Below are 51,939 nucleotides of genomic sequence, written 5' to 3'. Positions count from 1 at the left end.
CTGTATTTATGTAGACTTTAAAATGATATTTTCTCCCGAGATGTCAGTGACAGTCTGTACAAATACTCCTGTATGAAAAGCCAGTAAAGCTCAGTTAGCTATTTAGCATTTACAGCATAAATACCACTACCCACCTATTCCTGTAAATATGTTATTTAAGTTGCTGGAATGTAAAATAAAACTCATTGTGTTATATGGAGCAGAGGTGTGGTGCTTCCAAGAAAGAGCTGTTATTGGTCGATTGCATAATATTTTTTGGTATCGAGTTGTCCATCTTTAACTGACTGTTGTAGGTATGACATTTATATATCAAGGGTAAAGTATTTATTAAAATTGTTAATAATGTCTCATGATCGCTTTCTTTGTTTGTGTGTTTGTTTGTTTGGTTATTGTTTAACGCAATATTCCAACCATATGACGGTGGTCTATACATAATCAGGTCAGGACCAGTCATCATGAGCATCGATCTACGCAACTGGGATACGATGACATTCATCAACCTAGTCAGCGAGCCTGATCACCCGATCCCTTTAGTCGCCTCCTACGGCAATCATAGGTTGCTGATCCATGAAGACCTATTCTCTATGCTTGGGTTAGTCAAAATATTGGAGATAATTCATATATTCTATAAGTGTTCAAGCACAGGTTAGAAGAAATATTTTGAGTGATATGAATGGTTCAACACGACTTCCACATTATTGGAATATTGAGTCATTGCAGATTGTTGAAGTTTATGTGAACTGGGATATTAAGAACTTATATTTGTTATACTTATATTTGCGATACATATGCATCGTTGAGAAATAAGATGAGAATAAACGAATTGGGATTTTCATATTAAATATAATAAATATACAGGTAGATGTGTGTATGTGTGTGTGTGTGTGTGTGAGTGTGTGTGTGTGTGTGTGTGTGTGTGTGTGTGTGTGTGTGTGTGTGTGTGTGTGTGTGTGTGTGTGTGTGTGTGTGTGTGTGTGTGTGTGTGTGTTAAATCAGCAAATGCACCGACATTTTTAAAGTATAAATCCTCATAAATCCACAACATGGTTTCAAGTGTTGTGATTCTGAATCGTGAGGTTTTTGTCATCACGTTTGCACTCAACTATAAAGTCAATAAATGCTGTATTTACAACCTCGCACACTTGACCTCGTGTAGCTATGCTGTCATGAATGTCTCTGCATTTTGTTTGTGTAATCCATATAAATATAAGGGGAGAACGGATGAAGGGGCTGACTAGGTAACTCATGTAAGGCGCCGCTATTCGCGGTGCAGAGTTGCGTCCCCTTAACGTGCCAGAAACCTATTATCGTGGTTTTGAATTCTAGATTCGATTTGGATACACTTCTAGGTCGTCATCACCCCAATCATGGTCGTGGTCTAAGACACGTATCACATCAGGCATTCCTCTCACTATGATTTGATAACAGAAATCACTCACTAATCAGACCAGTACAAGGGGCGGTCGGGTAGCCCAGTGGTTAAAGCGTTCGCTCGTCACGCCGAAGACGCGGGTTCGATTCCCGACATGGGTACAATGTGTGAAGCCCATTTCTGGTGTCCCCCGCCGTGATATTGCTGGAATATTGCTAAAAGCGGCGTAAAACCATACTCACTCACTCAGACCAGTACAATAATCACCATCTTTGGATTGGGCGACGAGTAAGCAAACTAGCCTCTCCAGAGACAGAGGATTGATTACGCATCTGGCTGCTACACTGCCTGCTGCCCATTTTTGGTATCCCCGCCGCGGCATGTCTTCAGTGTTGATGATAACCGTGAACAACCATAATCACGCCTTTAAGCCCGCCTGATTAATAAAAAAGTACCTCCTATTTGCTCTGAACGTTTGCATAAGGCCCGAATATGACCGTTGGTTCGCCATAATCGGTAAGCACCATACCGGCGCTTGTAGTTGTCAGTGTGACCCGTGAAGATCCGGGTTATAATTGTCTTCAGCCACCCATGCTTGTCGTAAGATACGAGAAACGGTATCGGGTGGTCAGGCTCGCTGACTTGGTTGATGCATGTCATCGTATCTCCGTTGTGTAGATCGATGTTCATGGTGTCAATCACTGGATTGTTCAGTCCAGATTCGATTATTTGAAGATAGCTGATATATTGCTAAGTGCGACGTTAAACAACAAACAAACGAAAAAAAGTTGGCAAGGTAAGATTCTGGGTTAGAATTGACCCCCAAGCAACCTATGCCAATCGTAAGAGGCTTCATGGTTAGGGCTGTCAGGCTTGGTGACGTGGTTGATTGCGGGTCATAGTACCCTGGCTGCGTGGATCATTGTTCATAACATGACACACTGGACTGTCTGGTCCAGACTTGCCTTAAGAGACGACTATGCTTGCCGTAAGAGGCGACTAACGGGTTAGGGTGGTCAGGCTCGCTGACTTGGTTAAGGCATGTCATCGATCCCAATTGCGTGAATCGATGCTCATGATATCAATCACTGGATTGTCTTGTCCAGACTCGATTATTTACAGGCCGCCGTCATATAGCTGGAATATTGCCGAGTGCGGTTTTAAAAAGGTGTCATGATATGCTCAACATGGTTTAGACGAAGGCCTGAAATACTGCCAATATGACCTTACATTTGAAATCACTCACTCACTTAATCGTGCCTTTGTTTAAAGCAGTGTTAAACGACATTCGCTCATGACACTAATATTTTATACGGCACACATGTGATGAAACAGTACTTAGTCTGAGTGTCTTCCCGTCAACAAGGAAACAAGTTCCTGTTCGTCATTGCTAATCATACAAGTGATAGCGAAACTGATAAGTAACTGATGAAGCCGAATCTGATTGTTCATTGAGGTCAAATGATACAAGCAAACATGGTTTCCTTATTTCGAGGATGTTGAAGAAATTAACGTCTTCAGTTTTGAAGTCTTTTTTATTTTTATTTACTTCAGGAAACATTAAAATACTGAAACATTAAAACATGAAATATTTCCGCAAGAATATTCATACTTCAAAAACGATACATCGACCTTGTGTGAAATAAAAGCGACAAAACCCTTTTAATAGCCACAAGAAATATCTGCTGAAAGCAGAGTCGATTGTACGATTCGACCATATCATGAGCACGTGTGTATGAATCACTATCAAATAGTGATGATACCAGGTGTTCGCGAGAAGGTGAGCGCATCCTGCCCCACCGGTGGCACGCGTCACATGCAAAGGCAAACAAGTGTCAACCCGAACAAACATGGAAAGACACGACACAAGAGGGAACACCATCGAACACCATTTAGTCACTGATGCGTTAAATTTGAAACAAAATCTCTTCCATGTGGAATATAGCTCGAAGGTTACTAGGTGCGGTTTTAAAGGGGTGTTTACGCATGCGTCACTTTTGGTGCTGCTCTCACATGGTTGAGATGCCTGAGCTGTGCTCGTCAAGTGAACATACCGAAAGACTGCCGATGTGACTTTACATTTTAACTATCTTACTCACTCAGGTGTGCCTTTGTTTACTCATAACAGCATCATGTTTTTTTTAACATCACACATGTGATGAAACAGTACAAAGTCTGAATCTCTTCCTGTAAACAAGGAAAGGCCACGTTCCTGTACCCCATTGCTAATTGAATCCGACTGCATCAAGAGCTCGTGTTTATACGTCATTATCAAATAGTGACGAAACCAGATGTTCGCGAAAAGGTTATCGCATCCTGCCCCACCGGTGGCACCCATCACAAACACATGCAAGGGCAATTCAATTATTCACCTAAAAAACGGGAACATGTTGTACAAGTCAAACTAGGGAATTGCATGGGACATCATTTTTGTGACTGATGCATCAAACTGGAAACTGTACTCGACATGCCGACCATAAAACTGAAAGCACTACTGGGGTCTTGAATGTTGCAACCTTGACGCTCTTTGAAATCTTTGTAGGAAGCGCATGCTCTCTTGTACAGAAAACGTTGCGGAATGCAGACACCTAAGGCTGGAGCTGCATATATTGGTATATGTATGTACTTCATAATGCGCATCGAGTTATATTGGCAAATTAATGGCATTGTTATGTCATTTCCCCATATATATATATATATATATATATATATATATATATATATATATATATATATATATATATATATATATATATATATATATCTTACTAGTCACGTTACTGTCACAGAGGTTTAAGAGGTTTTGCATGATAATATTTGTATAACATGTCATATCATCCTCCATAAATGCAGTATACGTTTTAACATGTGAAATGTGACATGTCATTCCATGTGATACAATGGACACGGTCTGTTTATTTCAAATTCAGCTTTGCACAGCGTACATTCAAAGCCTGACTCTATTATCTGTCTATCTAAGCACTCATTTTGTTCTCAACCTGTCAAGAATTGGGGACATATTTGACAACGCTAGTCAAGATTAGCATAATCATATATTTTAGAACACAAATACAATTACCAGTTAAATAATCTGAATACATGTATAAGACCACCGGTATGTTTATTCCTTATGATTATTTGTTACAACCGCAGACCTTAAAAATATGATCATTTCACATTTGAGCTGTCTGTTCAATGATAGAATGATCTTAAATTACGAAGGAAGATGCAAATGCGATAGGACATTTGATATCGTCTTTGTTACTCAAAACAAAACATGTCAAATGTAGGTCTTGACGTCGGACATTGTGATGCTCCGCGTAGAATCCATATTGAACACATTCATCAAGAAAATGATGTAAACGAAGCTTCTTGGGTAATTTGAACACGACGACGTCTACAGCATAGAACAGTATTAAAAAGCCACACACATTCTTCCCTGAACTTGTAGTTGAGGACACCGTATATAATTGGATTAGCCACAGAGTTGACAAAATAGGAACGGATGAATATATTGAATGCAACAAGGGAAGATCCCCTTAAGTCATGGTCGAAGTCTTTTATGATGGCTCTGGTGCACATGAGAGCAAGATGAGGAAGGAAGCTTAACACAAATACAACCGTCACCAGGAATGCAATCACAGTGGTTTTATTCCGTCGCTCGCTCTTCTTGAAACTGCTCATATTGGCAGTTTTATATTGTGGTTCGGAAATATTTTTGTTTGACATTTCTATTGTTGAAACAACCGTATCTGATGCAAAAGAAGCCCGTGCTTTCATATGGATTCTGTGAATCCTTATTGCCTTTAAGATGAACACATATAACACCAAGAGCACAGTCGTTGTGACCAGGAGACCAGCCACCAACACAATGTTATAGATTAGAGGGTACTTTGTACCAATCATTTGATCTGCTGTTGAACAGTCCTTGCCGGTAATGTTTTTAACATCTGTATCCGCAGATCGTATCCCATAGATGAGCAGGGAGGGCCATGAAAATCCAAGTGCAACGAACACAACAACAACAATCCAGATCTTTACATGCTTCACCTTCACCTGGTTAGTTAAAGGGCGGCATACTTTGATGTATCGGTCAATTGCGATACCAAGTAATGTAAATACTGAACACATCGCACAGAAGGTCGTCACAAAGGTTAATAATTTACAAGCAAATACTGAATTAAACATATAGAAGTAACGGACGTCCACAATCTCCGTGGGCATTGCAATCATGCAGCTGATCAGATCAAATATGGCCAGACATGTTATGAGGAAGTTCTGCGTTCCTCGTCTGAATTTGAAGATGAAGACGTAGACAACCATGGCGTTGCCGATGAAACCAACGATCATCAACACTCCTATGTACAGCATGACTGGAAGCAGGGTTATGGCCATAGCGTCATTGACGTCCTCTAGGGTTCTGGTCACATTCAAAGGAGGATCAGTGACGTTCGAGGAAGACGTTGTCTGGTCCATCGTGATAATCATTCCTGTTTAGGCCTTTGGTTGTTCTGAGCGTAGTTTCAGGCAATATTCCAACTATATCACTATTTGGGACACCAGAAATGGGCTTCAAACATTTGATGTAAGAGTTAAAGGTTGGCAGATGAGGAATATTTGAAATATTGCTATGATTCGTAACTAGAACCGTTGTTCAGCAGCATCAGAACCGGATCATCCATTTTCATATCCGTTGTCCATGGAAAGCAGCCAGTGTTTTCACGGCAGGTGGGTATATGACACGATATACGTCCGAACTGACCTGGAAAACATAATGTAACATTAGTTAAACATGCCACGAACAAAACGTTAATCGTTTTTGATTATTTAGAAGGGCTAAACTCTATGGTACGATACTTATCTTCAGGCAAGGTGAAGGGGTGGAGAGGTAGCCTAGTGGTTAAAGCGTTCGCTCATCACGCAAAATGCCCGGGTTCGGTTACCCACATGGATACAATGTTTGAACCCAATTGCTGGTGCTCCCCACCATGATATTGCTGGAATATTGATAAAAGAGGAAAAAAGTTATACCCTCTCACCCGCATCAGTCTAGCTTTCGTTTTCCTAATTGCCCTGCTTCTTTCATAAAAGGGGCACGGGTGGCCCAGTCGTCTAAGGCGTCGCGATTCGCTGTGCAGAGTTGCGTCCTTTGGGCACGCTAGAAACCTATGATTGTGGGTTCGAATCCCTGTTCGCCCCGATTATGTTTCTAGGTTTGTCAGCACCATACCCGTGCTCGTGGGTTTCGCCGAAGTAGTAAACGTCTGAGACCTGTATCACTTCGGGCTCTACTCCCATATTAAGCTGACACGCCGCGATATAACTTGAATACTGTTAAAATCGGCGTAATAACCCAAATCACTCACTCACTCACTCACTCACTCACTCACTCTTGCATAAAAAGACGGGGTTGGGGTTGGGGGTTGTGATCGTAATTATCGACACAACTTTTTTTGAAGCACATCCAGCATGACGTATTTGTAAAAAGATTACCAATATTATACACCACCGCCACCCCTACCAATACCCACCCCACAGCAACCCTCCACTCCGTCAAACAGCCTATCAGGTGATTGGTCCCTAACTCGCTAGAATGACATTGACAGTAAAACATACAGTTATGTCGAGTAGGGATTTTCCGCTACACCTGTAGTACATTGAAACAAGGTTAAAACGAAAACACCACTCAACAAACATTGCGATCATAAATTACATTCACCTTACGTGAGGACGCGACACGAGTGTCGGTGATTCGAATGGGTAACTAGTATATACAAGGCCGTAGTTAACTTTGTTTTGACAGGGGGGGTCATATATTTGTACAACTGTTTTCTATATAAAAAAAATCCAAATAAGGCATATATGCGAAACGATCACATTTTAATAGCTACCAGTCTGAGGTCCTGGTTGACCCAAGCCTTGGGACATCAAATTGGTCGCTGATGCGTCAAATTATGAATGTCCTCTACATGTCTACCATAACCTTTTTGAAAGATTTACTGAGGCCTTGACTGAGCAAAGAGTCGTAAGACACTTTTTACAATGTGTGGCCTGATGATCGAGCCCCGTCGGATTTTGTTCATGGTGTCAGCCACCGGTACGCCTGTCCAGACTGGTGATATAACACGTATATGTATCCGGCTTAAAACAACATTCACTCACTGACTTAGATACAAGACTTTCACCTAAAATGTCTCTTATATATGACAGAAACCAGTTAATGACCATATACTTGCCTTTGACGCCTCCATTAGACGGATACAGCTAACCGCAGAATGAGTGTTGTCATGATTGATTGGGCGTCCACACCCTGCTGTGGTGTGAGCGTCCAGTTTGGAGGCAAATAAGCATTATCATTAATTCAGAGACATGGCGAATCACAGTCATGAGTTTTTCACTGCGCACAAGGAAGTTCTGCATTGTACCTATGCGTCACCAAGTGCATGTTTGTTCACTCACGCGGAGATTTTGTTGTATATGATTATGGAATCGTTTGATGAGGAAAATGTTAATGCATTCCCTCATATTTATCAGTATAATTCCCAAAGTGCTGACGTATATTCTGCTCTAGTTCCTGGTAAATATGAATTTTAATATGAAAGCTGAATATGACGTTCAGGTTCAAATATAACATCCGTTTTCCTTCTGTAATGCTTAACAGTATATGTCCTACCACTGATAATTATACACTCAAATAGTGAGTGAGTTGGATTTAACGCCGCTTTTAACAGTATTCCAGTTATATCACGACGTGTCAGCTTAATGTGGGAGGAAAGCCCGAAATGATGCAGGTCACAGACGTTTACCACTTCGGTGAAACCCACGAGCACGAGTATGGTGCAGACAAATCTAGAAACATAATCGGGGCGAACAGGGATTCGAACCCACAATCATAGGTTTCTGGCGTGCCCAAGGGACGCAACTCTGCACAGCGAATCGCGGCGACTTAAACGACTTGGCCACCCGTGCCCCCTACACTCAAAGAAAAAAGTTACTATGATTATTTACTTTTTATCATGTTTTTAGATGCACATAAATCAAACTCTTCTCTTTTTGTTCAGCATAAATAAATGTTATTCCCATGAAACGGATTTGCTCTCTCCTGGCAAAATGCACTCATACATGTGCGCACCTGTCTCAACAAAATGAAAGCGAAATATTCGAAATAGACCACTGATTAAACTTCACGTGTGTTAGGTGCTTATGAAGCAAACAATAAATCTGCATCCTTCTATATCCCTACACACTTCGCTAAGCAGTTATATACACAACGCAACAGCGTATCGGTTTCGCAAACAGGACTTAGCCTCCCACAGTCAAAGGGTACAGTGAAAGGGGTACCCGTACTTGTCCTCTAAAGCAAAGAGGACACGCTGACTCATGCCACGGTATTCTTTACCACGTGTTCTTATTACCAGCATTAACGTGTTTACCAAGCACGAGATTCACAAAACAGGAAAACAAACGTGACAATGTTGACATTCAACAAGATCATACTTCATATCATAGATCACCAAAACAAACTATATAATCTGTTCCTGGTGTATATTTAGTCTCTGTGTATATTTATATAAACTGCCTGGTAAAAGGATATATACACTTGAAAAATGGATTTGAACAAAACATTACAAACGTTATCAAAACGTTACTGGTTTGATAAAAATCGCCGAAACAGTACACACGTATGGTCCAAAACACTACTATGAAACCTGTATCAAATACATCACCATCGAATAACCATTTCTTGTTTGTTTTATTTTAGCCACCATCAAACATGGGTGTGTATGTTTTAGGGCGGCAATGTATTTCTCCGTACTAGACAATAATCGAATGTACAGTGTGATCATGAAAAAAATTAAGCAATCCCATGGTTCACACTGTTATAAGTTAATTAACTGTTGAGTTTAGTATTAGGTATCATTCCAACCAGATAGATATATGTATTTTACACGCTTCCTTTCAAATGGACACAAACCAAATCCATGAAGCATTTCTTTATTTAACACAAAACCCATATCAATGAATAATGAGAATGTGGATGTAGAAATGGATTTTGTATCGTAGTTAATGTAGAAAATAAGCGTTAAGACTTCTTGTACACCTTGATACTTCAATTATACATCTAAATTAAAAACGTTTTCATAAAGAAAATTAAATAATTCTAAACTTTTAATGACAATGACAATGACAAATTGTTTATTTTTGTCTCATCGGAGATACAGGTTATAGGCATATACATTATTATAAAAGTACACTATAAAGTATCTCTGCCACCCATGATGTTGGTTATAAGAGACCATACATAATACATAGTAAAACAAATTGAGTTAAAACATAAAAAGCAATATAAATATATATGGTGTTATCGGTAGTGAGGTTTTCTTCGGACAGCCATTTTGTAGCACATACTACCTAGTGTTGAAATAATATTATAATCATTTAAAATATATACAAGCTCAATATTATTATTCAAGTGCCATTTGTGGGGTTAAATACTTGTGGAAGGTGGGTAACACGGATATTATCATAAAGTGAGCAGTGGAGGAGAAAGTGAGTTTCATCTTCTACACATCCAGGGCAATATTTACAAAAACGTTGGTTAACTGGCACAGGAGGATAAGAATAATTTAATTCTCTCATGTTATACCCTCTCCTCCCACTAACCCCCTTCCGTGATCAGAGACGTTAATGTCCTTGTCATCAATTGCCGTGTACCATGGCACCCACAATAGAGGACACTTCTGGCCGTCATGCGTTGCTTTGTTTGTCAGTGTACAATGGAGATTGAGTGATCTGCACTCAAGCTTGTGTGAAATCCAAGGGTAGGTATGCTGATATCATCAGGAAACGTCACAACAGTTAATGTGTAGGGTCACGGGCTGCGGGGCTATGGTATTTATATCGGTTTTATTGACGGGCGTAGCATGATGTTACATTTTAGTGACACACACAAACACACACACAGACACACAGACACACACACGCACGCACGCATGCACGAACTCACAGACACACATTTGATGAAATCCTAGAATCAATGCAACGCTATTTTGTCTTTTACACTGAGCGGAGAGATAGATAGATAGGCAGACAGATAGACAGATAGATAGACAGATAGGCAGACGGACGGACAGGCAGACAGACAGACAGACAGACAGACAGACAGACATACTGACAGACAGACACACAGACAGACAGGCAGACACACACACACACAGACAGACAGGCAGGCAGGCAGGCAGACAGACAGACAGACAGACAGACTCACAGACAGACACACAGACAGACAGGCAGACAGACAGACAGACATACTGACAGACAGACAGACAGGCAGGCAGGCAGGCAGACAGACATACTGACAGACAGACAGGCAGGCAGGCAGGCAGGCAGACATGCAGACAGTAGACAGGCAGACAGACAGGCAGACGGACGTACAGACAGACAGACAGGCAGGCAGGCAGGCAGGCAGGCAGGCAGATAAACGCTGACATGTCTGCACAGACGAGTTATCCCAAACACGTATGATTGATCGCAGTGACGCACACTGTAAACGGACAGGAATGTGTCGTGGATATATTTGTTGTGTTCATGACATCGCCATCAAATATGATTGAAATGGAAATAGAGTTATTACATTTATGGCTGAGCTAGCTGTCGATAACGACACTTATTGCGCGAGAGTCACTATTCTACAGCACGATAACAATGAATGCGAAATTGCATTTCTGTTGCTGTTGTTCACAATAGAGTGAATGACCTGCCCTCATACAGCGTTCAGACATTTCGTACATTCTTTGAGTGATTAACGTTCATGTGAGCAATATAGTGGCTCAGTATGTCCATCACAGTGCTATGGTCATAACTAAATACATACATGGTCTATATGATTCACAGGGACAAATACATGATGTATTTTAATCAAACATTGAAATGAGTCCGTATGTGCATGCATGTGTTATGGTGGTTATAAAAAATACACATGTTTAAAGGATTCATCGGGACAAATATTTCAATCAAGCGTTATAATTTTAGATGAATGGAGTCTTCGCGTGTATGAAAATGTTATGTTTGTTCTTAACACCAGCTACATATATATTTATTGTTTTCAAGCAATTTGTCCTTAAGAGGCGAATGGATCGGGTGGTCAGGTTCGGAGATTTCCTTCGTAACAGCAACCATTGTTTTATATGGTTACCCAATGTACGTTGGATATTGATGGACACAGTAGCTTCCCATTATACATGATTTTCTTGGTGAACAGTTTAATGCGTGACCTGCTAACTGTGTGTCATAATATCTGACGGTGTGGTTCGATGCTCATCCTGTCAACCATTGGTTTGTCTGACTCATGCCCAATTGTACAGACCCCTATGATATAGCTGGAATGTGGCTGGCAAAGGTTAGCATTCACTGTTTCTCTTGTACCATTCTACATAATGTACAGTACATAAACATATATATAATAAACAGCCACCATAACTGTATTTCCATATTCATTTTTCAGCATGACGCTATCACATGACTACATTTGTTTTTAACGACAGTTGCATACATATCTTTTTTTTATCTTGACCTTCAAATTAAAGACATTAAAACATGTTAATAATATATACAAAAGCAAAATAAGACTTCTTTGTCATATAAATACGCTCCCAACATAACTTCCTTCCATCTTATGTAGACATTAAGCGAATTGGTGTTCAGTTGGGTTAAAGAACTTTCTGGACTTGCTAAGATTGTTATGATTGAGTAATAATTTCAAGAAACATTTTTTGAGATATATATGGATTATATACCTTGAAAGGGAAAGATATTTTTTGTGACTCTATTTTACCCAAATACACATTTACGGCACAAAACTACATTGGTCTATCTTCACAGGTGATTTATTGTGTACACAGAATCAGATCTTTAAGATCATCATAATTATTATTATATTTCAATGATCGATACATTTATTGATAATTGTGTATGCGTGTACAGATTAATTTATTGTATTTTTATATAAACTATGCATCTTCTAACGTTTTATATGATTGTATTTAGTTATTGGTATAAATATGAGAAAATATAAACGCATACTCTATTCTGTGATTAGGATGCTGATGTGTCACAATGTAGACGTTTATCCTGCATGTTATGTAAAACACTAATTGTTATCTCATGTGTGGTTGTGTGTTATTCACTTGGTTGTCCTTCACAGGTAGAACTAGACACGGTGTTGCTATGCAGGTGGCGTCATTGTTATGGTAATAGTTTGCATTTGAGATACATAACATACCCTGTGCGTTGTCAGGAAGCGGGACAAAAAGATATGTTCACGGGTTCATAATATTGTAAGACCCTGATTAAATGCTCCGTCGAGTTAACCACTCGGGACGTTCGACATTGCGGGTGGAATTTCAGATATGCCTGCCTACAATTGTGTTATTGTGCCACAATGATGGACAAAATAATCTAAGGAATGACTTGCTAAATTATATTGTGTTTTACCATAAATCCCCGAGGCGTGATAGATGAGTTATGAAAGAGCACATGACATAAAATGTGACATTGTTGAAGAATGTCACCTGTTAAAATATACTGCCAGGCAAAAGAAAGTATACACTTGATAAAAAAATTACAAACGTTATCAAAACGTCACTAAGCTAAACTGTGATAAACTCATTGATATCATGCATGTAATATCGCCTGTGATACCCGTATCAAAAACATCACCATTGAATAACCATATCTTGGATTTCATTAATACACCCAATCAAACATGGGTGTCTACTTTTCTCTCCCAGGTTTAGTTTGGCAATGTAATATTAAACAATCCATACCTTAACATCGCTACACGACAAAAATCCAGACACTGAAAAATGTAATTTATGGATACATGAGGTTTCATTTTATTATCTTAACAATAGAACTGCCGCCCCATCAAACCTTAACCTGGGCGTGATGGAGTGTATTAATGTATTTCGTAACCTCTAAAACTAAATAGCATGAAATGCTAAATAAGCTTGATGTAGTCATATCCCCAGGAAACAAGGTTCACCATCATTAAACTCAACAGCATCAATACATGATGGCAGTTGTGATCACTGAAGTGAACGCTGAATCCCACGGTTTGGGATTTGTCTTGCTATCCATGTCACACAGAACATCTATCGTGTGAACCGCAATTTATAATATGTTACGACCTTTCAAATAATGTTAAAATAAAGAAGACGTATTATCGTTGAGTATTTGAGTGAGTATGGTTTTACGCCGCGTTAACAATACCCCAGCAGTATCTCGACGGGACATACCAGAAGTGGCTTCACATTGTACCCATAATCGTCTTATTCAAGTGTGATAGTATTACTTTCGGTACACTCACCCCCACTCCACACCCCACACCCCACACCCCACACCGCACTCCCCACTCCCCACACCAACTACCCCACTACCCCCCTTCCCCACACCCACTACCCCACTACCCCACTACCCCACACCCCACACCCCACACCCCACACCCACTACCCCACACCCCACAACCCACAACCCACACTTCATCCCAACCCACACCACCCCACAAACAAAACAGTATCTGAGGCATATCAGAGTAATTATCGGTAATATATAAATTTTCAGCATTTCAACTAAAATCATTACTCTGATGTTCTTCATCCATATATGAGACTGAACAAGCCATCGACAATGGTATTATATTCAATACAAATTACCACAACAATGAGTTTTAAAAAACTTAAGGTAAGTGAATCTTTATATTGTAACATCATAAATTAAAAGTCGGGTTAACTTCAGTTTGAAGTGTAAGTGGAGGTATAGAGGTAAATTCAGCCCTCTTTATATTCATAGTATGACCTCGTATCCTAAACGATCATTATCAACATTGACACAATAGGTCCAGCTTTGTATCCGGCATGCTAAATGTGACAACTATTTCATTTACCTGTATAGGCTTGGTCTTTGAGCCATCGGTGATGAGGAAATCTATAGTGGTAAACCCGTCCAGTGCGATGCAGACATTAGGGTGTCAGTGTATGTTTAAACTCACAAGAATCGTGACACCTGTACAACATACGTACATTCAGGTAATATGTCATTAGCCCACGTAAAACCCTCCTGTCTGTTTCGTCTCCTCTCAGCCCAACAGCATGAAGTATGACCGGTGTAAATCATACTTGTTACTCTACCGGATCTAATATTCTAACCCCCTTTTCCTGGTAAGGATCTCTATTCATTCTCTATGAATGTAGTCCCAGTTGGACTTTGCTGTGCATTTCTAGCGACCAGTGGAGCTTGACACGTATGACCTGAAATTAGAGCTGTCGTATATTAAGACCAATAATGCGTTATCCGTGAGAGGGGCGAGGCTGCATTTAACTACAACCCAGATCATGGATAATGGGTTAACTATTGTTGTGTTTTCTTCATTCTGACGACTGAGGGTCACTGCTGTAGGCATAACATTTTTAACGATTTGAAGTAACAATGATTTATATTTGTGTCAAGATGAGACCTTCGGGTGATCAGATATACGTATGCAATAAACGACGTAGGTGAGTATCAATGTCTGCAACCAACGTTCTAGTCTGTAAAAAGACATCGTATTTAGTAATCGATACACTAGGGTTTTAAGACGGATGTTGGTTAAGTGCGAGCGGTTTGCCCTTCCCTATCAATACAACAACCGCTTATCCACACTGCACCTTGACTCAGTCCCTCCTCTGTATCGCCTTACATTCAATATATAATTTGAATCGAATAATGGATGTGCCTTTGGAATGTGTGTTCCCTAATTATATGGAAATGTCCGGGTTCTATTCCCATACGTGTGTACGATCAGTGAGGACAAAGACGACTTGTTTTCCTGAGAGGAGGATGTTTACGTGAACACGGGCGTTCTCAATACAACGTTATGATTATTCAGAGGCATGTCTTATTGTTAGGGTTTTCTAGTTTTCAAGTTGTAGGTCACGAACAGCTGCGTACTAAACATCTACATTGTGAAAGAGATAAATACATCCGGGCATGTATAGGACGCGGAGTAAACAATATAGAGTGAAAGTGAGTTTTTAATACCGTGTTTAGCAGTATTTATTTATTAAATAAGGGGCGCATAACAAGGAAGTTTAAGGCTCTGGTGAAACTGATAGCATGTAGGTTGGTGTTGACGTACTCAAATCTATAATCATGAAGCCGGAATATGGCCCAAAACGCGAGATCCGTCCAACTATAGGTCACAACACGGCGCACAGCGGTGTACATTCGGAAGCTGTCACCTAAAGTTCGATGCATATGACAATGTCGCACGTTCTACTACAATGTGGGGCACGAGTGGCCTAGTCGTCTAAAGCGCCGCAATTCGCCGTGAAGAGTTGCGTCCCTTGGGCACGCCAGAAACCTATGATCAGGGGTTTAATTCCCGGTCCCCCACGATTATGTTTTTAGATTTTCAGCGCCATGACCGTGCTCATGGCAAGGCCGTAGTTAACCATTTTGACAGGCGGGGGAGCAAATATCACTTGTCCCCAACTCAAATACTATTTTCTATAAAACAATCCGGAGTGTTTGTGTGTGTGTGTGTGTTTGAGGGGGGGGGGGGGGGGGGGGGGTATTCACAAAAGTGATAAACGTCTGCATCACTTCGGCCTTTCCTTCCACATTAATTTAACACGCCGTGATATAACTGGAATACTATTCAAAGCGGCGTTATACCCAAATCACTCACTCACTCTAATACAATGTACAAGACGGGGAGGTTGGCCTTGGGTAGCCTAGTGGTTGAAGCGATCACTTGTTACGTCGAAGACCCGGGTTCGATTCCCCCCAATACGATGTGTGATGCACATGCTGGTGTCTCCGTCTTGATATTGTTTGAATATTGCTAAATGTAGCTTAAAACCCAACTCCCTCAATCACTCACTCAATACAAGACTATGATGTAGAGTTGGTAAGTGAGTTCTACAGTGTTTTATCCGACCACATAACACCGCTGACACCGCGAATAGATCCTTACAAACTGTGCATGATATTGTCGTTTTTTTCTACCTGGGATCTCAGCGATCAGAACAGGCCCGCAATACGCCGTGCTAGACAACGTTATACGTTGGGGTCGGGTGATTATATTGTGCGAGCTGGCTATGGCGTGTCAATGTAACCGGCGACATGGATCTTGTTCACATGTTTGATCAAGTTTCGATACCTTGGTAGCTTTAATAGTTCTGACTGCGATGTAAAACAACATTCACTCACTCAGACTCTCACTCCACCAGCAATGACATTCAGCAACAGGCGATGTGGTATAATGATCCTGTATATACATGGTGGAGAATATAAAACTAACTGCGAATACTTCAGCCGCATGTATTTGGTGTATTGGTGTATTGGTCCAAAGGGCAGAAATCGTTGAACAGAAGCCTCAGCCTTGTTGCTGGTTCCGCTTTGGTATGTGCACATATTGTGAGCTGCTGGAGACTAGACAATTGTTTAGCTACATCCGCAAAAGGAGAAAATTGTCATCACGACTAGGAGCCTAAAAACAGCGAGAAGCACAATTATTTTGTTGAAGCATTATCTGGAACAATTTATTGTTTTCGATAAAACCCAAGCCCCCACGTGTTTAACATCAACGCTGTCAACGTTGTCATCTACAAATAACTTCAGAATACAAAACCCTGACTAATGGCTGACGTCGTATTGTAAACATTGCATATCTACATCCTTCACGCCCACGTCTTGAATAAAAGCGACAAAACCCTTTCCATATTCATACTATTAGGAAAGTATAGTACAGTAAACTACGGTTATAACGAACACGCTAATAACGAACTGGCGGATATAACGAACTGGTTTTTAGGTCCCTGCCATTTGCTGTATATATGCTTATAACGAATTACGGTTATAACGAACTAGAATTTGTGGTCCCTTTGAGTTCGCTATAACCGTAGTCTACTGTAATTGACAGACACGGGTGCAGTAATCTGTGTCTAAAACACTCTCAATTCGCGTCGAATGCATGGTATTACTTTTGTCTATTCTCATGAGCAGTAGCGCATTAACACATAAAACTAAGGTCATATGTGGCGTCATCCGGCTTACTGCTTACTACTCATACCTAGTGTCACCGTCAGGGGCGGTCGGGTAGCCTAGTGGTTAAAGCGTTCGCTCGTCACGCCGAAGACCCGGGTTCGATTCCCGACATGGGTACAATGTGTGAAGCCCATTTCTGGTGTCCCCCGCCGTGATATTGCTGGAATATTGCTAAAAGCGGCGTAAAACCATATTCACTCACTCACTAGTGTCACCGTCCACACAAAAATATTTCAGAAATCTGTGGAATATCAAGGCGATGATGATGCAAACGAGATCATATCAAAGAACATTTAGAAAACACTCTAAAACCATAGCGTTTCCCCCACAGACGTAAACTTATCAATCAGGAAAATAGTCCGTCACAATCTGACCTTGGTTCATCACTATGGAGTAGCCAATCACGGACCTGGAATTCGATCTCACACACATGTTTAACACTGATCATCTCAAATGAGTGTCTCACTCACAGGTGTGTTAGAAAAAACTTGGATCTTCTGTGTGAAAAGAATTCATCCTTTTCATGTTCGATATGATTATATACGGTGATGCAGGCTTTCTCCTGACACACTGACGTTATGCCGACACGCCCTGATATTACTGTCAGAGAGTTCAAAACAGCGTTACCAACTCAATCACGTTTACCTTTGATGACATATGTTCGCGTGAAACGCTTTGTTCTTCATGTAATTGAACATATATTAAACTCAATCGTTTCGTGACATGCATACATAAAAATACGTGATTCTCACCGGCATCCTTTAAACTTTAATCAGATATCCTTTAAGTATTCTTCCACTGCGGGGACATCAAGAATAGGTTTCTCTCATTGTACCATTGGGAGCCCAACCCGGATCAAAGGTGTGACGAGACTACACTCTAAGGACCAGTCTACCTCACTGCCCCCAATGAACTAAAGACAACTAGTGATTTCGGTATATAGAGAGGTATATATTTAATCGGTACACTAGGCAGATTTTCGTCTTCCTTTACATCAACTTGAACATGATGACAGATGCAATTCAAACAACAAACCTTCACCGGACATGTATTAAACCAAACATAAGTCATCTTAAATCGGTCGTGGAGTTTATTCCGTGGTACAAAAGCTGTAAAATCTTAGGCGTAAAATCATAAATGCTGCATTTTGTCTAAAGAATTTTCAAAACTATGACACTAATAAGTATACAGTATACGCTAAAGAAATGGATTGTCATTCACAAGCAGTTTCAGTATTAACATTACAACTTCATGGCAGTTTGCGTGTTACATACAGTAACTATAATCATCAATAGGTTTATACAGCGAAACTCCCTTGTTCCAAATGGTACTAATCCAAACAAAATTATCCGGTTTACGAAATTTCCGGATTTACCAATTTCCTTTTAAATATATATTTAGCGTATGCTTCAAACACTGTATATTCACAGAGACACCTGGTTACTTCGGAAACCCCGCTTTGTGGCGAATCGCCACAAAGCGGGGTTTCCGGAGTAACCGGGTGTCTCTGTTGTCCGCCACAAAGCGGGGTTTCCGGAGTAACCAGGTGTCCCTGTAGCCCGCCACAAAGCGGGGTTTCCGGAGTAACCAGGTGTCTCTGAGGCCCGCCACAAAGCGGGGTTTCCGGAGTAACCAGGTGTCTCTGAGGCCCGCCACAAAGCGGGGTTTCTGGAGTAACCGGGTGTCTCTGTGGCCCGCCACAAAGCGGGGTTTCCGTAGTAACCGGGTGTCTGTGGGAGGCGAATCGCCACAAAGCGGGGTTTCCGGAGTAACCGGGTGTCTCTGTTGTCCGCCACAAAGCGGGGTTTCCGGACTAACCAGGTGTCTCTGAGGCCCGCCACAAAGCGGGGTTTCCGGACTAACCAGGTGTCTCTGAGGCCCGCCACAAAGCGGGGTTTCTGGAGTAACCGGGTGTCTCTTTGGCCCGCCACAAAGCGGGGTATCCGGAGTATTCGGGTGTCTCTGAGGCCCGCCACAAAGCGGGATTTCCGGAGTAACCAGTTGTCCCCGTTTGCCCGCCACAAAGCGGGGTTTCCGGACTAACCAGCGGGGTTTCTGGAGTAACTGGGTGTCTCTGTGGCCCGCCACAAAGCGGGGTTTCCGGAGTAACCGGGTGTCCCTGTTGCCCGCCACAAAGCAGGGTTTCCGGACTAACCAGCGGGGTTTCTGGAGTAACCGGGTGTCTCTGAGGCCCACCACAAAGCGGGGTTTCCGGAATAACCGGGTGTCCCTGTTGCCCGCCACAAAGCGGGGTTTCCGGACTAACCAGCGGGGTTTCTGGAGTAACCGGGTGTCTCTGAGGCCCACCACAAAGCGGGGTTTCCGGAGTAACCGGGTGTCTCTGAGGCCCGCCACAAAGCGGGCTTTCTGGAGTAACTGGGTGTCTCTGTGGCCCGCCACAAAGCTGGGTTTTCGGAGTAACCGGGTGTCCCTGTTGCCCGCCACAAAGCAGGGTTTCCGGACTAACCAGCGGGGTTTCTGGAGTAACCGGGTGTCTCTGAGGCCCACCACAAAGCGGGGTTTCCGGAGTAACCAGTTGTCCCTGTTGCCCGCCCCAAAGCGGGGTTTCCGGACTTACCAGCGAGGTTTCTGGAGTAACCGGATGTCTCTTTGGCCCGCCACAAAGCGGGGTTTCCGGAGTAACCGGGTGTCCCCGTTGCCCGCCACAAAGCGGGGTTTCCGGACTAACCAGCGGGGTTTCTGGAGTAACCGGGTGTCTCTGAGGCCCACCACAAAGCGGGGTTTCCGGAGTAACCGGGTGTCCCTGTTGCCCGCCACAAAGCGGGGTTTCCGGACTAACCAGCGGGGTTTCTGGAGTAACCGGGTGTCTCTGAGGCCCACCACAAAGCGGGGTTTCCGGAGTAACCGGGTGTCTCTGAGGCCCGCCACAAAGCGGGCTTTCTGGAGTAACTGGGTGTCTCTGTGGCCCGCCACAAAGCTGGGTTTCCGGAGTAACCGGGTGTCCCTGTTGCCCGCCACAAAGCGGGGTTTCCGGAGTAACCAGTTGTCCCTGTTGCCCGCCCCAAAGCGGGGTTTCCGGACTAACCAGCGAGGTTTCTGGAGTAACCGGATGTCTCTTTGGCCCGCCACAAAGCGGGGTTTCCGGACTAACCGGGTGTCCCCGTTGCCCGCCACAAAGCGGGGTTTCCGGACTAACCAGTGGGGTTTCTGGAGTAACTGGGTGTCTCTGTTGCCCACCACAATGCGGGGTTTCCGGAGTAACCGGGTGTCTCTGAGGCCCGCCACAAAGCGGGCTTTCTGGAGTAACTGGGTGTCTCTGTGGCCCGCCACAAAGCTGGGTTTTCGGAGTAACCGGGTGTCCCTGTTGCCCGCCACAAAGCAGGGTTTCCGGACTAACCAGCGGGGTTTCTGGAGTAACCGGGTGTCTCTGAGGCCCACCACAAAGCGGGGTTTCCGGAGTAACCAGTTGTCCCTGTTGCCCGCCCCAAAGCGGGGTTTCCGGACTTACCAGCGAGGTTTCTGGAGTAACCGGATGTCTCTTTGGCCCGCCACAAAGCGGGGTTTCCGGAGTAACCGGGTGTCCCCGTTGCCCGCCACAAAGCGGGGTTTCCGGACTAACCAGCGGGGTTTCTGGAGTAACCGGGTGTCTCTGAGGCCCACCACAAAGCGGGGTTTCCGGAGTAACCGGGTGTCCCTGTTGCCCGCCACAAAGCGGGGTTTCCGGACTAACCAGCGGGGTTTCTGGAGTAACCGGGTGTCTCTGAGGCCCACCACAAAGCGGGGTTTCCGGAGTAACCGGGTGTCTCTGAGGCCCGCCACAAAGCGGGCTTTCTGGAGTAACTGGGTGTCTCTGTGGCCCGCCACAAAGCTGGGTTTCCGGAGTAACCGGGTGTCCCTGTTGCCCGCCACAAAGCGGGGTTTCCGGAGTAACCAGTTGTCCCTGTTGCCCGCCCCAAAGCGGGGTTTCCGGACTAACCAGCGAGGTTTCTGGAGTAACCGGATGTCTCTTTGGCCCGCCACAAAGCGGGGTTTCCGGACTAACCGGGTGTCCCCGTTGCCCGCCACAAAGCGGGGTTTCCGGACTAACCAGTGGGGTTTCTGGAGTAACTGGGTGTCTCTGTTGCCCGCCACAAAGCGGGGTTTCTGGAGTAACTGGGTGTCTCTGTTGCCCGCCACAAAGCGGGGTTTCCGGAGTAACCGGGTGTCTCTGTTGCCCGCCACAAAGCGGGGTTTCCGGACTAACCAGCGAGGTTTCTGGAGTAACCAGTTGTCCCTTTTGCCCGCCACAAAGCGGGGTTTCCGGACTAACCAGTGGGGTTTCTGGAGTAACTGGGTGTCTCTGTTGCCCGCCACAAAGCGGGGTTTCCGGAGTAACCGGGTGTCCCCGTTGCCCGCCACAAAGCGGGGTTTCCGGACTAACCAGTGGGGTTTCTGGAGTAACCGGGTGTCTCTGTTGCCCGCCACAAAGCGGGGTTTCCGGAATAACCGGGTGTCCCTGTTGCCCGCCACAAAGCGGGGTTTCCGGACTAACCAGCGGGGTTTCTGGAGTAACCGGATGTCTCTTTGGCCCGCCACAAAGCGGGGTTTCTGGAGTAACCGGGTGTCTCTGTTGCCCACCACAAAGCGGGATTTCCGGAGTAACCGGTTGTCCCTGTGGCCCGCCACAAAGCGGGGTTTTCGGAGTAACCGGGTGTCCCTGTTGCCCGCCACAAAGCAGGGTTTCCGGACTAACCAGCGGGGTTTCTGGAGTAACCGGGTGTCTCTGAGGCCCACCACAAAGCGGGGTTTCCGGAGTAACCAGTTGTCCCTGTTGCCCGCCCCAAAGCGGGGTTTCCGGACTTACCAGCGAGGTTTCTGGAGTAACCGGATGTCTCTTTGGCCCGCCACAAAGCGGGGTTTCCGGAGTAACCGGGTGTCCCTGTTGCCCGCCACAAAGCGGGGTTTCCGGACTAACCAGCGGGGTTTCTGGAGTAACCGGGTGTCTCTGAGGCCCACCACAAAGCGGGGTTTCCGGAGTAACCGGGTGTCCCTGTTGCCCGCCACAAAGCGGGGTTTCCGGACTAACCAGCGGGGTTTCTGGAGTAACCGGGTGTCTCTGAGGCCCACCACAAAGCGGGGTTTCCGGAGTAACCGGGTGTCTCTGAGGCCCGCCACAAAGCGGGCTTTCTGGAGTAACTGGGTGTCTCTGTGGCCCGCCACAAAGCTGGGTTTCCGGAGTAACCGGGTGTCCCTGTTGCCCGCCACAAAGCGGGGTTTCCGGAGTAACCAGTTGTCCCTGTTGCCCGCCCCAAAGCGGGGTTTCCGGACTAACCAGCGAGGTTTCTGGAGTAACCGGATGTCTCTTTGGCCCGCCACAAAGCGGGGTTTCCGGACTAACCGGGTGTCCCCGTTGCCCGCCACAAAGCGGGGTTTCCGGACTAACCAGTGGGGTTTCTGGAGTAACTGGGTGTCTCTGTTGCCCGCCACAAAGCGGGGTTTCCGGAGTAACCGGGTGTCTCTGTTGCCCGCCACAAAGCGGGGTTTCCGGACTAACCAGCGAGGTTTCTGGAGTAACCAGTTGTCCCTTTTGCCCGCCACAAAGCGGGGTTTCCGGACTAACCAGTGGGGTTTCTGGAGTAACTGGGTGTCTCTGTTGCCCGCCACAAAGCGGGGTTTCCGGAGTAACCGGGTGTCCCCGTTGCCCGCCACAAAGCGGGGTTTCCGGACTAACCAGTGGGGTTTCTGGAGTAACTGGGTGTCTCTGTTGCCCGCCACAAAGCGGGGTTTCCGGAGTAACCGGGTGTCTCTGTTGCCCGCCACAAAGCGGGGTTTCCGGACTAACCAGCGAGGTTTCTGGGGTAACCGGATGTCTCTTTGGCCCGCCACAAAGCGGGGTTTCTGGAGTAACCGGGTGTCTCTGTTGCCCACCACAAAGCGGGATTTCCGGAGTAACCGGTTGTCCCTGTTGCCCGCCACAAAGCGGGGTTTCCGGACTAACCAGCGGGGTTTCTGGAGTAACCGGGTGTCTCTGTTGCCCGCCACAAAGCGGGGTTTCCGAAGTAACCGGGTGTCCCTGTTGCCCGCCACAAAGCGGGGTTTCCGGACTAACCAGCGGGGTTTCTGGAGTAACCGGGTGTCTCTGTTGCCCGCCACAAAGCGGGGTTTCCGGAGTAACCAGGTGTCCCTGTTGCCCGCCACAAAGCGGGGTTTCCGGAGTAACCAGGTGTCTCTGTGGATATACAGTGTTTGCAGCACACGCTGAAATATATCATTCTAAAACGTAATGCACGAAAAATACACGTAAATGGTCACATTATGTTATAAATATGTGGTAAATACTTTGAATATGTACATGCTGTACAATATATGAACAGGTAAAGATTGGGTAGTGGCTTTCTTAAATCAAATTCACATATATTAACAATATAACGATTAACAAAATTAATACTTCCGATCCACTTTCGAATGTAAATATCATACACGCATGAGTATCCAAAATGGAAGTGAAAATCTAATATTTGAAATGGGTATGTACATGTACAACACTAAGTGAGACAGGATTTGTGATTCATAAACACATCATTTGTATTTGTACAAGGAAGCAGTATACGGCTATAACAGAGGTGTATGTTCGTACGAGACTTGGGGCGGTCGGGTAGCCTAGTGGTTAAAGCGTTTGCTCGTCACGCCGAGGACCCGGGTTCGATTCCCGACATGGGTACAATGTGTGAAGCTCATTTCTGGTGTCCCCCGCCGTGATATTACTGGAATATTGCTAAAAGCGGCGTAAAACCATACTCACTCACTCGTACGACACCTGTTGACACTGATACCTCGGCAATCCCGACTTGTTGTTCGCTCACAAAGGGCGAGGTAGGCCCATTGGCAATATCATTGTTTAATTTATAGAAAATCATCAGACATGTTCAAAATACCAGGGTTTTTTTCTTTCTTAGACTTTCTTTACACGTTCGTTTCTACATTCAAGTTCACAAGAATGGGTGCATTGATGGAAAAATCTGACTATGAACAAGTCCGTGACATCTCAAGTAAGTCGGTTAGGTCAAAGACTTGCGTACATGTGCGTTCAAATAAATATAGAAATCCCGAAGGCCTCTCAAATCATTATTTCGACACATTTGAGCCTGAAGTATACATTAAGTGTTGTTATAAGTATAAAACAAGCATTTGTTGAAATGAACACAATCTAGCTGCCATTCTTTTGAACATATCTGCTGACATTTATAAGACTTTTTAAAAGTTTTTCGAATTTCTTAAATAATGTAGATCCTGTGTTCAAAGAGGGCCCTTATCGTACCTTGTCCTTTCGCTCAACCAGTCACTGGTATGCAGGATGTTCCTGTTTATACATGCATATGTTCAAAACAATTATCCGGAATGCGGGGTTTCCGAGCTAACGAGATTTCACTGTTTCACTGATGGGATTCGGCTGTTTCACTAATGGGATTTCACTGTACCTGCTTCATATAACTCACCCTTTTTCAAATGCATACGTTTCGTATCTGAATATTCGACACATCAGTACATATATTTCCGTTTTCACTACCAAAAATACTCATTCTGATAAATCCGGGCGGTAGGGTCCCTAGGGATATTTATTCTCCAGGTTAAAAAAAGCTCCGGATTATCAATCCAAGGAAACGCAGTTGTGTTCCTTTAATTGTATACGGACGTTCACAACTTTGATACTCCAGAAGTGACGTTATCGGGGTTGTGTTGTACGTGTTCAAATGGAATTGGTAAAAAATGGTTTCGATTTGTACAGACGTGTATAACGTGTGCGGGGAATTTAGTTCAGTGCTAATCCAATGAACCTAACATTGAACCTGGTCCACCACTTTCATGTCACAGCAGTTCCATTGTTGCCCTTTCATCCAGGGCCCTGTTCCACAAAGTGATCTTAGTGCTACGGTGATCGTAACCCTATGATAAAGTATGGGAGTTACGACCAATTTAGCACTGACATCGCTTTGTGGAACAAGTCCCGGTATGCTTGTCGTAAAAGGCGACTAACGGGATCGGGTGGTCAGGCTCGCTGACGTGGTTGATGCACGTCATCGATCCCAATAGCGTGGATCGATGCTCATGATATTAATCACTGGATTGTCTGGTCCAGACTCGATTATTTACAGACCGCCGTCATATAGCTGGAATATTGCTGAGTGCGGCGTTAAACAACAAACCAACCAACCAACCAACAAGTCCCGGGACAGTAACTGTTAAAGAAGAAATCCTTTTGTTGTACACTGTATATCACACCCGCCCACAACAAAACACATTCTTCAGTACTTTGCAACACTCACGACGAAATCTGACGTTCATGACGCCGTAGATGACGGGGTTCGCTGCTGAGTTAACGAAATAAGAGCGTAGGAATATATTGAAGAAAATAGTGCTCACATCATCCAGTTTGTAGTCAAAGTCTTTAACGGTTGACATCGCAATAACTAGGGATAAGAAAGGCACAAAACTAAGTATGAATACAATTGTCACCATGAAGGCTATAGTGGTAGTCTTGTTGGTCCTTCTCCGTGACGTCATGCTTCGGCTGGGACTCCGTCCTGTTTTGTTGGGTACACTTCCCTCGCTATCAGCTGACGACAATTCTATAGAGGTACCAGTGGATGGTGTGTTTTGACCAACTGACACTGAGCGTGTGGTTTCTGTATGTTTCTTAGCTGTCCGCCATACTAAGAAATACAAGATGCACAACAAGACAGCAATAATAATGAATAACAGAGCCAGGACGCCATTGTAGATCAGAGGATAGAGTGTGTGTTTGACGGCATCACTTGTTGAACAGTCCTGACCAATCAAATGCTCGACACCTGTGTCTGCTGATCGAATTCCGTATAAGACAATAGCTGGCCACGAAAATGCAGCGGATAAGAGGATTGAAAAGCTGATCACAAACTTCATCTGTTTAATGCCAAGTTGTTTCTTGTGAGGACAGCACACCTTCCGGTAGCGATCAACAGCTATTCCGAGGAGAGTGAGGATTGAACACATTGCGCAGAAGGTGTTCACACATCTCAACATTTTGCAGGCAAACACGGACTCGAACATGAAAAAGAATCTCATGTCCGCTATCTCTGTGGGCATGGAGATGATGCAACTGAGAAGGTCAAAGACTGCAAGACTTGTGATGAGGACACTCTGGGTACTGATGGTCAGTTTCATGGGGAAGACGTACACGACGAGAACGTTGCCAACAAACCCCACTATCATCATGACACCTACGTACACCATGGCCGGAAGGAGCAGCATTGCCATGGCATCGTTCACTTCCTGTAACGTCACGTTGCTGTGCGACATGTTCGCCATTTTGTTTCTTTGAGGTGTAGACTATAACTGATGTGTGCGGTTGCTGGAAATGTCGCCAAGTTTTTGGATTTCAACACAAGAGTTTGAATTAATCATTTTGAAAAAGAAGCGTTATTTGTTTTCTAATTGACATCATGGCATGGTTGATGGCATTATAATTATGTCCGATGTGGCGGCACATCTTCTGCAGTGGCATGACCTTTTGCGGTGGAAAACAAATGCAGCATGTTCCATGGATTTCAGTTTGTATCACTGTGAATGTCAAGACGGCCTGTAGTCCTGGTTGAGTTGTTCCCCTTTGTGTGCTTTCTCGTCACCTGAAACCAGGAACGCACATGTGAAAAACGATAAGTTTGTGTAACATAACTATAGATGATTCTAGAGTCCATCCATATGTAGGTAACTATTTACTGGTTGCACACACTCTCTATATTATATAGCTAATACTTAGAAAGGATGTAAATATCGAGAAATCTACATATTCGCTGACGTGCATATCACTAGTCCTCTCGAACCGCAGGTAAAATGCCTGGAATAGCGTTGGTATGACACACGTTATACAGTACTCAGAAACAGTTAACAGAAACAGCTATGTGTATACATATTTATAACATTAATTAAACTTATGTTCATATCGTGGGTATTATAGGCTCATTTATAGAGTTGAAATGATATGTATGATTGAAATATATTACGTTATTTCATCATTCGCATTGGATATTTCAGGTGGACACCGTGCTTGAATCGACATCATTGCAATTCCATATTGGATTTGCCCCGGAAGATTTACGGATTACTGGAGTGAGTGAGTGAGTGAGTGAATGAGTGAGTGAGTGAGTGAGTGAGTGAGTGAGTGAGTGAGTGAGTGAGTGGAGCGAGCGGGCGGGCGGGCGGGCGAGCGAGCTTACGCCTGTTGCTGTGTCAGTGAGTATTATCATCATGAAAATCCAACAACGTCTATGTTTACCTAGTCAGTGTGTATAGAAGAACAATAGGCTTACTGATATGTAAACTTTATCTTCACTGATTACCTGGTCGCTTTATGTAGTGAGTGCACTAAGGTGTCTCATCACCTGTATGTTATCTGATATGCCTCTGTAGTCATGCAATAATGCAATACAAACAACTGTCCCCAAAGAGTCAGTTGTGTAGCTTCCTACATGCGTGTGTAGTTCATGTTTTTTAAGTAAGAGACGTTTTATTTGAGGTACTCACGCCTCCATTGAGCTAATTTAAGTCATGCATGAATACTGCAAAATTACCTAGTAAACTTAAATTTGAAAGCCATAAAGCCCTATTTTTATCAATACAATATCTTGAGACCACTCCCAGTTCTCACGTTTGTTGACAATTCGAAGTTTAATTACTCATCTCTTTGTACCGTTTTGACAGTGGGTATAATTTAGTGCCTACTCCAGCTGTGAACCATGTAACCTACAATCATATCCTTCTGTCAAGCTGCAATGCGTGTTCATCATTGAATACCGACGTTGGTGCTTCTTTCAGCGTATTTCAACGACACCTGGTAGTGTGTAATATATGCAGTAAACAGATACTTGTGTTATTCATGTACGTCTCCGTACATTGTGCGAAGACGACTCATATGTCATGGCAGTGTCATGAAGGTGTCATGAAGGTGTCATGAGATCAATACATGTGCTTTTGTTGTACAATGCATATATTATTGTCGTGCCTCTGCATTGTTTATGATATATTTTGTAATATATTTATCATAAATTAAAGTACACATGCCCACATAATTCATTCCATAGATATACAGAATCAAGAATATGATATGCGTGTATATAAAATGAAACGCGAACGCATAAACCCTTTCCATAATCATAAGAGGTACATTGTACGATTCCCCCTACAGTCGAACCCTGTTGTCTCAAACCCAGGGGACCACAATAAATAGTTCCGACTGATCTGGGTTTCATAAGCATTAGGTAAGCGTGTCCTTCCCACCGGCGGCACCCATCAAAAACACATGCAAAGGCAAAGCAAGTGCTTACAATACATTATTATCGATTATTTACAGGCCGCCGTCGTGTAGCTGGAACATTGCTGAGTGCGGTTTCAAAAAGGTGTTTACAACGTTATGGTATGCGTCACTTTTGGCGCTTCCCCCACATAGTTAAGACTCCTTTACTGTAGGCGTAGGCCTGATATACTGCCCATGTGAATTTAAATTTTAACTCACTTACTCACTTAGCTGTACCTTTGCTTACTCATAATAGTGTAATATGATAGTAGGGCACACATGTAATGAAACAGGCCAACGTCTGAATCTCTTCCTGTAAGCAAGGAAAGGTCATGTTCCTGTACTACATTGCTTATTAATTCCGACTGCATCATGAGAACGTGTTTATGAGTCAGTCATTACAAAAAGTAATGATACCGGGTGTTCGCGAAAAGGTGAGCGTATCCTGCCCCATCGGTGGCACCCGTTACAAACACATGCAAAGACAAGTCAACTGTTCACCTAAAAAACAGGAGAACATATGGTACAAGTCAAAACAGAGAATCGGATCGGACATCGTTCTCTTTTTTGTCACTGATGCGTCAAATTTTGCAGTCTCGACGTGTCTACCATAAAGCTTTTGAAAGCTTAACTGAGGCCTTGATGGTTGTAACTATGATCAACCAACTGTTGAGCAAATCGTTTAACGCTCTCAATCGTGGTAGATAAGGCATGGTCGTTTTGTTCCCAAAATGTTGTGAAATGTAGACACTGAAAGCTGGAGCTGCTGGCATTTATTGCCCGACATCGGTGGAAAGATGACTATTGAAAATACAGTAAACTACGGTTATAACGAACTCATAGGGACTACTAATTTTAGTTCGTTATAACCGTAGTTCGTTATAAGCATATATAAAGCATAACTACAGCAAATAGTCGGGACTAAAAAGCAAGTTCGTTATATCCGTCAGTTCGTTATAAGCGTGTTCGTAATAACCGTAGTTTACTTTACAATATTGTGGAAAGAATGTTGTCATTCTGGATCCTTATGCAGAGTTCTAAATACGAAAACAGGTGGCACGGTTTCAGTGGAAGGAAATTGAAATTATTGAACGATATATCCTGAACAAATACGGGAACATATGTGGTGGGAGATGAGGTGGCATGCGGTTTAACGTCCTATTCACGAGTATTGTTTATAGGGACGTGCATGCCCGTGTATGAGTGCGTGCGCGCCTGCGTGTGTGGCTGTTGTGCGAGTTCGAACTAATTAATACCGGTTTAGTAATGCTACTCCACTGAGATACCATGCCGCACTTTAACAATGTCAGGGGTACCACATTCAGACACAGTATACTGACTTTGAGTCGACCAATGCCCTTTTCATCCCCTTAATGGCAAGCGCCAGGCAGGGTAACAAGTACGATCAAGTACGATCTTTTGGTACATGTATGACACGGACCTTCCGCTCTCAGTGCAGACACACTATCCACTGGACCACGGAACATATATCACAATCCAAAATGTATTTAAATGTGTCATCCAGACGTCTACTGTCAAATCTCTCAAAGGTTCCCTAAGGCCTTGAATGACGTAATTCTGGTCAAACAACTTTAGAGCAAGAGTCGGCTAACGCTCTTTGATTTCTTCGCAGAAAAAGCATGATCAGCAGTTCCTCAAATATGTTTGTTTGTTTTGTGAGCACTATTTTCTTCAATATATTCCTACGCTCTTATTTCGTGAACTCAGCAGCGAATCCCGTCATCTACGGCGTCATGAACGTCAGATTTCGTCGTGAGTGTTGCAAAGTACTGAAGAGTGTGTTTTGTTGTGGGCGGGTGTGATATACAGTGTACAACAAAAGGATTTCTTCTTTAACAGTTACTGTCCCGGGACTTGTTGGTTGGTTGGTTGGTTTGTTGTTTAACGCCGCACTCAGCAATATTCCAGTTGTATGACGGCCGTCTGTAAATAATCGAGTCGGGACAAGACAATCCAGTGATTGATATCATGAGCATCGATTCACGCAATTGGGATCGATGACATGCATCAACCACGTCAGCGACTCTGACCACGCGATCCCGTTAGTCGCCTCTTACGGCAAGCATAGTCGTCTCTTACGGCAAGCATGGGTTGCTGAAGACCTGTTCTACACCCGGATCTTCACGGGTCCCCTCAAATATTTGAAACGTAGACACCAAACATAACACGAACATGAGTCACAGGTAAGTAATCACTCATTGTCTTCAAAGGTTGAACATGTGCAGGTGGGAATAGTTAAATATATAGCCGTCCTCAGGAAACAACAAGAAAACAACAAGGTCTTTGTCAGGCAATATACAAAGTTTGCATACACCACATGAACCTTTAATAGCAGAACGCATTTCCGTCATACTTTTGTAATCAGTTTATATTAGTCTAAATGCTTATGACTATAAACATTTGGATGATCCTGTGAGGCTCATATTCTGAATAGCCCACATGGTGAATTCAGTTATGACAGTATCCAATGCATCAAGCCAGAAGTATTAATTATAATTTATTGTTTATGCCATACGAAGATTAATGTGTCAATGGAATAATAAAATATATGTATACGTGTATCAATGTGTGTATATACTAGTATGCAATCTTCCACTAGCCTATTTATCCAACTTGAGTTTCCAAAACCAGGCTTTGATATAGGCTAGTGGACACGCTTGTCTCGGGAAGATGATCTATGCACATTTAATATTAAGTTATGATATGTAACAGATGTGTGATGAAAGGTGACATTGAACATTTTCTGGAATTCATAAATGACTCTGTAGGGAGGGACGAACGCGTCATTAGAACCGATAACTGGTAACTGAGTGGGGTACGCATTCTAAATATTTGGACAGCTATTACGCCACTTGATGTTCATACAACATTTCCGCGAACATTAGTGTCCTGGCGGCACATTAGTGTCATGTATCTATTAGGGTATAACGCCCGAGGACAACCATTAAGCACATGTTCACACCCTTAACAGATCACACATTCCATAATACATATCTACACTGCAAGGTACATCCATACTGTGAACGTAACTGAAATATACAAAGTCACGCGTACGGAACATTGCAGCATATCTATCAGATGAAAGAACACCAGAACCAATATAGAACTTTTCAAAGATCACAGTAAACCAAAGCGTTTTAACAGTAGCAATACAGTGCTGTGGGGCAGACCATTTGATTTTTTGATTTTATTTTTGATTTTGATTTATTTATTTTATCGAAAAATATATATTGATGTATAAATTAATTTGTTGAAAAATAATGAAATTACCTGCCACAAAAATGTCATTTTTGCAAGGTGTTCTTCTTAAAAATAAGCCTGGATCATGGTTTTAAATTGTTTTAAATATCTGGTTTTGTAGCTGAAGAGGAAAAATATCTATCCGACTATCTTATGTATGTTCGGTCCCTTCAAAGGACGAATGACAGATAGATATGAGTATTACATAATTACATACGTGGGGTTATAATTACTTGTGAACTACGATTGTTAAATGCATTATCTAGTCGCATCACTGGAGCGTGCTTGTCTGAGACTGATGCAAGATGCAAATATAACATAGCAATGGGATTACGTCATGTTGAGACGTTGACACACCGTGTATGCATCCAGGTTGTATTAAGGAAACTATATAAGCTTAGTATCAAGAACGTGACATATAATGTGTAATGTTCTGATGTTGCGGAATCAATTGAGGTTTAAGTAAACTAAATAAGAAGCATTTTTTGTCTGTATGTGGCACTGCCGCCATTTGTTTTCATCATTAGTTCAATGTATGAATGCAGCTGTCGGCCCTATCAAAGGAACCACTTCATGGATGATTTGTACAGCTAAGAAATATTTGTAGATTATTTATTTATGTAGATTAAGTAGTAGAGACTAACATTGCAACATAAATGTCTGTCCAGTATTCATGAAACAGCATTCCTTCTTAAAGCAAAGCAAATCATATCATGAATAATAGTTAAAAACTATGTGAACCAAACCTCCGACATCCTAACAACTTAACATACTGTTCACATCGTGAAAATGACGACTTACCTTCGTACAACGACCACATACCTCCGAGCACCTGCTTTGTATCCTCGCACATGAAAGGCCGGCATGAACGACTATGTGCATGTATTTCATGTTTTAACCACAACACAACAGACTGTTGACAGTGTGACCAGAGTGCAACGGTACATAATCTCTATCAGGGCCATGATGTCCGACCTTTGCGCCCTGAGCGAGGAAGATCACATTGATAACCTCGTCAAGCTGTGGATTCATTAAGCTGTCAGGCAGTGTCAAGTAGACTGATGGGTATTTACCGCTCCCTCCAGGACGGCCTGACTCTGCATAGAACGGAGGTAACTTTATATCGCCTTGGTCAAACGTGGATTAGATTGGTATAGCAGATAGGGGTATGTACATATGCTGTTTATTACCTTAGTTGTATATTGTGTGTATATTGGGCATTTTTATGTCTCTGAAGTCAACAATGCACAGAAGTAAACGAAGATATGGGTTGGTTTTAACATAATTATCAATAATATTAATCTTGGGAATTTGGCATTATGATCAATATCTTTTACTGTTTATTTCTATTAGAAGAAAACAATAAAATGAAATTATTGATTATTTTTTTATAGTTGTATGTCCTTTATGAGTGAGTATGATTTTACGCCGCTATTAGCAATATTCCAACAGGGGATACCAGTTATAGGCTTCACACATTGTACACATTTTGGGACTCGAACCCGGGCCTTCGGTGTGCGGAGCGAACGCTTTAACCACTTGGCTACCCCAACGCCGCCCCTCCCCCATGTCCTTTAGAGAATTCATGTGTGTGTGTGTGTGTGTGTGTGTGTGTGTGTGTGTGTGTGTGTGTGTGTGTGTGTGTGTGTGTGTGTGTGTGTGTGTGTGTGTGTGTGTGTGTGTGTGTGTGTGTGTGTTACACTCAATATGTGCAACTGCCCATTGCGTGCATGCGACGGACAGTGACTTGTATGAGTTTTAAAATATTATTCACAGAATTCAAAAGTTATTTTATAATGATCTATTCACCGAGTTATTTTACAAGGATCTTTTCACTGAATTGTTAAATTAACATTAAATCATAAATAACTATTTATGTGGTTTCTCAACTGCTGTAAAAGACAAATAAAATAGGCTCGAAAATGATACGTCGGACCAAATGTAGACTTTAATGTGCGCCAAATAAAAGCGATCAACCATTATTTTATTATTTTTTTAATTACTAAACGATGATCTTCGCTGAACTATATTGACTCAGAAAATTGTACTTCCTGCTCACAAGCACGGGTTGGGTTATGTATAATTGACATACAGTATATTGTTTTGATATCAATTTACCTGGATGAATGGAACAAGTTATCCTTTTGAAAGGTGTTCATTGTATTACACTTAGTTACAATTAGTTTCTCTATCTTTGATAGTTTTTTTGATAACGTAAACAAGTTCACCTTTCATCTAAATGCACTGTTTCCCTTTGATCATTCCCGAAGCATCAGTAAAGGTTTTGTGACAACTAGTTATGTTTTCTCTTATTTTTACAAACATTCTGATGGTATATTATTTTCAAAAGGTTAAACTAATGCAATTACGGCACAAATAGTTTTATCTTTGATATGAAAACATATTACGTTGATTATATCTACCCAAACTGAGAGAGATTGTTGAAACATATGATGATGCTTGTTAAAACTACCATTATAAGTTAAGTAGAAGTAGAAGTTCTGGCCAAAAAATGTTATTTCTCACATGCCTACGGATAACTACGTATATGATGCTACTGTCCTGTGGTCATCTGAATATGAACAGAAAGTCATTGACGTCCTCAAGCGAAGGAAGACTCGACAATCCATGCCAAGGGAGGAATACCACTTCTTGACTAAGAATCTCCTTGTATCCATGGATGGAGTTGACAAAGTGACGAAGAAGGACGGCAAGTACATGGTCACCAAGGAAACAGTAGCAGAGTTAATCACACACACACACACACACACACACACACACACACACACACACACACACACACACACACACACACACACACACACACACACACACACACACACACACACACACACACACACACACACACACACACAGAAACTCTCCATGGTGGTGCAATAGTGCATGCCATAGCCACAAATCCCATGCAATCTGTGGCTGAACTGAGCGGTGATGTGATTCACTGTTTGATTTGTGCTTTTATTTAGAAAATGAAGTTTCTTAAGATCACATTTGTTTGGTTGTTATTTATTACAGTTTATTCACTTAATGATTGAGTTTACTTTATTAGAAACAAAACATGTAAACAATACCAATTTCATTTGCGTGCTTTGGGCAGAACAATTACCTACCCATTGCGTGAAATGAGCAAGCAGGTTGCCCATATTGTGAAATATTTGGAGAATTATTATGCACATTGCATGAAATGAGCAGATTATTGTTTGCACATTGCATGCAATGGGCAGTTGCACAGACAGGGTGTATACATACCTGTACATGTACATTGACTTTCGACATACGGCAGCCCAACATTAACATGCTTCTCCACAAAAATAGTTCTTTAATATTTATTAAATTTCGTTCTATATATATATCTCTTTGTATGTGTCTAAATTTATGAATTCGATTACTCCAGAAGTAAGTAAATGCAAAATGAATGTTCGGTCTAAGCATTATGTTGTTCTTAGATACAAAAATGTATTAGATCATACTCTAAAGATTGCACACAAAGAGGTAAAATTGCATCTTGTCAGTTTAATGGGTTAACACTTTACGTCACATTTATCATACCGATCATATATTGTAAACAAATGACTAGTGTTATGATATACTGGCTCATATATCCAGTTGAAGCAATACACTTGAAATAGGCTAGACTCTACGTTCAGCAAAGAAGCAGAAACAGAAGAACATTGGGTCTATCTCCACTGCAGCATAAAACTGTACATATTGTTCCCAACGTAGCCTTTGCTGTGTGATAAGGTGAGGCTTGTTTCGTCGATTTCCAAGAATGTGTGAACAGTTTCATAGAAGCCGGAGGTAGTGTACAGCTACTATATGGACGAATCATCAAAACAGAAAAGATACCAAATGTTACGGATGTGGATTTTTTCAATGTATTCCTACACGTAAATCATGGCATAGTGACACATGTAGAAAGCATAATTCTAATAACTGTGAGACCCGATAAACCCGATAGTTATCATTTATCAGAATTGTTAATTTGAGATTGTACTTCAGGAAGGGCCAAACTTCCATGACACCGTATAAATAGCGTGCGTGCGTGCGCGTGTGTGAGTGCAATACACTCTAGACCTTGTTCTTTTTCTTTCTGCTTCTATTCGGAAGATAATACTTAGTGATGCATGTATGTAACTGAACATATCCTTGTATTTATTGATCAACTTGAGCCCTAACTGACTTAATTAAAGGTTATTAATGTCCATATGTACACCGATGGACGGCATTTCTTGTTTAAATGTGGGCCTCAAGTACTTCCATAGAAACATAAAGTGGGATCATAAAATGTTCTCAACGCTAACGTTAAATCAGTGTGGGAATTTGGGGTTCCATACATTGCTCACGTACGGGAGGGTATCGCGATCGTACAGAATACGTAACTTATCAGGTTTGTTTATTACACAGAACCAGTATATTCGGACCGTGTTTTCAATGTTTCAGAAGTTCATTCACTTCAAAAGAATAATCACAAGTCCAAAGTACATTTGCAAATTAGCAGACAATTTTTATGTCCATGGCCACTTAGCATATATAGCAAATCTTATTGAAACTTCTTTCTTTTACATTATACATTTTACCTGTAAAAGGATTGCTATCCACGCGAAATAAATTAGACGAAATGTGTAGAAACATACCTTAGTGGCGTGATTGTTGAGTTATACACGCGGCAACCGATGTGGGACAATCCACAGCTACTGGATGTAACCACGTCATGCTACACTGTACATGTGTATACTCAACAGAAGCCCGTTCCGGGGCGCATGTTTGGAAACTGGGCTTATTTGGCTCACATTCAACGTGGACGTACCTAGCTCTACCCAAGGGCGTCCACGTAGACCGAAACACTTCCACACATGTAAACCCCTTGCTGCGATCCGAACAATGGTTTTTCTGATCCAAATTCACCAAATGACATCATCTTTAGGATAACTCCATGCCATTTTACAGTTGCTAAAGCTATGACCTCACAAGTACATGTCACCAGGCCGTCACTAAACGGTATATTACTGTTAACAGTTAATGTTCATACATGTACCTGTGAGCGACAGGGTCAAGGAGTCAACGAAATATGTTCAGCTATGCTGCGTGGTATAGTAAGCGTGGAAAGCGAGGCTGACAGCCCCCACACAAAGACTAGACTGGGTGTTACAACCCATGCGTCAGCAGAGGAACGCGGAAACGAAAATGATTAACAAGGGCTCACGCAAGTCGCTGAGTCAACTGGTCGTGTTGTCCCTGGACTCCGCGTTGTTGAAGCGTCAATATGTCCAACAGAGGGTGTAACGAGTAAAGTCACGCTTCAAAAAGTAAGAGAAAAGTGTTTGGCATCTAACTGTTAATACCCTAACACTGGCTAAAGAATATATTTGCTTTAGTCATGTTCGCCGTATCTGTTACACTGTACATACATGGAATAGCTTTCTAATAATTTCATTTTCATGACAGATTTAAATACCGTTGGGGTGTTACTTCGCACGGACTAATGCCGATGTTATGGTGCTACCCCACTGAGATACCATGCCGCAGTTTAGCATGAATATACCACTCAGACACAGTATACTGACTCCGAGCCGACCAGTCCTTGTTTTTGCTCCTAAATGCCAAGCGCCAGCAGGGTAACAACAAGTACCATCTTTTAACGTCTTTTGGTATGGCGCGCCTGGGGATCGAACCCCGGACCTTCAGCTCTCCGAGCAGACGCTCTATCCACTAGACCACGGGGGTGGTCGGACACTTTGGTAAATAGAAGGGGTCGAAACGTCTATGTACACGTATCACTTAAGGATTGACTGTGTATTTTTTTCGGTTCATTGAGGTATGAATCGAAAAGCCGATATGCAAACTGTATGAATCCGCGTAGCGGATTCTTACAAAAGTTTGCACATTGGCTTTTCGATTCATACCTCAATGAACCGAAAAAAATATACAGTCAATGCTTATAATTAAATTCGACAACGTAAAACATGTTTTATCTACAATAGTTTAACCCAAAACAGTTGCATATATCAAAACAGACAAAAATGACGACATTGATAAACATTCCAGGTGTAGGAATACATACAGTGGCGTGACATGAATCAGGTGATCGTTTAATTTATGCACATAACTTGACACGCCTACACAGTCAGTAGCCAATCAACGGAGAGTGGGATTAAAACAATGTTCATTTGACCTGTCAATTAAGGCAAGAGGCGAAAAGAACTGCAACAGTCAGACTGTAACGAACCGGAAGAAATATGTCCGAGAGAACCGGCGGCAGTTTCAAATAACACGGTCATTTACTGCGTGATTCAAACATTACTTCCCTGATTACGGTAAATCACAGTTGGAGAAATGCTAGTTATAAATGAAACCCAAAGACATGAAAGTTGAACCGGGGCGAGCGGGAAAAAAACAGGCGAGCGAGCCTGCACGTTTGCTGTTTCATTCATTCTCGGCCTTCGGTTTCAAAGGGTAGTTTGGACAATGAATATGCATGAAAGTCGCTAAATGTCCTGTGCATGACGATACACGTGAGCAGAAAGGGAATTCCCTCGACTGTAATATTGGGATTCCCCGACATTCCGAAGTAATAAAAGTAGTGCGCCGCGGTGGGCGTGGCTTAATTTTTTACATTCATTGGGAAATGAATGCAATAACACGTGACCAATTCAGCTAATCAGAATGCAGGAATTTCCATGAACACAACGAAAATTTAATTATTTAAGCATACATTCAATGTCACATACTTTCATTGACGATATGTCTATACCTATACTTCTGTGTATACAATGTACGTAGTTATCAAGCTAAACCATGAGTAGCAAGTTCTTTACACAACCTAGTCTCCAAATCGTGACAAGAAGATGTGCTTAAACTTGCAAACAAAGCCAAGTAGTAAAGATATTGTTGTATTTAATTCCAATGTGGGCCACCCTTCACTTCAAGGAGCACCGTGGCTTACATGTCAGGTCAACCGAGGCATTGATAACCTCCAGTGGGAATGGTCGACGGTATATGTTCACACACATCACCTGTGCAGCATTAACCTTATCACTATCAGTATCTGCAAGCAACTCTCATGTGTGCCAATTGGGTAAACAGCATATGTCTATGTGGATGGGTGCTTTTATGAATGAGTGAGTGAGTTGGGTTTAACGCCGCTTTTAACAGTATTCCAGTTATATCACGACGTGTCAGCTTAATGTGGGAGGAAAGCCCGAAGTGATGCATGTCTCAGACGTTTACCACTTCGGTGAAGCCCACGAGCACGGGTATGGTGCTGACAAACCTAGAAACATAATCGAGCGAACCGGGATTCGAACCCACAATTATAGGTTACTGGCGTGCCCAAGGGTCGCAACTCTGCACAGCGAATCGCGGCGCCTTAGACGACCCTTGCCCCCTGTTATGAATAATGTGTGCAGTGTGTGGAATGTATAATTATGAACTAAGTGTTTCTTGTCGTGTTTGAATATGTGTGTGGTAAACTACTTGTTTGAACAGGTTGGGATAATGAACAAATGAGCATGAGTGCGTGCGTGCGTGCGTGTGTGCGTAAGAATTTGTAAGAAGGCATGAGCAGAAACCATTACATACGGTACTAGTAGTTTATTTCTCATCCGTGATCAGATAACAAGGCACCTTTTTTACACAGTGTTTAATAACATCACCTGCGGACGGAACTATTTTCGGTCATCAGCTGGTCATTCGAATTGCGGCCTTGTTATACACTGTGTACTGTCTACTCTACCCCTAGACGGAGTCGACAGCCGATAGACCCTTCCAGTGTTCACGAAACACCAATGACGCGTTGATGACAAGATAAGCATGCATTACAAAACTCGCTGAAGTCCGTCAGTTGTTGCTGTAGTCTGTAAACTAGCTTAGGACCCGGGACTAAATACGTTTGAAAAAGACTCACTTTTGTATTGTACCAATGCAAGCATCTTGATATTATAAACGTTCAGAGCAGTACAAACTCGGAAGCAGTAAAAACACATCCCAAACTATCATCAAAAACATTCACGGCGGTCTATTTACGACCTTCAACTTCGTGTTGTTAATGGGAGTGGTCCCCCTTGGACCAAGTGGACAGTTGTTAGAAATTGATCCTCATTATGTCAAAAGACCCACCCAAGTGTCGGGAATCATTGTGCCTTGATTGATGCTGCTTAAGGGCAATTACTACATATTCCATACAGTCGTCTAAGGCGCCGCGATTCGCTGTGCAGAGTTGCGTACCTTGGGCACGCCACAAACCTATGATAATGGGTTCGAATCCCGGTTCGCCCCGATTATGTTTCTAGGTTTGTCAGCACCATACCCGTGCACGTGGGTTTCACCGAAGTAGTAAACGTCTGAGATCTGCATCACTTCGAGCTTTCCTCCCACATTAAGCTGACACGCCGCGATATAACTGGAATACTGTTAAAAGCGGCGTTAAACCAAAATCACTCACTCAGTAATACTTTTATGCGGCGTTAAATTAAACTCACCCACTACAATTCAAACCATCTTCTGACTCGTGTGAAATCACAGCCATCATGACAAGACTTGATGAGTCGATCGTCTTTCGGGCCTACACCGAACCATGTTTTTTGGCTTTGAATCGAGATTTACCGCTTTAAGCAGATGTTTCCAACTAGTGTTGTATGTGGATAGGCCATTATCAACAATGTGTATTGTAAAGCGTATCTTATGTTTTCTTATTATCGCAATCGATCTCACAAACACAGCGCACTTTACTGTCAGGTATCACCTTGAGAGAACAGTCTACGGTCGCCATCAGCTATGCACCATCAGTTATCAATGTTGGATTCATACGCCGCCCTTATACCAGTGACGTGTTTCCGTTGGATTTAGATAATGATGAATACACGATGCCATTTAGAAAGTGGTCAATGTAACAAATGTTATATTGGGGATTACACACTTTTTGTAAAGTACAGATTCTAGTACGAGTCCAATTCGGGACTCGAACCCACACTCTCATAGTGAGGCACCCAATCGCCAGCACACGAAGTCAGATAATGTTAAATACTGTTATAAGGTTAAAAATGCATCTCAGAAACTAATGGTAACAAATAGAACCATTATAGCTGCAATGAGGAGTTGCATTAGATATAGTTTGTGACAGAACTTTTAGTTGGAAAGGAATCAATAGAGAAAAGACATTTCACATTTATCACAAGTGTATTCTGGACATTTCACATTTATCATTGGATTGGTTTCTGGCTATCGTCAGTTTCAAGGCATAATTCATTTGGAGCTTCCGGACGCGTGTCACAAAATCAATAGAGAGATGAGCAATATGGCACGTAGGCTCTGGTATTTTTCCGATTACGACACACATGAGTTCATGGTCAGATCTAACTTGTAACGAATCAAATGGAGGTATTAAGACATGTGACAAGGACAGGCCAGGCTCGAACACTATTAAATGATACCCTCAACATTAGGAGAGGAGAGCGCGGTTTACAATCGATCGAGTCGAATCCCGATCGTTCTAAGTTTCCCCCAGCTAGTGACGAGCCTGGCCAGTCTGATCCTGTTCTGTATTGATAAATGGGCTGAGAGTAAGTAAAACTATGTGAGTATAAACTGGTGTTGCGTTTCTTTATTATGCGTGTGTGAATGCTGATAGAGACAACTTGGAGTAAGGGTCATTAGACCAATCACTCCTTGACGGAGCCGAGCCGTGGTGGACAAGGTGAGGGCAATGTCATGGCTTAATTGACCACAAGGACCAGGAACGGCAATACATTTAGTAACTGTAGCAGGGTCGCACTGGACGCCCAAAGGCAGTTACGACATTACGAAATGATTACATTCGCCCACGTCAGATACAGGTTTTGTATAAACTCGTGTCTTTCTATCACGCTTCCACTCGTTAGATTCGTTTTGACATGCTATGTAACGGTATCTAACGGGAAATTGTGTAATAATCTTTATGTGTATGTGTAGGAAGGCAAGCGCGTAACATATTGCATGCGAATACACAGTGCAGTTATGTGTATGAGTGAGTATGAACAAGTGTTAACACCTGGTGTTATTGCTTAATATTTTTCAGTGATCCATTCATATTCTTTTCACCGCTATTTTGTCTTTTACGCCGAATAGAATCTGTTTCGGTGGGTAATCGAGGTTATTCTCTACATGTTGTTGCCGTTTTATGTTCACTTGAACTTAGTCGATGTTTCTGCTGGTGACTGAATTCCGTCATAAGCTCAGTAGAATGTTTCAATTATGTTGAGTCAATTACAAAAGACATTTGCTTAATTTATGTAACAATACCTTGTGCCAAACACGATCGAAAGCTTTTCTTATGTCACAGAGTATTGCCATTACTTCCTTTCTTTCATCTAAGGCCTTGCCTATGAAATCATAAAGATTGGTCAGTTGGTAAACACTTGAGTCACCGGCGGTAAACCCTGATTGCAAACAATAAATAACTTGATTATCCCAAAAATGGTTGTGCACATGTTTTAGAACACACTTTTCAAATACTTTCGATAGGCAACTTGTGAGCGAGATTGGTCTGTAATTACAACAAGCATGGATGTCATTTTTCTTATAAATTGGAATTACTGACGACTGTTTCCATGGCATAGGAAAGATATGTTGGGGCAGGGATAAATTAAATGACTTTACAAGTGGTTTCGATAAAACAATAGCCAAGGTCTTTAATATACGATTACTTATCATATCAGGGCCAGTAGATTTCGATATATCAACTGACAATAACACATCCTCTATTTCTTTCTGAGATAAACATATTCGTTGTAGGGGAAAAAACATTAACGGAAAATGCGTTATCATCAATGACGTCATCTAAGTCTGGAACTGAGGCTTGTTCTACGAAATAATCATTCAGAACATTAGCTTTATCAATATCGTCCTCATGTAGCACTCCGTCCTGTTCTATTGAGGGGAACTGGCGACTACGTTTTCTTGACGTTTGACGTTAGTCGCCACCAAGTGTTCTTACCTTGTGTAGTATTTATAATATCTTCAATTTTGGAATTAAATTCAGATTTGCATTTTCGAATTTCAGAGATGACTAAATTACGCATTTTTCTGAACTGCTCCCAGTGACGTGCGACATTTGTACGTTTTGCCCTCTTATGAATCCTATTCCGCTTCCTCATCAATTTTCCGTTCATCCAGGGTGCATCTGTTAGGCGTTTTCGTACAATCTTGTTTGGTATACACTGTTTACATATTGTCTTAACTGTATCAGTAATATTTTCGGTTATAACATTTATATCATCAGCAGCAAACAAGGGTTCCCAATCTATATTATTGCTAAATTCTATCAGTTGTTGTTTATTAATTCCTTCGTAACCATATATAGTTCTCATGAAGTTCTCTAGTTTGCTGTTTCCTTTTGTGATGAGAGATGCTTGCAACGGCACGGACAACAAAAAACTATATTGAATACCCCTTTACTTTAAATTCAATCAATATTCCTTTAATATCATTTAATGAGACTTGCTTACAAATTGCACATATTACAACATGATTTAATGAATACCTATACTATATATTCAGTTTCTATTCCTTTGGTCACACTGTGTGATTTGAGGTGGTTGCAACTTGCACAAATAACAACAAAACGTGAAATACTTTGCCTGCCAATCAGTCACACAACTGTTTATCTCTCATGACACACTGAAATGGTATTTTGCATTAGTGGACTTCTACACGAACAGCCCGAGAGAAGGGACAAGAAGAGGAGCGGCGGAAACTCACACCTCGAATAACAGATACATGTGATCAAACAGGTTTATGTCGTTGAGAGGCATTTAGAAGTTCGGACAGTAACGTGTGTATCTTGTATTAAGTTAAGATAAGAAAAGTACATTAAAAATGTATTCATTGAGTAGAAGTGGCATGAGATTAGCTTTGTACTGGGCCGTTTTGTTGTTTTAAGCTGTACTTTTGGCAGACATACAGATACTTTATTTACGTACATGTATAACCTTAGTACAGTTATAATATAAACAGGTTAAAACATATACAAATGTACACGGTCAGAGACTAGTATATACAGTATGAAACAATACTTTGCATCAGGCGAAAGTTAAAAATATCTGTTTCCAATTGTTTTCAAATTTGGACGTAAACAAATCACCAAATCTATAAGGCACTAGATACACATTTCCATCAATTATACATTAATGCGCGGCAGAGAGATAGAATAAGTTTTTGGCAACGATAAAACATCTGTTTCATTTGACATAATAAATCCGTATTTCTGTACATTTGTTAAAAGGCAGATTTGTAAAACAAGCTAAATATTCAAGATAAGAAGATGGCATGTAGAAATATCCTTGTCTGAGATATAATCCCCTAAAAACCTGCCGCTTAGCGCATGCAAATCAAGGGCAGATAAGTATGTTTCTAATAGACGTATACTGTACTGTATTAGTATAGTAGAACAATCCACGCCCGTGTCCGCCTTCCTGTTCGTGCTCGGATCAATTAACATGACATTGACCGTGTTCACTTTCTAAAAGCACTCCGGTCATTAATTGACTGTTTAAGGGGTTCTTTTTTAACATAATTCAATTATTACAGCAGTTTACGAATATACAAATGTACCTACACCGAGAAGGAATAGCACGGACAAGAAGTACTATGATTTAGACGGACATGCATGTATTCAATGTGTTATTGTTACAAGAAATGCAAAGTTCTCACCTTAAACGCCCGACGCCGTGGTGTACATTCCCATGCGCCACAGTGACACGACCTGTCGTACCAGTGTCGTTTGGTGTTTTGTCTTGTTTCGCTTGGCTGCCTTGTCTGTCTCAGCCTACCATATCCCCGTCCTTAACATTCAGTGTCTAGCGGTACCTCAAACACCTCTCGTGAATCAGAATCAGAATCAGTTTATTCTCAGAAACCACAAAAGGTGGTACAAGAGTATATAGAAACACAAAGAGATACATACTTCATGACCGATGCTTGAAATGCATTGAATCATGGGTGTTTGTACTGAACGATAGGAAATGAATAACACGAATTTCCTGCTTCTCTATGGTAAAGCTTTAAGGGTTAACTGTACCGTCATTTATAACACACAGAACGGGATTTGTATTCGTAACGTTGTGTAATCCCCATACAGTGGCCGTTCCCTGTGTAGAGTTGCCCTACTTCAGAAATGATATATAAATGTTTCAGGTCAATAAGGCACAAGTGTCTATAAAAGCAACCAAGTCGAGGGGAAGTGTAACAATGGAGGACTCCGTGTTTTTATGACACTTTACCAGCTAATATGATACTCTTACTATGCTTGTTCCTGGTTTTATTCTTCAGCTAAATAGACATTGGCTCTGTATGATTTAATGTCAAGTGAATTTTCCAAGCGTTATGTTTAAATTGATATAAGAGCCATTGTTCTCTATGCTATTATTACACACAATATCTGCCAAATACCAAAAAAGGACATTTAATGTGTTTGCAAGGTATGTGTCGTGTTATGATATTGAACTGTTCTTCATTGTTGTTGTCGGGGAAAAGTTTATTTCTTCCTTCATCGTGCGTCTTTCAAGTCGTAAATGTCTTCAATTTTAAGATATTTATTTTCTTTGTTACGGGGAAGTATATCTAAACAAAATTTATGTTCGTTTTACACACTATTGTGAAGTGAGTAAGTACCTTCTTACACCTGTATTGTATCCGTAATCGGTATTTCAGTGATACCTGTATTCCCGAGGATACTGTGATCAAATACAACATTCTTAAAATTTTATATTCTGACGCAAAGTTAAATTATTTGGCGGAGAGAAAGCACATCTTTTCTTCTTTTTTTTCTAACACTATACACTAACCTATCGAAAATATGAAAGCGTGAATACTCAGAGGTGTCTGGCCCAAATACGTGACGCAACTGTGCACAACGATATGCGGCACCTGAGAGTGGTTGTTGTTGTTGTTGTTGTTGTTGTTGTTGTTGTTGTTGTTGTTGTTGTTGTTGTTGTTGTAGCTGCTTTAAGTGTTTATGAGGTCGCCTTCTGCCTTACGATTTTGGCTGACCTGTCCCTCTTTGGGATTCATGTGTGTTAGTAGGGTACACATATCTATTGTAATTTCTGTTTTTTTTGTATTGATACGATTTCTATTTTCGTATATTGATTCAATTTTTCTTTTCATCTATGGCTGTTCTTTTTATATACGTTCGAGTAGCTGTCCATTTCTCAGAAATAGAGTTAGTTCGCTATTGCATCTAGTGGCTTTAGGCGATCTGGCTACCCGTTCCCCCTAATAACGGCTGGAGAGAGAGGAGGAAGAGAGAGAGATTTCATTTAAAAGTAACGGCCAGCACAAGGCGTATGAGACACAATAAAATAATTTTTAAAAATATACGTAAAAGATGAGAAGGAAACTGTTCGTATCATGTACAATAAAGTATTATACAATGATAATATACATAGTTGATATAATGTTCATGAATTAAACAATTGTTAACGTTAATGCATTTTTAAAAATGTGCCTTCTAATAGAGCATTCTAACTTTAAAATATAAATTTGTTTAAATCAGTCAGATTTATAAAGGTGGGATTTAATACATACAATATTTAAAATGTGCATGTTTTAGAGGTAGCCTAGTGGTTAAAGCGTTCGCTCATCACACCTAAAGTCCGATTCGATTTCCGAAATTGGTACAACATGTTTGTCTATTCTTGGTTACCCCCCGCAATGATATGGCTTGACTATTGCTTAAAGCGGCATGGTACCACAGCCACTCGTCATTCAAGCCTTGTGATCTCTGTGCCCTCTGCTGTTGAAAGCAAGTGTTTTAAAGGTTTTGTAAACTGTTTACACAGTTATGAACGCTTATACCAGATTCCTTCTTGAATATCAAACATTACCACCAGAGTATAATGAGTCACGATTATCTGCAGAAATATTCCATTAGGCGTGAAAGGCAAAAGTAGTAGTGAGCATCATAGGAATGGATCACTGAGAATCAGTGATGGCACCAAGTGTTCGCGAAAAGGGTAAGCATGTCCTACTTGTAAACATGTTTCAGCTGAACCTTGAAGTCTTATAAAATGTTTATGTACACAGAGTGTATACAAATAAATGCGACAAAACTATCTCCATAGCGACAAGAACTCTCTACTTAAAGCACAATCGAGTGTACGATTCCGGCTCTATCATGATGATGTCCGTGAGAATTATGTTTGTTTGTTTGTTGTTTAACGCCGCACTCAACAATTTTCAAGATATATGACGGCGGTCTGTAAATAATGGAATCTGGACCAGAAAATCCGGTGATTGACAACATCAGCATCGATCCACGCAATTGGGATACGATGTCATGCATCAACCAAATCAGCGATACCGTTAGTCGCCTTTTACGGCAAGCATGGGTTGCTGAAGACCTATTCTAACCCGGATATTCACGGGTCCATTGGTATGATGCATATCATGCATTATTCAATGCTATACACACAGATAATATGATTCTTTTAAATAAGTCTGGTTCTGTGAAAATACACAGTGTTTGAACACGCATAAAGACTTCCAAATCCCACTGTCTTGTGTGTAATGTAATCCTTAACGCCGGACCTCTCGAGGTCCCAGTGATGTTCATAGATAAATCATAAATCCCCGATACACACACACACCCAGACATCACCCACCATGCTTCGTTTGTTTGCATTGTTACGCCTAACACACAACAGACCTAAACCCGCCAGTATAATTGTTATACGTAAACTGTACTACATCTGTGTTTGTCCTCTGAAGAATACACGGTCATATTTGTTTCCCTTCACGCTCAGTGGGTCGCGGGTTTCTGATCGACGGATCTCTTTCGGCTTTGTCCCACGTATTAAATTATGAAGTCACAAAGCAGCGGATTTTCATATCAGCAAATATGTACTGGAGTGTGCAATGTTATTGTGCGCCTTTGACACGGAGACCCAGGGTGTGGTGATATTTATGCGAATAATAAGAAAGGATATTGACTTGTTCGAGGTACTACTTTGACATTGGGTATATAATCTACATTTTCTACCGATGAGAGTTCGGGTCTGTAGGCGTGTGTCATTTGTCGGGACAAAAATGATATTAGATGACAGTAATACATTGTGATTACCCACATGAAATGTAAGTATCTTTTTATGTGCTGAACAGATAGATACCTGTTGTAACAGTGTATCTAGTGAGTCAGTGAGTTAGTTATCTCAGTTGTAGGGGGCACGGGTGGCCCAGTCGTCTAAGGCGCCGCGATTCGCTGTGCAGAGTTGCGTCCCTTGGGCACGCCAGAAACCTATGATTGGGTTCGAATCCCGGTTCGCCCCGATTATGTTTCTAGGTTTGTCAGCACCATACCCGTGCTTGTGGGTTTCACCGAGGTGGTAAACGTCTGAGACCTGCATCACTTCGGGCTTTCCTCCCACATTAAGCTGACACGTCGCGATATAACTGGATAAACTGTTAAAAGCGGCGTTAAACCCAACTCACTCACTCACTATCTCAGTTATATAAGAGCGTGTCAGAGAGGAAATTCCAGAGAATCTTTGTGAGACCCATTAGCGAGAGACCGCCTTCATGGTCTAGTGGATAGAGCCTCTGCCCGGAGAACAGAATATCCGTGGTTCGATCCCCTGGTCGCGTCATACCAAAAGACGTTACAAGTGGTACTTGTTGTTACATGTACTTGCTCCCCATGTATAACTGAGGCATGTTATATCAGTGGTGTTTGCACTATAAAACCGGATAAGCCCGGACTAGTACAAGCAGCCAAACACACACGTTTATGCACGTCGCTATGTAAGCGCAATAATCTTGAACGTTACGTTAAAACCCATTTTAAAAACCTAAATCACCTTCTAGCGCCTCTGGGAAGTTTGGTTTGTATACTCACCAGGGAGTTGAGAATGATAACTGAATGCAAACGGATCCACTGGTTGGGGAACAAATAAAACCGCATTTGAGCAGATACAAGTACCTTGATACCTGCCGTATATAAATGTATATATTTAACCTCATAAGGTGAAAGCGATGTTATCCTCATTACTTGTGATGCTGACGCTTCAAAGATTCGATTCTGATTTGATGAAGAGGAGGTTAAATATTCCACAATATCCATCTGCCAACTTCATGTTTTGTTTGTTTGTTTGTTGTTTAACGCCCCACTTAGCAATATTCCAGCTATATGAAGGAGGTCTGTAAATAGTTTAGTCTGGACCAGACAATCCGGTGATTGACACCATGACCATCGATCCACGCAATTGGGATACGATGACATAAATCAACCAAGTCAGCAAGCCTGACCACCCGATCCCGTTAGTTGCCTCAAACGACAAGCATAGTTGTTGCCTTTTACGGCAAGCTGACTTCAAGAATATGCAACAGGTCATAGCTCTTTGTGACCAACCTATCGCGTGTGTTATGATTGATGAACCTGTAGGTTCGTGCACGTATATGATAATGGCTTTCTTGAAGTTGGTGAATAAGTAAGATACCGTACTACCCGTGAAGATCCGGGGTAGAATAGGTCTTCAGCAACCCATGCTTGCAGTAAAAGGCGACTATACATGTCGTAAGAGGAGACTAACGGCATCGGGTGGTCTGTCTCGCTGACTTGGTTGATGCATGCCATCGTATCCCAATTGCGTGATCGATGCTCATGATATTAATCACTGGATTGTCTGGTCTGGCATTATTTACAGACCGCCGTAATATAGCTGGAATATTGCTGAGTGCGGCTTTAAACAATAAACAAACAAACAAGAAAGAAAACGTACCACTTTAAGAATAACAACTTCTGGTTTATTGCATATAGCGACGTTTCGATGTAGATTCTTACACCGTTATCAAGCTATCACTCAAGCCTGGTAACAGTGTAAGAATCTACATCGATGTCGCTATATGTAATAAACCAGAAGTTGTTACCCATAAAGTTGTACGTTTTCTTACTTAGGTCATAGACCGTGCCTGAAAAGGCTGACGCACTAAGATCATACTTTAGGGGGAATCGGATGGGTGGGTTTTTTAAATTCCCACCAGTTAACGTACGTGAAGATAGTTTTTGCACGCAATACGCTTCTCCTCATCTGTATGAAGTGTTCCAGAGTCCAGATCAGACGGCTTCCTTCAAACTGCTAAACTGTCAAGGGATACATCTTATTATAGATGGCGACAAATGAATATTTTACTACCGCTTTGATGAATTTACCAAGAAGACAACATTGCATGAACAGGGCAAAACGCGGGGATGCACTTACTCAACCATCACGGTCACTGTGTCAGACCAAGCCACATCCTAGGTAACCCAGATACTTAGGTGAGTGGATCGATGCTCCGGATGCCAATCGCTGGATTGTCTGGTCCAGACTAGATTATTTACCGGCCGCCGTCAAATAGCTGGAATTACGTTGAGTGCGGCGTCTACAACAAAGTTAGGTGAAGCGGTTTCAATAGATTGTTTTAAAAGCGGGGAAGGAATCTTTGTTTGAATATTAAACAAGAACGGATGACTATATCTGGCTGTATGTAACTCCCAAGCCAGATCCTCAGGTAACCCAGATACCTCAGGTAACCCGCCGTCAAATAGCTGGAATTACGCCTTGCGGCGTCAAACAACAAAGTTATGTGAAGTGGTTTCAATAGATTGTTTTAAAAGCGGGGAAGGAATCTTTGTTTGAATATTAAACAAGAACGGATGACTATATCTGGCTGTATGTAACTCCCAAGCCAGATCCTCAGGTAACCCAGATACCTCAGGTAACCCGCCGTCAAATAGCTGGAATTACGCCTTGCGGCGTCAAACAACAAAGTTATGTGAAGTGGTTTCAATAGATTGTTTTAAAAGCGGGGAAGGAATCTTTGTTTGAATATTAAACAAGAACGGATGACTATATCTGGCTGTATGTAACTCCCAAACCAGATCCTCAGGTAACCCAGATACTAAGGTGAGTGGATCGATGCTCCGGATGCCAATCACTGGATGACTATATCTGGCTGTATGTAACTCCCTGTTTATATGTTGTCTAAACGTAGCTGCAATATGTATAAATTTGACCGACTTTCTCCTTCTAGGGCGGTCTGTTAATATAGTGGAACCGTTGGAAAACGAACGCAAGACGTTTTTCTTTAACTTTTTTTATTCATATGTTAGTGGCAGTTTTTGTTATCCTATGAGCGACGTTCAGACATATATCCTGACAATAATGTATTCCCACATCTCAGTCAAACAACAAATGTATTCCGGATATTGCAGTCAAACAACAATGTATTCCCAAAATTTCAGTCAAACAACTCTGTATTCCCCACATCTCAGTCAAACATCACTGTATTCCCCACATCTCAGTCAAACATCTATGTATTCCCCACATCTCAGTTAACATATGCATCAATGTATTCCCCACATCTCAGTCAAACAACAATGTATTCCCCACATCTCAGTCAAACATCACTGTATTCCCCACATCTCAGTCAAACATCTATGTATTCCCCACATCTCAGTTAACATATGCATCAATGTATTCCCCACATCTCAGTCAAACAACAATGTATTCCCCACATCTCAGTCAAACATCACTGTATTCCCCACATCTCAGTCAAACATCTATGTATTCCCCACATCTCAGTTAACATATGCATCAATGTATTCCCGACATCTCAGTCAAACAACAATGTATTCCCACATCTCTGTCAAACATCACTGTATTCTCCACATCTCAGTCAAACATCTATGTATTCCCCACATCTCAGTTAACATATGCATCAATGTATTCCCGACATCTCAGTCAAACAACAATGTATTCCCCAAATCTCAGTCAAACAACAATGTATTCCCCACATCTCAGTCAAACAACAATGTATTCCCCACATCTCAGTTAAACATCAATGTATTCCCCACATCTCAGTCAAACATCAATGTATTCCCGACATATCAGTCAAACAACAATGTATTCCAATCGTTTAC

At 42.0% G+C, this 51,939-nt stretch overlaps 2 protein-coding genes across 5 annotated transcripts; both read right to left on the bottom strand.

The window, feature by feature from the left end:
- Positions 1 to 4,268: 4,268 nt before the first annotated feature.
- Positions 4,269 to 14,638, bottom strand: LOC124148710 (orexin receptor type 2-like). Its single transcript, XM_046519960.2, has 2 exons — positions 14,316 to 14,638; positions 4,269 to 6,134 (listed from the first exon to the last, which is right to left on the bottom strand). Exon 2 carries the CDS (start codon positions 5,858 to 5,860, stop codon positions 4,718 to 4,720), a length of 1,143 nt encoding a protein of 380 aa, XP_046375916.1. The 5' UTR covers positions 5,861 to 6,134; positions 14,316 to 14,638; the 3' UTR covers positions 4,269 to 4,717.
- A 10,885-nt stretch (positions 14,639 to 25,523) lies between these two features.
- Positions 25,524 to 44,961, bottom strand: LOC124148689 (nematocin receptor 2-like). 4 transcript variants are annotated; one of them, XM_046519939.2, is made up of 2 exons: positions 44,694 to 44,961; positions 25,524 to 27,060 (listed from the first exon to the last, which is right to left on the bottom strand). In XM_046519939.2, the coding sequence occupies exon 2, from the start codon at positions 26,741 to 26,743 to the stop codon at positions 25,673 to 25,675; it is 1,071 nt and encodes a 356-aa protein (XP_046375895.2). In that variant the 5' UTR covers positions 26,744 to 27,060; positions 44,694 to 44,961; the 3' UTR covers positions 25,524 to 25,672. The 4 variants fall into 4 exon arrangements, with proteins under 4 accessions (XP_046375895.2, XP_046375888.2, XP_046375879.2 ...); XM_046519932.2 differs by lacking the exon at positions 44,694 to 44,961 and adding an exon at positions 36,644 to 37,245; XM_046519923.2 differs by lacking the exon at positions 44,694 to 44,961 and adding an exon at positions 32,790 to 33,264.
- Between the last annotated feature and the right edge of the window lie 6,978 nt (positions 44,962 to 51,939).

Source organism: Haliotis rufescens, unplaced genomic scaffold (assembly GCF_023055435.1).
Source record: "Haliotis rufescens isolate VD_foot unplaced genomic scaffold, xgHalRufe1.0.p SCAF_1, whole genome shotgun sequence".
NCBI classification, from domain to species: Eukaryota; Metazoa; Mollusca; class Gastropoda; order Lepetellida; family Haliotidae; genus Haliotis; species Haliotis rufescens.
This window is presented reverse-complemented; position numbering and strand designations above follow the sequence as displayed.

Coding starts and splice junctions, on each gene's coding strand:
- LOC124148710 (XM_046519960.2), bottom strand. CDS start 5,860: ATGATTATCACGATGGACCAGACAACGTCTTCCTCGAACGTCACTGAT.
- LOC124148689 (XM_046519939.2), bottom strand. CDS start 26,743: ATGGCGAACATGTCGCACAGCAACGTGACGTTACAGGAAGTGAACGAT.